Raw genomic sequence first — 72,089 nt, 5'->3', positions numbered from 1 at the left:
AGGGTGAGTTGCAGGGGTTTGCACAGCCCCTCCCCCAACCAATATACACAGGCCTACGTAGACCTCCTTCTGGTACCAAAAAAAAAGTCAAATAAAAACCATCTTGCTCTCTGGATATTATGCCTGTGTGTGTTTTCTGCATGTATAGACATTTTCAACTAATTTCTTATTTATTGTCCTCAGTGGGGAGTCTGGTCCATTCCTAAAGCAGGCTGAGCTCTTCCAGTGGCTGGGGGTGAGAGGGGCAGTTGTCAGGCTGGGGTGTGGGCTGAAGAGGCAGAGACCTCCTCCAGGCAGGGGTGCCTTCCCCGAACACCCTTCCTAGTGATCCCCCCTCTGCACCCCCTAATCCACACTCCAGCTCCTCCTATAACCCAATATTATTCTCATTGTAACCTTTAGCACCATAACAGTATCTTGACTTGCTACTGCCTGTCTCCTCTGCTAGAGTATAAGCTCCATAAGGGCAGAGACCTTGTTTGACTTATGTAGCCTTGATGTTCTAGGCATGTAATAGGCACTATTAAGTGTTGCTGTTGTTGGTAGTCATAGTAGTAACAGTAGTATATCCACCTGTCTCTACACCTAGAGCACTGCCTGGCCTATAGCAGGTCCTGAATAAGTACTACTTGAACAATTGAATAAACAGAGAAGGAAGGCCCCCTGAGGTTTGCTGGAGGATGGGGTTGAGCACCGTCATCTCTCCAGGGCCACAGGATGAAACCAGGTGACCTAGAGGAGGAAGAGTGGCTCACTTAGAGGACCCAAGCCTCTTTTAAAATCTCATTCCTGAGCCCAAGAGCCACAGTGATTTAGAAATTGGAAGGACCTGTAAGTATCAGGGAGTCAAGCCTCCCACCCACCCACCCGTATGTCCCGAATCATGGCTGCCCAGTCTCCACTTGCATGTTTCCAGGAGGGGGAGTTCCCCCTCACACAGAACAGCCCTAATTCTATTCAAGGCCCTAATTCCCATGCTGAAGCCTGGGCTAGCCCTGGGGGCACAGAGAGGAAATCGGCCACCCTGTCCTTTCTGGCCTTGCTCTGAGACCTACGCCCATCCCACCACTGGAACGATGAAATAAATGGACAGCTCTCTAGAAGAGCCCTCTTGAGCCCTAACATGCATCTTCTGTCCAGGTTAAATGTTTCCAGTCCCTGTGATTTTTCCCCATATGACCCCATATAACCAAGTCTCCTTGGTTATGACCCTTGAACATGTACTAATTTTTCACTGTTCCTTTAAAACTATGCGGCACATATATGCAATGGAATATTACTCAGCCATAAAAAGAAACAAAATTGAGCTATTTGTAATGAGGTGAATAGACCTAGAGTCTGTCATACAGAGTGAAGTAAGTCAGAAAGAGAAAGACAAATACCGTATGCTAACACATATATATGGAATTTAAGGGAAAAAAATGTCATGAAGAACCTAGGGGTAAAACAGGAATAAAGACACAGACCTACTAGAGAATGGACTTGAGGATATGGGGAGGGGGAAGGGTAAGCTGTGAAAAAGTGAGAGAGAGGCATGGACATATATACACTACCAAACATAAAATAGATAGCTAGTGGGATATCCGCATAGCACAGGTAGATCAGCTCGGTGCTTTGTGACCGACTGGAGGGGAGGGATAGGGAGGGTGGGAGGGAGGGAGACACAAGAGGGAAGGGATATGGGAACATATGTAGATGTATAACTGATTCACTTTGTTATAAAGTAGAAACTAACACACCATTGTGAAGCAATTATACTCCAATAAAGTTGTAAAAAAAAAACTATGCTGCCTAGAACCAAGGATATTACCATAGGTGGGGTCTGTCTACAGGAATATCACCTCCTTTTCTCTATTCACTAGGCTTCTGTTAACGTAGCTCTGAGACTAATTGAAATTACCAAACGAGAATGCTGAGATGAAGAAAAGGGCCACCCTTGGAGAAAACCCCTTCATTATGGGATGGCCTTATGAAGGACCAGAGAAGGAACTGAGAAGGAGTAGTCAGAGGGTAGGTGGAAGCAGGAGAGCACACTTTCCCAGATACAAGAAGGATGGGAGAACAGGCGGTAAATAACCATACAGATCCTGCAGGGAGGCCAAGAGAATGGGATGACATAGAGGGCTTCGTCTAATGATTCAGCTCATCATAACCTTCAAGGGAGATTTTCCATGACATGGAAGGACCAGAAATTGGACTGCAAGGTGCAGAGGAGAAAATGAGAAGTGGAGAAGCAGAGGTAGGAGGTATAGACAACACCTTCAAGATCCAAAGGGAGGACTTGGTTGCTGGGAGCTGGGGTGGGCCAGGGACTTAGGCAAGAGCTCAGACACTGTGGTGCACATCATTGTTTGTGTGTCCAGGCTCCTCTTTCTTCTGGGAACCATATGCCCTCTTCTTTTGGGGTCATATCCTCCCCAACCTCAGCCATTTCGTTTTAGTGGGACCTGGGCCTTGAGTCTCTGCTCAGCCAATCAAAGCCCTTCCCTGGGATTTCTCAAATTAGAACCAAGGGAATAGAGGCTTTTCCTCTCTAGTGTTGAAACCTGGGTTTGTGAGTCCAAGAGTAGCCAATGGTCCCTGTGGTAGCCCAGCCCGGTGGAGAAAGTCCATGTGGGAGAATTCAATTGACATTTAGAGAAACAGAAGTCTTGTCCTGGAGCATGTGAGTGCCTGACATTCAACTCTGCCCCTGTTTGCTTGGCCTGAGATATGGTCATTTGAGTCAATAGAGCCAGTTGGATCTTAGACTAAATCAAACTGAGTTTCTGTCACTTTCTACCAAAAAAATTTTCACATCATGACTGTAGACCAAAGGGCAGGTTCACAGTGTTTGGTACCCAAGATGCTTGATGCTAAAATCATTCATGTATAGAGCCAGGGTAGCCCTCATGGGCCACTTGTCCCTCTTGAGCCTGATGTCCCCAGTCTGACAACTAGAGATGGTTATGCTTAGCAACTGCCCCTGCTATGAAAACAGAGCCAGCCTGGCTGCCTATGGAGAAGGTTATTTGCTTCATAAGCAGGAGGGCCCAAGGCACATCATGGCAGGGCCCGAGCTCGCCTTTCTTTCCTATTTCACATTATATTTCACCCTGGAAAGAATGATTCTTCTTGGCTATGAAATTGATTTTAAATCACCCTTCTTATTGCTGACAGCCCCCATGAAACCCTCCCTTCCTGGGGCCTTTGCCCTCTCTCCCTCTCTGAAAAGCCCTCCTCTCAGCCCATCCTCCAGCATCCCCTCTACACACACACACACACACACACACACACACAGCTCTTCTTCATGCTGGGAATTTTATTTTTCCCCAATTCCATTTATTGATGCACACTTTTTTTTTTTTTTTTTTTTGCGGTACGCGGGCCTCTCACTGTTATGGCCTCTCCCGTTGCAGAGCACAGGCTCCGGATGCGCAGGCTCAGCGGCCATGGCTCACAGGCCCAGCTGCTCTGTGGCATGTGGGATCTTCCCGGACCGGGGCATGAACCCATGTCCCCTGCATCAGCAGGCAGACTCTCAAACACTGCGCCACCAGGGAAGCCCTATTGATGCACTTTTATAATCAACTCCATCTGTGGCACTGAGACCAGTCTGGAGTGATGGGGCCCTGGGAGAGGAGGCCAGGAAGCCGGCTGGAGGAAATGCAAACTTTAATTCTTGGCACCTGCCTAGAGGAAGTGAGCTGGTACGGGGCAAGTGGAGGCTGACCAGTTGTTCCAAGAGGAACTTAAGGAAGGGATGGAGACTGATGCCATGGCCATGAGCTCTGTAGACCAACATCCTCAGCTAAGACACCAGACACCAAGTGGGGAGGAGAAAACACAGAAACTGCAATACTGCTGACAGAGCTCCTCCTGGGGCCCTGACCACCTCCTTCCATGTGTACATTGCCACTGTGCATTATCTATCCCAGCACCTGGCTGCAGGGGACATGTCTGGGAAATCGTTGCACAGGCTTTGGAGTCTGAAAGGCTTTAAGAAGAGGCTGGGGTCTGCCAGCCTCTTCTTAAAGGCCCAGATGGTACGTATTTTAGGGTTTGCAAGCCAAGAAGTCTCTCTCTCACAACTAAGTTCTGCCATTGTAGAACCACAGCCACCATACACAATATGTAATTGAATGGGCATGGCTGTGTTCTAATAAAACTTTATTTACAAAAACAGGCAGCCTGCCCTCAGGGCATAATTGGCCCCTCCCTCCCATCATCCTCCCAGTTCAGGTGCAACTCACAAAACTGATTATAGCCACAGGCGCTCAGCCCAGTTGCTCAAAGGAAAACTGCAAAATTGTGAGAAAGCAAGTACACATGGTACAGCCTAGTGGTCAGAACCATAGGCTAGGTTCAAGCCTGGTTTTGTCACTTACAAGCTCCGTAACCTTAGAAAAGTTACTTACCAGTTCTGTGCCTCAACTTCATCATCTGTAAAATGAAGATGCTAAACAGTGGGTGTGTGTAAGGACTTGATTATTCAGCTCATGTGCTAAAACAGTATCTGGAAGATAGTAAGAGCCTTATTATCAAGGAGTCTGGTGAGACTGCGAGATGGGTAATAGAAGGAGGCTTTTCATGTGATGGCAGAAGAAGGCCTCTTAATCTAACCTTAGGAGGGCTTCCCAGAGGAGGTGCTCTTGGACCTGAGGCACTGACAATAAGTAGGAGTCACTCAGGAGAAGAAGACGGAAGCATGTTTGTGCATCTCATTAAAGGCAAGAAAAAGTAAGTCTTTTTTAAGGCCTCACAAGGAGACTTGGTATTCCCAGGATTTGCTGCAAAGCAACCAGGGAGAGACCAGGCTGGAGAGATAAGCAGGGGCCAGATCATGCGAGACTATGTGTGCTATGCAGCAGAATGTGGATTTTATCTTCATGACACTGGGGGCTATGGAAATGTTTTAACTGGAGGAGATTTGTACCTAGATGTGTGCTCACTGTTGCTGCGGTCTAGAGGATGGATTAGAGCAGACAAGGGTAGAGGCATGGGGACCACCAGAAAGCCCTTGCATAGATTAGGGCAGGGAGGAGGTGGATGCCCTAAGGCGGGGACCCTGGGAGGAGAGAAGAGGCACAAGCAGATGTTAAGGAGATAGAAGCATCCAGATACGGAATCCTGTTGGATATATGGAATGGTAAAGAGGAAGGAGGCTAGAGTGACTCCCAGGTTTTGACCTAACTAAAATCATGACAAGCAGAATCAATTGACATCACCAATTGCCTTTACAGTTCTGACACAACAGAGCTTTATCACAGACTGATTTGGGGCCAGAACTCAAAAACCATCATGCAGACATCTCTTCAAGATCCTGATATCAATTCTTTTGGACATATACTCAGAATTGGGATTGCTGGATCATAGGGCATTTCTATTTTTAATGGGGAGGAACCTTCATACTGTTTTCATAGCTGCTGTAGCATTTTGCATTCCCACCAACAGTGCACAAGTGTTCCAGTTTCTCCACAACCTTGCCAACGTTTATTATATTTTGATTTTTTTAAAAGAGCCATCCTAACAAGTGTGAATGATATCTCACTGTGGTTTTGATTTACATTTCTCTGGTGAATAGTGATGTTCAGCACCTTTTCATGTGCCTATTGGTCATCTGTATGGCTTCTTTGCACTCCCATGTTCAATGACGCATTATACGTAATAGCCAAGATATGGAAACAACCCAAAAGTCCATCACCAGACAAATGGCTAAAGAAAATACACATCCAGTGGAGTATTACTTAAGCTTAAAAAAGAAAGAAATCATATCACTTGTGATAACATAAATGGACCTTGAAGACATTATGCTAAGTGGAATAAATCAATCACAGAAGGACAAATATTACATGATTCCACTTGCATGGGAAATCTAAAGTAGTCAAACTTACAGAAGCAGAAAATAGATTGATGGTTGCTAGATGGTTGTGGGGAGGAGGGAGAAACGGGAACTTATTGCTCAATGAGTATAACATTTCAGTTATACAAGATGAAGAAGTTCTAGAGGTTTGCTGTATAACATAGTACCCATAGTTAACAATACGGTATTGTGCACTTAAAAAATAAAAAGGGTAGGTCTCATGTTAATTGTTCTTATCACACAAAAAAGCAAAGGGACACAAGGAAACTTTTGGAGGTGATGGGTGTGGTTATTACCTTGATTGTGGTTATTGTATCACAGGTGTAGGCATATGTCCAAACTTAAATTGAATATATTAAATATGTGCAGTTTGGGGTACATTGATTATACCTCAATAAAGCTGTTTTTTAAAATAACCTGAGGTAGTAAGGAGCCTGTCAGAGGCCATTTTATACATCCCTCTGCCTCAGGACCCATCTGCATTCAACCCATCTAAATGGTCAGCCACGGGTGCAGTAAAGGACAGATGCTCCATGAACACACAGGTTGGCTCTGCTCTCAAGAAGGAAGCTGCTCCTACATGGAGGTAAAGGTCTTGAGAACCTGGAGAGTCAGAGTTTTTAACTATTAGGCAGACTGGGCCCCTGCTTCCTTTTATTTCTTTTAAAATTAGCCAGCCAGGTCAGCTTCCTTGCTGTAGGGGGAGGGAGGGTCTGGCAGATAGCCACCCCAACTACATCACAGTTAAAGCTCCATGGCCCCAGCCATGACAGATGCAATTTATCTACAGCCAAGGCAAAGAGGGAAAAAAGATGCCGTTTCTTCCCTTCCTTGCTGTTAGAGGCCATTTATCACTGTCGTTATTTTTGTAGCAGTGTGGAGTGCTCAGCCCTCACCGCTGCCCCCCAGGAAATGTGAACAAATGAGGAATCTGGAACCCATGCTATCAAGAAAGGCATCAAAGCACAGAGGGTGATTAAGAATGGGATGTCAAATTCCCACCGCCCCACAGTCTCTAGTTCTTATTTTAACTCCCTCCCATGCGCGGGAATTCCCCAGAGAATTTATCTGAGTTGTGGACCAGAATGGAAGAGTTGCTCTAAAACACCTGGAGCATCAGTAGATTTTGAAATAGGAGTTTATTGTAATGCTCATGCCAAGTGACCTCTGATTTAAGCCAGCAGAGTAAGCAAAACTGACTCAATGAGAAAATTCGGTGTGAGGCCTGTAGGACTTAAAGTTTTGCTGGAAAGATGGAAAGGTGGAGAAAGAAAATGGAACCTACTCTCATTTGGGTGAAGGTTAGTGTTGCTCAACTCAAAGCAGAAGTGAGTGCTTTAATGCATTGAGAGATTCTATTTGCCTTGCTACAATGGGGAAGGTGTGTATAGTGGAGCTTTGGTATTATATGAACCTGAACCTGAATCTTGACTTCTCCAGGACCTCAGGGATTTATAAACTGGGAATAATTATATCCATATCATAGGGTTGTTATTTTTTTAATTAAAATACCAGCATTATTTTTTTGCTGCTCAAGCTCTAGCCATTGGGAGCTCCATCAAGTTGGCTCCTATCTTCTTTCAACAAGCCTCCAGATATTCTAAGCTCATCTTGTATTTTCCATTCTTCACTCCTGGAATCAACCACTTCTTCTAGGACCCCCGGTTCCTTTTAATGGAAAATGGTGTTTAGAGACCAAGATCTGAGCCTTACATGTGCTCATGGTTACTGAGGTGTCATTGATTCTAGGCCCTCTCATGAGACAGTGCTAAGAAATATAGGTATGTGCACCAACCCATGCATATATGCATATCGATATTTCTTCATCTATCTATATTGTGGTTTTGCAAGAAGAAAATGAGGTAGGAAACTTAAGAGAATGTTTTATCTTTGCAACTTTTCTGTTCACTCAAAATTAAAGGTTTTTTTAAAGTATATAAAGAATCTAGAATGTAATAGGCACGCAATAGCTTCAGATTCCCTTTCCATCCCTCCACTTCCTGAACTTGACTGCTCTACCTCAAGAATTTATAAGTGGCCCCATAGGATTGTTGTAAACATACTGGATGTGTTTCAGGATGTGCCCTATTGCAGCCAACTAGTGGCAGGAACCATTCTGGCCAAGCTCTTTGAGCAATTAGCTGACTCTATCCAAAGTTTGAAGCAGAGTCTTTTATAATCTGGAGGGGGATATAGTTCAGGCTCCCCTAGAAGCAGACCCTGAGACAGGGTTCAAGTGCTAATAATTTATTTGGGGGGCACCAGGAACACTATATGGAAACAGGAAATCATCCAGAGAGAGGAAGGCAGCCAAAATGTGTGCATTAATAAGCCAACTTCCCCAGTGAGAGACTGCAGCATAATCCCATAAGGAAACTCCAGGAAATGCTATAAAGCACATGCCTCAAATTATCCACACACACCCAGCAAAGTAGCTAGGGGATTTTACATACAAACCCACATTCACCATTGGTTGAAGGCTGCTCCCAGGGTTGTTGCTTCCCCAGCACATGCAGAGTGGCCTCTTGTGGTTCTGGGGAAAGCCCCAGGACCAGTGCTGCAGATACTGTAGATGGGCCTTAGCTTGCCCCAGACACCAGTGGCCAAGCCAGGCCCAAGTTCAGTCTGCTTGTTTCCATTTCCTCAGCTTCTCCACTTCTCCTGAGCTTCCTTGAGAAGACTATGTAATGGGAAGAGAATTATGACATCTCCTGAGCTTTTGGCTTAGGAGGAGAAGATTTGTCAAGGAAGAGCCAGTTTCATCTAACCAAATATTCAGTAAACTGTGACAAGGTAGCCAGACCTACAAATTTCCTCAAAATGATATTAAAATGTATTTATATAGAGAGCTAAGTGGCATTTCTCTATATATGAATATGTAAATTTCTGGGTTTGTAAGTATCTGTGGTTGAGAATGAGAATGAGAGTGAGTACAGAGCCGTGAATTCATAAAGTTTTAAAGAAGCTCTTTCAAATCTTTTGGTGTGTTACATTATTAAGGTACAGTAGACTTGCAAAGTATCTTGTAAATTTAAGAGTTTAATGCATCATTTGCAGAAGTTTTCCACCGAGTTTGCTCTCAGAAAGGTCAATGAGGAGAAAGAGATGTCATCTCAACCTTTCCCCTTAAGAAGAGCTGCATGGTTGGTTTCCCCAGCCAGAACCAGCATCCCTCCCTGCATCCTGAGGATCCAGAGCTTCTTGCATGGCAGGCTTGCCATGTAAAGATGCAGACTGTACCCAGCACAAGCACACCCAGTCTAGGGATGATGGAGCACTGAAATCTTGCCCACACTCCCGTCACCAAGCCAAGCACCTTGATGCAGGATTGCAACTGCCAAGAAGAAGAGGTATCTTTTATTAATTTGCACAAAAGCACCATGTGGGTCAACAGCATTCATATGTGTAACATGCATTATATACAAGCACCAAAGACAAGGAGTTATCAATTTAAGCATTGCAAGACCAGGACACAGAGAGGAAAAAGACTTGTCCAGGGTATATTCGTTTGCTGGGGCTGCCATAACAAAGTGCCACAGACAGGGTGACTTCAACAACAGAAATTTATTGCCTCACAGTTCTGGAGGCTAGAAGTCCAAGATCAAGGTGTCAGCAGGATTAGTTCCTTCTGAGGTTCTCTCACCAGCTTATATATGACCGTCTTCTCCCTGTGTCTTCATATGGTCTTCCTTCTATATGTGTCTGTGTCTTCATCTCCTCTTCTTATAAGGACACCAGCCGTATTGTATTTGGGCCCACCCTAATGACCTCGTTTTAGCTTAATCACCTCTTTAAAGACCCTATCTCCAAATATAGTCACATTCTCAGGTACTGGGGAGTTAGGACTTCAATATATGGGTTTTGGAGGTGGGGGAGGGCACAATTCAGCCCATAACACAGGGCAACACAGAAAGTCATTAATGATTCCAGAAATAGAACTTAATATTTTCTGACTTCTTATCTATGAAACTCTGGGGCTTATTCCAAAATCGTCGTGTCCCAGTCAACCTTTGTTTTTGACAGAGGTGTAAATGGAATTGCAGACACTAAGAAGAAGAAAAAAAGCAGTCTGCCTCACTGCTGTTCCTGCTTAGCAAGTCATGTTGCCATCCCTAAATGGAGCCAGGATCTCCTGTGACACCCACATAATACCCACCTCCACTGGTTCCTTCAGCAGAGGAAGGGAATGTCATTCCAGAGCCAAGAGCTCACAGGTGCCTGTTAGACACCCTCCCCTGAGCAGCCACATCCCACCTGGTCTATACAGAGAATGGGTTTCCACAAACCCAGCTTCCAGAGACATTTGTGTCATTTCTGCAGGATGAAGAGGTCACCACGGTGAAGCCCCTTCCATGTCAAACTTCTGCAGGGAAGAGGCTGTGCTCACCTCCGCTCAGGGCTTTGGATGATCTATGTAAATGGAACCTCCTAAAGTGGTGCAGTGCACAACCAGCATAACTGTATGGGGCAGCCCTGCCACAGTATCAACACCCGTTACCCCATAAGTTGTTTCTATCTGTTCCCTCCTTTTCCCCTCCTCTCAATTTCTTGCCCCTTCCCAGTCTTTTGTTATGGTAAAACTGCTTCTTCCTTACAACCAATCAACCAATGGACAGCATTGTATCCAGTCTCCCAGGCTGCCCCCAGTTACCACCACCTCCTGGAATTTATACCCCCAAATTGTACCAGGGTGATTGATAGAATACTGCAGAAATGATGGCATGTGACTTTCAAGATCAGGTTATAAAAACAATGTGGCTTCTATCTTGATCAGTTTCTCTCTCTTGCTCTCTTGAACCTTTTGCTCTGGAGGAAGCCATGTCATAAGAAACCATTTGGTAAGATCCACCTAGCAAGGAATAGGAGCTTCCTGCCAACAGACACATGAGTGAGCTCAGACAGATCCCCCAAACACAGACAATCTTCAGATGACTGCAGCCCTGGCTGACTCACAGCTAAGCTGCTCCTGGATTTCTGACCTACAGAAGTTATGAGATAATAAATGTTTATTGTTTTAAGCTGATAAGTTTGGGGTCACTTGTTACACAGCAACAGATAATGAATACAAGCAAACCACATGTGGAGTCAGATCAACTCAGCCCCTCACAGAATCACCTCCACTGAGCTGAGTTTGGATGTTCTGCCCCAAATTTTATCAGAGGTGGTTACAAGAAACAGCCACATAGAATGTGCCACCAATTCTGCCGCACACCTGTGACAAAGCGTATTGTTTACTGCTTCATTAACTTCGTGGTTCTCTTTGTAAAGGGCCATATGAGAAACACTTTAAGAGTTTAGAACAGGGTTTGCCTTTATTCAGGTATTCATTATCTGAACTCCTACAGTTACATGTTTACCTAGGGAAGCAAAGGTCTCCACATATAATATTAGTCCTCTCTCCTTAATATTCCTCCCACATGCACACTAGGGTCTATGCCTTCCTCTCCTATCAACATCTTTGATGCTCAACCTTTCCCTGGTTGACCGAGGATCAATACCCTGGGAATACAATGCAAACTGATTGCAAAGTATAACTGCAAATATTGCAGAGGAAAGCGGCAGGATTTCATAAAATCTATGAGGGTGAAGTTGAGGAACTGCTGGCATCGTGTGCAAAGGCTTTGACGAATGCGTATTTGGGAGCGTTAAAGCAGTTAACAGCTGAAGAGAGAACAGCAAGGACGATGATACCATGAAGACTTTGAAAGGGATTGGTTTGAATATCAAAGGAATAAGAGAGGCTCTGGAGAAAATTTATAAAGCGCTCAAAGAGTTTTTGCAAAAAATAACACTTTTATGATCATGCTGCAAAAGTCAAACATGAATTTGAGAATGTTATTTCATTCTACCATATACTTTTGTGGGGAAAATTCCACCAAAAAAGTCAGCCCTTGGTTTCCTCTGTTCATTCAAAGAGCAGACTGATAGTATCAGGTGCAAATCCAATTTTGTTAAGTTTACAATAAAATAAACTTACTTTTAATAATTTTTGCTTTCACATTTCAGGGTACAGTCTAACAAAGCTCTGTTTTAAATATTAACTGTGAGATGTTTGTCCCATCTTTAAGGCCAATTTATTTATTTATTTATTTTGAAATTTTTTTTTTTATATAGCAGGTTCTTATTAGTTATCTATTTTATACATATTAGTGTATATATGTCAATCCCAATCTCCCAATTCATACCACCACCACCACCGTGCACACTTTCCCCCCTTGGTGTCCATACATTTGTTCTCTACATCTGTGTCTCTATTTCTGCCTTGCAAACTGGTTCATCTGTACCATTTTTCTAGATTCCACATATATTTGTTAATATACGATATTTGTTTTTCTCTTTCTGACTTACTTCACTCTGTATGACACTCTCTAGGTCCATCCATGTTCTACAAATGACCCATTTCATTCCTTTTTATGGCTGACTAATATTCCATGGTATATATGTATCACATCTTCTTTATCCATTCGTCTGTCAATGGGCATTTAGGTTGCTTCCTTGACCTGGCTATTATAAATAGTGCTTCAATGTACATTGGGGTGCATGTGTCTTTTTGACTTATGGTTTTCTCTTGGTATATGCCCAGTAGTAGGATTGCTGGGTCCTTTGGTAATTCTATCTTTAGTTTTTTAAGGAACATCCATACTGTTCTCCATAGTGGTTATATCAGTTTACATTTCCACGAACGGTGCAAGAGGGTTCCATTTTCTCCACACCCTCTCCAGCATTTGTTGTTTGTAGATTTTCTGATGATGCCCATTCTAACTGGTGTGAGGTGATACCTCATAGAAGTTTTGATTTTCACTTCTCTAATAATTAGTAATGCTGAGCAGCTTTTCATGTGCCTATCGGCCATCTGTATGTCTTCTTTGGAGAAGTGGCTATTTATGTCTTCTGCTCATTTTTTTGATTGGGTTGTTTGTTTTTTTGATATTGAGCTGCATGAGCTGTTTATATATTTTGGAGATTAATCATTTCTCCATTGATTTGTTTGCAAATATTTTCTCACATTCTGAGGGTTGTCTTTTTCTCTTGTTTATAGTTTCCTTTGCTGTGCAAAAGGCTTTAGGTTTCATTAAGTCCCATTTGTTTATTTTTGTTCTTCTTTCCATTACTCTAGGAGGTGGGTCAAAAAAGATCTTGCTGTGATTTATGTCAAAGAGTGTTCTTCCTATGTTTTCCTCTAAAAGTTTTATAGTGTCTGGTCTTACATTTAGGTCTCTAATCCATTTTGAGTTTATTTTTGTGTATGGTGTTAGGGAGTGTTCTAATTTCATTCATTTATATGTAGCTGTCCAGTTTTCCCAGCACCACTTATTGAAGAGAGTGTTTTTTCTCCATTGTATATCCTTGCCTCCTTTGTCATAGATTAGTTGACCATAGATGCGTGGGTTTATCTCTGGGCTTTCTATCCTGTTCCATTGATCTATATTTCTGTCTTTGTGCAAGTACCATATTGTCTTGATTATTGTAGCTTTGTAGTATAGTCTGAAGTCCAGGAACCTGATTCCTCCAGCTCCGTTTTTTTCCCTCAAGACCGCTTTGCCTATTTGGGGTCTTTTGTGTCTCCATACAAATTTTAAGGTTTTTTTGTTCTAGTTCTGTAAAAAATGCCAGGGGTAATTTGATAGGGATTGCATTGAATCTGTAGATTGCTTTGGTTAGTATAGACATTTTCACAGTATTGATTCTTCCAATGCAAGAACATGGTATATCTCTCCATCTGTCTGTATCATCTTTAATTCCTTTCATCAGTGTTTTATAGTTTCCTGCATACAGGTCTTTTGTCTACCTAGGTAGGTTTATTCCTGGGTATTTTATTCTTTTTGTTGCAATGGTAAATGGGAGTGTGTCCTTAATTTCTCTTTGAGATTTTTCATCATTAGTGTATAGGAATGCAAGAGATTTCTGTGCATTACTTTTGTATCCTTCAACTTTACCAAATTCATTGATTAGCTCTAGTAGTTTTCTGGTGGCATCTTTAGTATTCTCTATGTATAGTGTCATATCATCTGCAAACAGTGACAGTTTTAATTCTTTTCCAATTTGTAATCCTTTTATATCTTTTTTTAACATCTTTATTGGAGTATAATTGCTTTACAATGGTGTGTTAGTTTCTGCTTTATAACAAAGTGAATCAGTTACATATATACATATATCCCTATATCTCTTCCCTTTTGCATCTCCCTCCCTCCCACCCTCCCTATCCCACCCCTCTAGGTGGTCACAGCACACCGAGCTAATCTCCCTGTACTATGTGGCTGCTTCCCATAGCTATCTATTTTACATTTTGTAGAGTATATATGTCCATGCCACTCTCTCACTTTGTCACAGCTTACCCTTCCACATGCTCGTGTCCTCAGGTCCATTCTTTAGTAGGTTTGTGTCTTTATTCCCGTCTTGCCCCTAGGTTCTTCATGACCATTTTTTTTTTTTAGATTCCATATATATGTGTTAGTATACGGTATTTGTTTTTCTCTTTCTGACTTACTTCACTCTGTATGACAGACTCTAGGTCCATCCCGCTCACTACAAATAATTCAATTTCGTTTCTTTTTATGGCTGAGTAATATTCGATTGTATATACGTGCCACATCTTCTTTATCTATTTGTCTGTTGATGGACACTTAGGTTGCTTCCATGTCCTGGCTATTGTAAATGGAGCTGCAATGAACATTGTGGTACATGACTCCTTTTGAATTATGGTTTTCTCAGGGTATATGCCCGGTAGTGGGATTGCTGGGTCCTATGGTAGTTCTATTTTTAGATTTTTAAGGAACCTCGATACTATTCTCCATAGTGGCTGTATCAATTTACATTCCCACCAACAGTGCAAGAGGGTTTCCTTTTCTCCACACCCTCTCCAGCATTTATTGTTTGTAGATTTTTTTGATGATGGCCATTCTGACCAGTGTGAGATGATATCTCATTGTAGTTTGGATTTGCATTTCTCTAATGATTGATGTTGACCATTCTTTCATTTGCTTGTTGGAAATCTGTATATCTTTTCTGTAAAAATGTCTATTTAGGTCTTCTGCCCATTTTTGGATTGGGTTGTTTTTTTTTTTTGATATTGAGCTGCGTGAGCTGCTTGTAAATTTTGGAGATTAATCCTTTGTCAGTTGCTTCATTTGCAAATATTTTCTCCCATTCTGAGGGTTGTCTTTTCATCTTATTTATGATTTCCTTTGCTGTGCAAAAGCTTTTAAGTTTCATTAGGTCCCATTTGTTTGTTTTTCTTTTTATTTCTATTTCTCTAGGAGGTGGGTCAAAAAGGATCTTGCTGTGATTTATGTCAAAGAGTGTTCTTCCTAAGTTTTCCTCTAAGAGTTTGATAGTGTCTGGCCTTACATATAAGTCTTCAATCCATTTTGAGTTTATTTTTGTGTATGGTGTTAGGGAGTGTTCTAATTTCATCCTTTTACATGTAGCCATCCAGTTTTCCCAGCACCACTTATTGAAGAGGCTGTCTTTTCTCCACTGTATACTCTTGCCTCCTTTATCAAAGATAAGGTGACCATATGTGCATGGGTTTACCTCTGGGCTTTCTATCCTGTTCCCTTGATCTATATTTCTGTTTTTGTGCCAGTACCATACTGTCTTGATTTCTGTAGCTTTGTAGTATAGTCTGAAGTCCAGGAGCCTGATTTCTCCAGCTCCGTTTTTCTTTCTCAAGATTGCTTTGGCTATTCGGGGTCTTTTTTGTTTCCATACAGATTGTGAAATTTTTTGTTTTACTTCTGTGAAAAATGCCAGTGGTAGTTTGATAGGGATTGCATTGAATCTGTAGATTGCTTTGGGAGGTAGAGTCATTTCCACAATGTTGATTCTTCCAATCCTAGAATATGGTATATCTCTCCATCTATTTGTATCACCTTTAATTACTTTCATCAGTGTCTTTAATTTCCTGCATACAGGTCTTTTGTCTCCTTAGGTAGGTTTATTCCTAGGTATTTTATGCTTTTTGTTGCAATGGTAAATGGGAGTGTTCCCTTAATTTCTATTTCAGATTTTTCATCATTAGTGTATAAGTATGCAAGAGATTTCTGTGCATTAATTTTGTATCCTGCTACTTTACCAAATTCATTGATTAGCTCTAGTAGTTTTCTGGTAGCATCTTTAGGATTCTCTATGTATAGTATCATGTCATCTGCAAACAGTGACAGCTTTACTTCTTCTTTTCTGATTTGGATTCCTTTTATTTCTTTTTCTTCTCTGATTGCTGTGGCTAGGACTTCCAAAACTATGTTGAATAATAGTGGTAAGAGTGGACATCCTTGTCTTGTTCCTGATCTTAGAGGAAATGCTTTCAGTTTTTCACTATTGAGAATGATGTTTGCTGTGGGTTTGTCATATATCACCTTTCTTATGCTGAGGTAGGTTCTCTCCATGCCCACTTTCTGGAGGGTTTTTTTTTTATCATAAATGGCTGTTGAATTTTGTCAAAAGCTTTTTCTGCATCTATTGAGATGATCACATGGTTTTTATTCTTCAGTTTGTTAATATGGTGTATCACATTGATTGATTTGTGTATGTTGAAGAATCCTTGCATCCCTAGGATAAATCCCACTTGATCATGGTGTATGATCCTTTTAAGGTGTTGTTGGATTCTGTTTGCTAGTATTTTGTTGAGGATTTTTGCATCTATGTTCCTCAGTGATACTGGTTTGTAGTCTTCTTTTTTTGTAGTATCTTTGTCTGTTTTTGGTATCAGGGTGGTGGTGGCCTCATCAGATGAGTTTGGGAGGGCTCCTTCCTCTGCAATTTTTTGGAACAGTTTCAGAAAGATGAGTGTTAGCTCTTCTCTAAATATTTGATGGAATTCACCTATGAAGCCGTCTGGTTCTGGACTTTCGTTTGTTAGAAGATTTTAAATCAGAGTTTCAACTTCATTACTTGTGATTTGTCTGTTCATATTTTCTCTTTCTTCCTGGTTCAGTCTTGGAAGGTTATACCTTTCTAAGAATTTGTCCATTTCTACCAGGTTGTCCATTTTATTGGCATAGAGTTGCTTGTAGTAGTCTCATATGATGCTTTGTATTTCTGCAGTGTCTATTGTAACTTATCCTTTTTCATTTCTAATTTTATTGATTTGAGTCCTCTCCCTCTTTTTCTTGATGAGTCTGGCTAAAGGTTTATCAACTTTCTTTATCTTCTCAAAGAACCAGCTTTTAGTTATTGGTCTTTGTCACTGTTTTCTTTTTTTCTATTTCATTTATTTCTGCTCTGATCTTTATGATTTCTTTCCTTCTGCTAACTCTGGGTTTTGTTTGTTCTTCTTTCTCTAGTTCCTTTAGATGTAAGGTTAGATTGTTTATTTGAGATTTTTCTTGTTTCTTGAGCTAAGACTGTGTTGCTATAAACTTCCCTGTTAGAACTGCTTTTGCTGCATCCTATAGCTTTTGGATCATCGTGTTTTCATTGTCATTTGTCTCTAGGTATTTTTTGATTTCCTCTTTGATTTCTTCAGTAATCTCTTTGTTATTTAGTAACATATTGTTAGGCTCCATGTGTTTCTGTTTTTTATGTTTTTTTCCCCTGTGATTGATTTCTAATCTCATAGCACTGTGGTCAGAAAAGATGCTTGATATGATTCCAATTTTCTTAAATTTACTGAGGCTTTATTTGTGACCCAAAATGCGATCTATCCTGGAGAATGTTCCTTATGCACTTGAGAAGAAAGTGTAATGTTTTCAGATGGAATGTCCTATAAATATCAATTAAGTCCATCTTGTTTACTGTGTCATTTAAAGCTTGTGTTTCCTTATTAATTTTCTGTCTGGATGATCTGTCCATTGGTGTAAGTGAGATGTTAAACTCCCCCACTATTATTGTGTTACAGTCGATTTCTTCTTTTAGAGCTGTTAGCATTTGCCTTATATATTGGGGTGCTCCTATGTTGGGTGCATATATATTTATAATTGTTCTATCTTCTTCTTGGATTGATCCCTTGATCATTATGTAGTGTCCTTCCTTGTCTCTTGTAATGTTCTTTATTTTAAAGTCTATTTTATCTGATATGAGTATTACTACTCCAACTTTCTTTTGATTTCCATTTGTGTGGAATATGTTTATCCATCCCCTTACTTTCAGTCTGTATGTGTCCCTAGGTCTGAAGTGGGTCTCTTGTAGACAGAATATATATGGGTCTTTTATTTGTATCCATTCAGCAAGCCTGTGTCTTTTGGTTGGAGCATTTAATCCATTCACATTTAATGTAATTGTCAATATGTATGTTCCTAGTACCATTTTCTTAATTGTTTTGGGTTTGTTTTTGTAGGTCATTTTCGTGTCTTGTGTTTCCCACTTAGAGAAGTTCCTTTAGCATTTGTTGTAGGGCTGGTTTGGTGGTGCTGAATTCTCTTAGCTTTTGCTTGTCTGTAAAGCTTTTGATTTCTCCATCGAATCTGAATGAGATCCTTGCCAGGTAGAGTAATCTTGGTTGTAGGTTCTTCCCTTTTATCACTTTAAATATATCATGCCACTACCTTCTGGCTTGTAGAGTTTCTGCTGAGAAATCAGCTGTTAACCTTATGGAAGTTCCCTTGTATGTTATTTGTCATTTTTCCCTTGTTGCATTTTATAATTTTTCTTGGTCTTTAATTTTTGTCAATTTGATTACTCTGTGTCTCGGCGTGTTTCTCCTTGGGTTTATCCTGCCTGGGACTCTCTGTGTGTCCTGGACTTGGGTGGCTATTTCCTTTCCCATGTTAGCGAAGTTTTCAACTATAATCTCTTCAAGTATTTTCTCACGTCCTTTCTCTCTGTCTTCCCATTCTGTGACCTCTATAATGTGAGTGTTGGTGCATTTAATGTTGTCCCAGAGGTCTCTTGGGCAGTCTTCATTTCTTTTCATTCTTTTTTCTTTATTCTGTTCTGTGGCAGTGAATTACACCATTCTGTCTTCCAGGTCACTTATCTGTCCTTTTGCCTCAGTTATTCTGCTATTGATTCTTTCTAGTGTATTTTTCATTTAAGTTATTGTATTGTTCATCCCTGTTTATTTGTTCTTTAATTCTTCTAGGTGTTTGTTAAACATTTCTTCCATCTTCTCCATCTTTGCCTCCATTCTTTTTCCGAGGTCCTGGATCATCTTCACTATCATTATTCTGAATTCTTTTTCTGGAAGGTTGCCTATCCCCACTTCATTTAGTTGTTTTTCTGGGGTTTTATCTTGTACCTTCATCTGGTACATAGTCCTTTGCCTTTTCATTTTGTCTAACTTTCTGTGAATGTGGTTTTCATTCCACAGGCTGCAGGATTGTAATTCTTCTTGCTTCTGCTGTCTGCCCTCTGGTGGATGAGGCTATCTGAGAGGATTGTGCAAACTTCCTGATGGGAGGGACTTGTGGTGCATAGATCTGGGTGTTGTTCTGGTGAGCTGAGCTCAGTGAAACTTTAATCCGATTGTCTGCTGATGAGTGGGGCTGAGTTCCCTCCCTGTTGGTTGTTTGGCCTGAGGTGACCCAGCACTGGAGGCTACAGGCTCTTTGATGGGGCTAATGGCAGACTCCGGGAGGGCTCATGCCACAGAGTATTTCCCAGAACTTCTGCTGCCTGTGTCCTTGTCCCTGCAGTGAGCCACAGCCACCCCCTGGCAACCCTCCAACATTAGCAGGTAGGTCTGGTTCAGTCCTTTATGGGGTCACTGCTCCTTCTCCCTGGGTCCTGATATGCACACTACTTTGTGTGTGCCCTCCAAGAGTGGAGACTCTGTTTCCCCCAGTCCTGTGGAAGTCCTGCAATCAAATCCCATTAGCCTTCAAATCTGATTCTCTGGGAATTCCTCCTCCCATTCCTGGACCCCCAGATTGGGATGCTTGTCATAGGGCTCAGAACCTTCACTCCAGTAGGTGGGCTTCTGTGGTATAACTGTTCTCCAGTTTGTGAGTCACCCACCCAGCAGTTATGAGATTTGATTTTATTGTGATTGCACCCCTTATGCCATCTTATTCTGGCTTCTCCTTTGTCTTTGGATGAGGGGGTATCTTTTTTGGTGAGTTCCAGTGTCTTCCTGTCAATGATTGTTCAGCAGTTAGTTGTGATTCCAGTGTTCTCTCAAGAGAGAGTGAGCGCAAGTCCTTCTACTCTGCCATCTTGAACCAATGTCACAGCCAATTTAAATTAGGCCTTTTCTACTTTCAAGTATACCAAGGTATCAAAGGCTGAAGCTAGCAGAGGGAAAAAATCATTCTTGTCCTGAGGAACTGGTCTGTGGCCTCATTTCTGATCATCTGTGTTTTGTAACTTCCATATTTGACTTTATGCCTGGACTTCTGGGAAGCTAAGTATGTTCTGCTCCCAGTTCCAGTGTGTGGGTTTTTCCCACACTACCAAGCAACTCTGGGACATCAGCAGGCTGTCCTACAATTCTACTCAATTCTGACATGATCTACCAAGTGATAGCATCAGATCCCACAGGTTAAGGGCTCAGTCCTACAAAACTGCCCCCCACACTGACACCAATCACAAGTCCAGGTTGTCACCTGTGCTTCCAACTGACCAACTATAGATTGGAGGTTTCAACAACCCCTTCATTGGATTCAATCAATTTGCTAGAGTGGCTCACAGAACTCAGAGAAACATTTTACTTACTAGGTTACTGGTTTATTATAAAAGGCTATAACCCAGGAAGAACCAGATGGAAGATATCCACAGGGCAAGGTACATGGGAAGGGACTTGGAGCTTCCATGCCCTCTCTGGACATACCACTCTCCAAGCATCAACACAGTTAATCAACCTGGAAGCTCTCCAAACCCTGTCCTTTGCATCTTTACAGAGACTTCATTACATAGGCATGACTGATTAAATCACTGGCCATTGGTGATTGATTCCATCTCCAGCCCTGTTCCCCTCCCCTGAGGTCAGGTGGGTGAGACTAAAAGTTCCAACCTTCTAATCACCCAGCTGATTCTCCAAGCAACCAACAACCCACATCCTTAGATGCAGTCCAAAACACACCTCATTAACATGACAAAAGAGCACTTTGTCTCTCTCATCACTTAGGAAATTCCAAATATTTTAGGAGCTTTGTGCCAGAAATGGGGACAATATCTATTTCTTATTATATATCTATATTTCTTATTATAAATCACAATATAACACTAAGTCAAGCTTTGCTGTTGTCATGTTTTAGTTTCTCTTTTATCCTTGGTCCCAAATTTTCCTTAGTGTCCACCCTTCACTAAAACAATTGAATATGTATGTTGTAGACAAAGTGTCTCAAATCTTTTGTAGAAAGAGGCAGCACTGCAGGCCCCGGGACCTGCTCCCTTCAAGCTAGCGGGAGGCTGGTGGGACTGGTCGCCTCTACTGCCTAGGCCAGTGCACTGTCACAGGGTAGAGGCAACCAGTGGTGGGGGAAGGGTACCCAGCCAGAATCAGCTGGAGTGCACTGGGTGAGCATCCTGGGTCTTGCAGACAACAGGCGAGCCCGGCAAGTATGAAAGCATCTTCCAAGGCCGCGCGGGAAGCAGGCCGGCTGGGGCTGAAGTGCCCACGAGGGGAGCACAGAGAAGCCCAAGGAAAGGGGCTGGGAAGAACGGAGAGGAGGCCGCTTGTGGGGTAGCCGGGATGCACACCCAGTTTCGTGAGCCCAAGGGTGCGGGGTGGTGCTTCTGGGGTTTGGGTTTCTTTTCCAGGGGGGCCGAGGCCGGCAGAGCTGGCCTGGGGAGCTCTCTGGGGGAGGGCCTGCCTGCCCACCTCATCCTTCTTTCCAGAAATGTTGCAGGAGTGACATGTGCCAGCTGCCCACTCACGGGCAGGGGCCCTCGAGTTCTTGTGGCTCAGGAAGAGCATTTTAAAGGAAACAACCCCTCCCCTACCCGCAATAAACACAATAAAAGTTAGAATAATAAATAAAATAAAGGTGACTCACCAACAAAAAAAAAAAAAAAGAAAGAGGCAGCACGTTAATTATGGACAAGTTCTGAAGCTGCTCCCTGGAAGAGCAGCACAGACTTTCATCAGCCTTCTCAGCCTCTTTACTGTCTTTGACTAGGTTAGTCCCACGGCCCTTCCCCCAGCCTCCTTTTTTGCTTTTTCTAACACATGGTACTCTAGCTAGTTTTCTTCCTACATTTCTGTCCTTTCTTTCTGGGTCCCCTTTTCCCAATGTAGAAATTTCCCTGCCTGAAACATTTACTCTCTTTTCATATGTGTCTAATGGTGTCTAGAAAGCTAGGATGGTCCAAAAACCATCTTGTCACATCAACAAAGTTTATCTTAAGGCCACTCTAGAGTTACTTATTCTTTTTTTTTAATTTTTATTTTATATTGGAGTATAGTTGATTAACAATGTTATGTTAGTTTCAGGTGTACAGCAAAGTGATTCTGTTATACATATACATGTATCTATTCTTTTTCAAATTCTTTTCCCATTTAAGTTATTACATAATATTAAGCAGCGTTCCTTGTGCTATACAGTAGGTCCTTGTTGGTTATCTATTTTAAATATAGCAGTGTGTACATGCCAATCCCAAACACCCAATCTATCCGTCCCCCCCCCCGACCCTTCCTCTCTGGTAACCATAAGTTTTTTCTCTAAGTATGTGTGAGTCTGTTTCTGTTTTGTAAATAACTTCATTTGTAACATTCCTTTTTTTAGATTATGCATATAAGAGATATTATATGATATTTGTCTTTCTCTGTCTGACTTCACTTAGTATGATAATCTCCAGGTCCATCCATGTTGCTGCAAATGGCATTATTTCATTCTTTTTAATGGCTGAGTAATATTCCATTGTATATATGTACCACCTCTTTTTTATCCATTCATCTGTCAATGGACATTTAGGTTGCTTCCATGTCTTGGCTATTGTAAACAGTACTGCAATGAACATTGGGGTGCATGTATCCTTACAAGCAATTTTTTTCTCCAGATATATGCCCAGGAGTGGGATTCCTGGATCATATGATAGCTCTATTTTTGTTTATTAAGGAAACTCCATACTGGTCTCCACAGTGCCTGTACCAATTTACATTCCCACCAACTGTGTAGGAGGGTTCCCTTTTCTCCACACCCTTAGAGTTACTTATTCTGATGCCCACTTTCTCAACCTGCCCAGACTCATTTTATTTTTTAGCCTATTATGTAATATTTAAGGTAGACACAAGGTTTAAAAATAACACAATGAACGTTGTGCACCCTATCCAGATTAAGCAATAAAACATGGCTACAGAGGTAATGCTTTCTACCTCCAGCTCATTTTCAATTATTAAAAGAAGCAGGGGGGGCGGAGTCAAGATGGCGTACTAGGAGGATGTGGAATTCGTGTCTCCACACAACTAGGGCACCTACCAGGCACCAGTGGGGGACCACGGACACCTAAGGGGACGGGAGGAACCCCCAGTGACCAGGTAGGATGTGGGGTGTAGGGAGAGTGAAGGGGGAGGAGAAGTGTAGGCAGGAAGGGACTGGGGCCCCAAGGGGCAGTTGGGGGAGGGGAAGGGTTTCCCACACCCGAAGGGGGAAATTGGGGAACCACTGGGAGGGCAGAGGATCAAAAGAGAGCATGGCCAGGTTTCCCCTGCCCACTTGGTCCCCCAGGAACTTGCTGAGATCCCGGGCCTGATCCTCTGCCCACCAAGGCCCCCTCCAGCCAGGCGTGTCCTGAAGGGGTGGGAGGGAGGGAAGAGGAAGCAAAAGTAAAGGCTGGACCTCCAGGACAGCACCCCTGAGGGATGGCTGGGGGAGGGGAGGAGCTCCTATACCCAGCAGGACCCACCAACGGTTAGTGGTCCAGCGGCCATGGGGGAGACCCTGGGAGAGGGGTGGGAAGGAACAGAAGGGAACGCAGCCAGTGCTTTCTCTGTCCATTTAGGCACTGAGGAGCCTGTTGGGATCCTGGGCCTAATCCTCTGCCCTCAGAGCCTCTCTCCTGCTGCACAAAACCCAAGCCCTGCCCCTACACCCCCACCCAGGGCCCTACCTCTACACTCGGAGACCCCCTCCAACAATCTGGGCCTAAACCCCACCCACACACCCTCACTCAGGGCCCTACCTCCAAACTCCGGAACTCCACACTCCATAGGCCTTCCTTGCAACTGGCTGCCTCTCCCCTTCTGAGTAGGTCCTCAGCAGAGGCCCAGCCCCATGCTTGAACATAGCCCCACCTAGGCCCCACCCCACAGGGCTTTTTCCGGCTTCATGGGTCCTGAGACTAGGCCCCGCCCCACGCTCAAACGTGACCCCTCCCACCTGCCTAGGTCCTGCCGCAGCCTATGTTCCACCCCCGCCTAAACTCTGCCCCATAGCCAAGGCTTTTTTTTTTTTTTCCTCTTTTAGATTGGGGTTCTGTTTTACCTTGTTGATTCATTGTTGCTCATTCTTTTATATTATTTTTCCTAATAAATCTTTTATTTTTCTACTTTAATTTTATTCTTTATACTTTGTTATTGCTCTCCCATTTGGTTTGTTCCCCCCCTTTATTTATTTCCTTTTTTCTGTTTGTGTTTTATTATACTTTGTTGCAGTTGTTTCAATTATAGTTTTACTTTTCCTAATATATTTTCTATCTTTCTAATTTTATTTTGTTTTTTATTCTTTGATATTGTAGTGCTTCTTTCTTTCTTTCTTTCTTTCTTTCTTTCTTTCTTTTTTTTACCATGCCACGAAGTTTGCAGGATCTTGGTTCCCAGGCCAGAGGTCAGGCCTGAGCTCCTGTGGTGGGAGCTCTGAGTCCAAATCTCTGGACTAACAGAGACCCTCAGAACCCAGGGAATATTCATCAGAGTGAGGCCTCCAAGAGTTCCTAACCCAGCTCCATCCAACTGCCTGCAAACTCCAGTGCTAGACGTCTCAGGCCAAATAACCAGTAAGACAGGAACACAGCACCACCCATCAAAAAAAAAATGAAATGACAAAACAATATGTTACAGAAGAAGGAGCAAGGTAAAAGCCTACAAGACCAAATAAGTGAAGATAAAATAGGCAAACTACCTGAAAAAGAATTCAGAGTACTGATAGTAAAGATGATCCAAAATCTCAGAAATGGAATGGAGAAAATACAAGAAATATTCAGCAAGGATCTAGAAGAACTAAAGAACAAACAAACAGTGACAAACAACACTTACTGAAATTAAAAATACTCTAGAAGGAATCAATAGCAGAATAACTGAGGCAAAGGAACAGATAAGTGACCTGGAAGACAAAATGGTGGAAATAACTACCAGGGAGAAGAATAAAGAAAACAGAAGTGAAGACAATCTCAGAGACCTCTGGGAAAACATTAAATGCACCAACATTTGAATTATAGGGGTTCCAGAAGAAGAAGAGAAAAAGAAAGGGTCTGAGAAAATATTTGAAGAGATTATAGTCAAAAACTTCCCTGACATGGGAAAGGAAATAGTCAATCAAGTCCAGGAAGCACAGACAGTACCATACAGGATAAACCCAAAGAGAAACATGCCAAGACACATATTAATCAAACTATCAAAAATTAAATACAAAGAAAAAATATTAAAAGCAGCAAGGGAAAAGCAACAAATAACATACAAGGGAATCCCAATAAAGTTAACAATTGATCTTTCAGCAGAAACTTGGCAAGCCAGAAGGAAGTGGCAGGACATATTTAAAGTGATGAAAGGAAAAACCTACAACAAAGATTACTCTACCCAGCAAGGATCTCATTCAGATTCGATGGAGAAATTAAAACCTATGCAGATAAGCAGAAGTTAAGAGAATTCAGCACCACCGGCCTTCCCTGGTGGTGCAGTGGTCAAGAATTCACCTGCCAGTGTAGGGGACATGGGCTTACGGGAAGATCCCATATGCAGCAGAGCAAGTAAGCCCATGTGCCACAACTACTGAGGCCACGTGCTGCAACTACTGAAGCCCACGCACCTAGAGCCCATGCTCCACAACAAGAGAAGCCACCGCAATGAGAAGCCCATGCACCACACAGAGAGTAGTCCCCCACTCGCCACAACTAGAGAAAGTCTGTGCACAGCAACAAAGACCCAACACAGCCAAAAATAAAATAAATAATTTTTTTAAAAAAAAAGGGAGAGAGAATTCAGCACCACCAAACCAGCTCTACAACAAAAGTTAAAGGAAATTCTCCAGGCAGGAAACACAAAAGAAGGAAAAGACCTACAGAAACAAACCCAAAACAATTAAGAAAATGGTACTAGGAACGTACATATTGACAATTACCATAAATGTGAATGGATTAAATGCTCCAACCAAAAGACATAGACTGGCTGAATGGATACAAAAACAAGACCCATAAATATAATGTTTACAAGAGACCCACTTCAGACCGAGGGACACATACAAACTGAAAGTGAGGGGATGGAAAAAGATATTCCATGCAAATGGAAATCAAAAGAACACTGGAGTAGCAATTCTCATATTAGACAAAATAGTCTTTAAAATAAAGACTATTACAAGAGACAAAGAAGGACACTACATAATGATCAAGAGACCAATCCAAGAAGACATAACAATTGTAAATATTTATGCACCCAACATAGGAGCACCTCAGTACATAAGGCAAATGCTAATAGCCATAAAAGGGGAAATCGACAGTAACACAATTATAGTAGGGGACTTTAACATCCCACTTTCACCAATGGACAGATCATCCAAACTGAAAATAAATAAGGAAACACAAGCTTTAAATGACACAATAAACAAGATGGACTTAATTGATATTTATAGGACATTCCATCCAAAAACAACAGAATACACTTTCTTCTCAAGTGCTCAAGGAACATTCTCCAGGGTAGACCATATCTTGGGTCACAAATTAAGCCTTGGTAAATTTAAGAAAATTGAAATGGTATCAAGTATCTTTTCTGACCACAATGCTATGAGACTAGATATCGATTACAGGAAAAAAATGTAAAAAATACAAACACATGGAGAGTAAACAATACACTACTAAATAACCAAGAGGTCATGGAAGAAATCAAAGAGGAAATCAAAAAATACCTAGAGGGCTTCCCTGGTGGCGCAGTGGTTGAGAGTCCGCCTGCCGATGCAGGGGACACGGGTTCGTGCCCCGGTCCGGGAAGATCCCACATGCCGCAGAGCGGCTAGGCCCGTGAGCCATGGCTGCTGAGCCTGTGCGTCCGGAGCCTGTGCTCCGCAAGGGGAGAGGCCACAACAGTGAGAGGCCCACGTAACAAAAAAAAAAAAAAAAAAAAAAAAAAAAAAAAAATACCTAGAAACAAATGACAATGAAAACACAATGACCCAAAACCTATGGGATGCAGCAAAAGCAGTTCTAACAGGGAAGTTTATAGCAATACAATCCTACCTCAAGAAGCAAGAAAAATCTCAAATAAACAACCTAACATTTCACCTAAAGCAATTAGAGAAAGAAGAACAAAAGAAACCCAAAATTAGCAGAAGGAAAGAAATTATAAACATCACATCAGAAATAAATGAAAAAGAAATGAAGGAAACAATAGCAAAGATCAATAAAATAAAAGCTGGTTCTTTGAGACAATAAACAAAATTGATAAACCATTAGCTAGACTCATCAAGAAAAAGAGGGAGAAGACTCAAATCAACAGAATTCGAAATGAAAAAGAAGTAAAAACTGATGCTGCAGAAATACAAAAGATCATGAGAGATTACTACAAGCAACTATATGCCTATAAAATGGACAACCTGGAAGAAATGGACAAATTCTTAGAAATGCACAACCTTCCAAGACTGAACCAGGAAGAAATAGAAAATATAAACAGACCAATCACAAGCACTGAAATTGAAACTGTGATTAAAAATCTTCCAACAACAACAACAAAAAGTCTTCCAACAAACAAAAGTCCAGGACCAGGTGAATTCTATTAAACATTTAGTGAAAAGCTAACACCTATCCTTCTCAAACTCTTCCAAAATATAGCACAGGGAGGAGCACTCCCAAACTCATTCTACGAGGCCACCATCACCCTAATACCAAAACCAGAAAAAGATGTTACAAAAAAGAAAACTACAGGCCAATAGCTCTGATGAACATAGATGCAAAAATCCTCAACAAAATACTAGCAAACAGAATCCAACAGCACATTAAAAGGATCATACACCATGATCAAGTGGGGTTTATCCCAGGAAGGCAAGGATTCTTCAATATATGCAAATCAATCAATGTGATACACCATATTAACAAATTGAAGGATAAAAACCATATATAATCTCAATAGATGCAGAAAAAGCTTTTGACAAAATTCAACAGCCATTTATGATAAAAATCCTCCAGAAAGTAGGCATAGAGGGAACTTACCTCAACATAATAAAGGCCGTATATGACAAATCCACAGCCAGCATCATTCTCAATGGTGAAAAACTGAAAGCATATCCTCTAAGATCAGGAACAAGACAAGGTTGTCCACTCTCACCACTATTATTCAACATATTTTTGAAAGTTTTAGCTACAGCAATCAGAGAAGAAAAAGAAATAAAAGGAATCCAAACTGGAAAAGAAGTAAAACTGTCACTGTTTGCAGATGACATGATACTATACATAGAGAACCCTAAAGATGTTACTAGAAAACCACTAGAGTCAATCAATGAATTTGGTAAAGTAGCAGGGTACAAAATTAATGCACAGAAATCTCTTGCATACCTATACACTAATGATGAAAAATCTGAAATAGAAATTAAGGGAAAACTCCCATTTACCATTGCAACAAAAAGCATAAAATACCTAGGAATAAACCTACCTAAGGAGACAAAAGACCTGTATGCAGAAAACTATAAGACACTGATGAAGGGTAGTTTTATTTTATTTTATTTTATTTTATTGAAAGTGAAATAATTCTCTATTTGGGCGGGTTGGGAGAGGGCAGGTGAGGCTAAGCTGGACCCCCATGGGGGTGGCACCCAGGAGCTCCTCAGTGGGCCGGCCCCTGTGCCTCTTGGCTGTGTCAGAGGAGCAACCACAGGCAGCCCCCTAGACAGATGTGGTGGCTCCCTCTGTCCTTCCTACTTGTGTGGCCAGGCCTCAGTGTCCCTCTGCAGGCAGTACTGGGTGGCAGGCAGTGACAAGACCAGGCTGCTGGCATGGCACCCCATCCAGTACAGGCTGTAGCCCAGGAGGCCCAAGAAGGTGGCTTTCATGGTCAGCCAGGGCACTCTGCCAGAGACAGACAGCAGGGGGACCATCATTATCTCCTGGATGTTGAGGTCAGTGGTCCAGTTCTTCTCGATGCCAGGGACATGGCCCATGTCCACAATGCCCACCACCATGGAGGGGATGCACTTTCTGCACTCGGCATCAGAGGCACGCAACAGCTCCAGGCACCAGGCCGCCTGCCTCAGCCTGTAGGTCAGGTAGATGTCCCGCTCAGACACGATGGTGCAGTGCAGGTTGGGGAACTCGCCGATCATCTCAGCCATCATCTGCTCCAGCAGGTCCTGCTTGCACCACTCCATGTCATCCTTGCTGATAGGGTCTGACAGGAAACATAGGCCCCAGGCTGTCTTGATCTTCTGCAAAAAGGAGAGGGTGGCAATGGCCCTCTTGAAGGTGACGGGGATAGGCTGGTCACCCAGGTGGAACTTGCAGAAAGGCACCTTGCTGGCCTCCTTGAAAGCCTCCCTGAACTCACCTCCAGGGGCCATGCCCAGCTTCTCAGTGATGTGGGTGGACACCTTCAGCAGCAGCATCTGCATGAGTCCCGACATGACCCTGTTCTGCCTTATGGCCTACTGCAGCTTCTCCAGGCTGATGTCCTTGGCCTCATGCAGCAGTGTACACTCGTTCATCTTCAGCACATCAGGCTGCACCTCCCAGATGGTCTTCACCATGTCCTTCTTGCTGTCGTCGCTGAAGTGCGCCATGCCCACCATGTGCACCCAGCTCCCGTCCTTGGCCACCAGCTCGGTCACCAGGGAAGATGATACAAATGATAGAGAGATATACCATGTTGCTGGATTGGAAAAATCAACATTGTGAAAATGACTATACAGATTCAACGCAATCCCTATCAAACTACCTATGGCATTTTTCACAGAACTAGAACAAAAATTTTCACAATTTGTATAGAAACACAAAAGACCCCGAATAGCCAAAGCAATCTTGAGAAAGTAAAACAGATTTGGAGGAATCAGGCTCCCTGACTTCAGACTATACCACAAAGCTACAGAAATCAAGACAGTATGGTACTGGCACAAAAGCAGAAATATAGATCAATGGGACAGGATAGAAAGCCCAGAGATAAACCCATGCATATATGCTCATCTTATCTTTGATAAAGGAGGCAAGAATATACAATGGAGAAAAGACAGCCTCTTCAATAGTGGTGCTGGGAAAACTGGACAGCTACATATAAATGAATGAAATTAGAACACTCCCTAACACCATACACAAAAATAAACTCAACATGGATTAAAGACCTAAATGTAAGGTCAGACACTATAAAACTCTTAGAGGAAAACATAGGCAGAACACTCTATGACATAAATCACAGTAAGATCCTTTTTGACCCACCTTCTAGAGAAATGGAAATAAAAACAAAAATAAACAAATGGGACCTAATGAAACTTAAAAGCTTTTGCATAGCAAAGGAAACCATAAACAAGATGAAAAGACAACATCAGAATAGAAGAAAATATTTGCAAATGAAGCAACTGACAAAGGATTAATCTCTAAAATTTAGAAGCAGCTCATGCAGCTCAATATCAAAAAAAAAACAACCCAATCCAAAGATGGGCAGAAGACCTAAATAAACATTTCTACAAAGAAGATATACAGATTTCCAACAAACACATGAAAGGATGCACATCACTAATCATTAGAGAAATGCAAATCAAAACTACAGTGAGGGATTCCCTGGTGGCGCAGTGGTTGAGAGTCCGCCTGCCGATGCAGGGGACACGGGTTCGTGCCCTGGTCCGGGAAGATCCCACATGCTGCGGAGCGGCTGGACCCATGAGCCATGGCCGCTGAGCCTGCGCGTCTGGAACCTGTGCTCCGCAATGGGAGAGGCCACAACAGTGAGAGGCCCGCGTACTGCAAAAAAAAAAAAAAAAAAAACTACAATGAGGTATCACCTCACACCAGTCAGTGGCCATCATCAAAAAAAATCTACAAACAACAAATGCTGGAGAGGATGTGGAGAAAAGGGAGCCCTCTTGCACTGTTGGTGGGAATGTAAATTGATACAGCCACTATGGAGAACAGTATGAAGTTTCCTTTAAAAACTAAAAATAGAACTACCATACGACCCAGCAATCTCACTGCTGGGCATACACACTGAGAAAACCAAAATTCAAAAAAAGTCATGTATCACAATGTTCATTGCAGCTCTATTTACAATAGCCAGGACATGGGAGCAACCTAAGTGTCCATCAACAGATGAATGGATAAAGAAGATGTGGCACATATATACAATTGAATATTAGCCATAAAAAAAACAAAATTGAGTTATTTGTAGTGAGGTGGATGGACCTAGAGTGTGTCATACAGAGTGAAGTAAGTCAGAAAGAGAAAAACAAATACCATATGCTAGCACATATATGTGGAATGTAAAAAAAAAAAAAAAAAAAAGAAATGGTGCTGAAGAACCTAGGGGCAGTACAGGAATAAAGACGCAGACGTAGAAAATGGACTTGAGGACGTGGGGAGGTGGAAGGGTAAGTTGGGACGAAGTGAGAGAGTGGCATGGACATATATACACAACCAAATGTAAAATAGATAGCTAGTTGGAAGCAGCTGCATAGCACAGGGGGATCAGCTTGGTGCTTTGTGACCACTTAGTGGGGTCAGATAGGGACGATGGGAGGGAGACGCAAGAGGGAGGAGATACGGGGATATATGTATATGTATAGCTGATTCACTTTGTTATAAAGCAGAAACTAACACACCATTGTAAAGCAATTATATTCAAATAAAGAAGTAAAATAAATAAATAAATAATGAAAACTATTCTTCCATGTAAAAAAAAAAAAGGAATGGGGAAAATAAAGACAAACAAACAAGCAAATGGGACCTAATGAAACTTAAAACTTATGCACAGCAAAGGAAACCATAAAAAAGATGAAAAGACAACCCTCAGAATGGGAGAAAATATTTGCAAATGAACTAACTGACAAAGGATTAATCTCCAAAATTTACAAGCAGCTCACGCAGCTCAATATCAAAAAAACAAACAACCCAATCCAAAACTGGGCAGAAGACCTAAATAGACATTTCTACAAAGAAGATATACAGATTGCCAACAAACACAGGAAAAGATGCTCAACATCACTAACCGTTAGAGAAATGCAAATCAAAACTACACTGAGGTATGACCTCATACCTGTCAGAATGGCCATCATCACAAAAATCTACAAACAACAAATGCTGGAGAGGGTGTGGAGAAAAGGAAACCCTCTTGCACTGTTGGTGGGAGTGTAAATTGATACAGCCACTATGGAGAACAGTATGGAGGTTCCTTAAAAATCTAAAAATAGAACTACCATAGGAACCAGCAATCCCACTACTGGGCATATACCCTGAGAAAACCATAATTCAAAAAGAGTCATGTACCACAATGTTCTTTGCAGCTCTATTTACAATAGCCAGGACATGGGAGTAACCTAAGTGTCCATCGACAGATGAATGAATAAAGAAGATGTGGCACATATATACAATGGAATATTGCTCAGGCATAAAAAGAAATGAAATTGAGTTATCCATAGTGAGGCAGATGGACCTAAAGTCTGTCATACAGAGTGAAATAAGTCAGAGAAAAACAAATACCATGTGCTAACACATATATATGGAATCTAAAAAAAAAAAAGGTTCTGATGAACCTAGGGGCAGGACAGGAATAAAGACACAAGACGTAGAGAATGGACTTGAGGACACGGGGAGGGAGAAGGGTAAGCTGGGTCGAAGTAAGAGAGTAACATTGACATATACACACTACCAAATGTAAAATAGATAGCTAGTGGGAAGCCGCTGCATAGCACAGCTCGGTGCTTTGCGACCACATAGAGGGGTGGGATAAGGAGGGTGGGAGGGAGATGCAAGAGGGAGGGGATATGGGGATATATCTATGCACATAGCTGATTCACTTTATTATACAGCAGAAACTAACGTGAAATTGTAAAGCAATTATACTCCAATAAAGATGTTAAAAAAAAAAAAAAAAAGCAGGCAGTGACTTCCTGGTGTTACAGTGGTTAAGAATCTGCCTGCCAATGCAGGGAACATGGGTTCGATCCCTGGTCCAGGAAGATCCCAAATGCCACAAAGCAACTAAGCCCATGTGCGCCACAACTACTGAGCCTGCGCTCTAGAGTCCATGAGCCACAACTACTGAGCCCACGTGCCACAACTACTGAAGCCCATGCACCTAGAGCCCGTGTTCCACAACAAGAGAAGCCACCACAATGAGAAGTCCACGCACCACAATGAAGAGTAACCCCCACACACCGCAACTAGAGAAAGCCCACACGCAGGAATGAAGACCCAGCACAACCAAAAATAAATAAATAAAAGCAATCATTTATTTTAAAAAGAAGAAGAAGAAGAAGCAGCAGGCAGAGGGGGTGTATTTGAGGGTAGCCTGGGGATTGTAGCAATCATGAATAATGAACATAGGGACCATAATTTCTGGCTTACATGTACTCCCACAGATATTTAATCTTCTCTACATTCTGATGAGGTGTCTATTGTTCTTCCCACTTAGGGATGAGTAAAAAAGTTCAGAAATCATCTAATGTGATAGATGCAGTAGGAAGATATGGACCACGGGGCAGATGCTTGGGTTTCAGCTCTGTCTCCAATAAGTGCTGGCAGTGCGATACAGGCCCAACTACTTAAATGTTCTATGCCTCTAGCTTTCTCATCTCTAAAATGGGGTAATAATATTACTTACTTCATAAGATTTTCCTAAAGATCAAATGTATGCTTAGCAGGAGAGCTTGGCACATTATAAGTGGTATATAGGTTCTGTTGCTGTCACTACTACTATTACTTCTGTGATTATTATTATTACCTGAATTGCCAACTAAGGAGAGCTGTATTCTCCAACATAATTATCTGTCCCCAAGAGTCTCAAATGCCTACACCTATAGCCAATCAGCTTCCACCACAGATTTAGCTACACCCCAGGCTCAAAACTCAATCATCTGGTACTTAGAAGAATTTAAGAAGCCCATAGCCTGCTGTTAAAGATTCATCTTGTCAGCCTTGGTGCTTGGAGCCATTTTGATCATGTGCCCCATGAACACTGGGGATCTGTCTCATGCCTCAGCACCCATTTTCCCAAGGCTATGAGGGACCGAGGTGCAGGGGGTGTCTTGCAACCAGCAAGCTAACCACCTGCTAAGACTACTCCATCCTGGCACATCCTTGCCTGGCTGGTGCGACACCCTTGAGCTTCTGATCATACCACCACCAAGTGAATCTCCTTCCCTGGTAAACATGCCTGCCCTCTGCATCTGAGACCTCCCTGACCTACATCAGCCCACCACTAACTAGGTCTTCTTCCAACAAGAGTCACCCAGTTTGGGAATGGCATTTCTTCATTTCTACCAAGTTCCACTTTCCCTTTTAACTACATAATTTGATTTCTTAAAAAATCAATGGCCTCTTGCTAATCAACCTCCTGCCTTGGCATTTGTGCACTGAGCTTATACAGCAATCCAAAACACTAGGCTAGGTTAGGCTTTCACACAAATGCAATTGCATTTTTATTGCTGCCATAATTTTGAGTTGCTGAGTAACGAGACTGATTTCGCAAAGAAGTGAAAGGCAAATATGTGGCTACTCAGCAGCCAACGTCTTTTTTTTTTTAATTTATTTATTTTATTTTTGGCTGTGTTGGGTCTTTGTCGCTGTGCGCAGGCTTTCTCTAGTTGCGGTAAGCAGGGGCTACTCTTTGCTGTGATATGTGGGCTTCTCATTGCACTGGCTTCTCTCATTGTGGAGCACGGGCTCTAGGCACATAGGCTTCAGTAGTTGCAGCATGTGGGCTCAGTAGGTGTGGCTCACGGGCTCTAGAGAGCAGGCTCAGTAGTTGTGGCACACGGGCTTAGTTGCTCCGCAGCATGTGGGATCTTCCCAGACTAGGGCTCAAGCCCGTACCCCCTGCATTGGCAGGCGGATTCTTAACCACTATGCCACCAGGGAAGCCCATCAGCAGCCAACTTCTATTTCTTTATAATTTGGTGCCACCAAGGACTAAGTCTCGTTTTTCCTCCTTTCTGGTCACAGCAACCTCAACTGTCGAGAATAGCTGGGTGGTGTTCAACCCAAGAAAGCTACACCTGGTCCTATTTATTCTTTTAAAAATATACATGAAGGGGAAATACTTCCTGAAATGTTCAAAAGGAGCTTGGCAGACTCTCTCTCCAGCAAAACAACTATTTAATTGGTGAAAATTACTTTTAAAAATTATTTAAAGTCTCTAGAAATTGTCCTAAATATATACAGCAATGGGAAAAACATTCATTCTAGAAAATCTACTAAACCTCAGTAAGAACAGTGAGAGTCTATGGTATTTGAGCCACAGCTCACTCTCTTACCCCCTACCCCACAGCTCTACATTACAGAAGCTCTGCCCCAAGTCAATGTGTCCAAGAAGAAGAGGGCTCCCTCTCCCTCCAGCTCCCAGTGTGGAGCTCCTTTTTCATCTCGTCAGGGGGCAGTCTACTGGTTTTTCTCATCCCCATCCCCAGCCCCAGGTTGCAGAAATTCTATTCTGGTTGATTCTGCAGAGAGGACCAGTCTCCCTTCCCTCACTCAGCCCCTACTTATAGGGGAGAAGCTCTACTCTAGGTTCAGCAGGCTGAGATGACTGGGGACCCACTCTATCCCCAGTTTGCCTGTAGGGAAGAGGTTTCATGTTACTAGAGATAAAGAGGGACAATTTATAATGGTAAAAATGTCAATCCATCAGGAAGATATAACAAGCATAAACATATAGCATCTAACAACACAAACCTAAAATACATGAAGCAAAAGCTGACAGAACTGAAGGGAAAAATAGACAATTCACCAATAATAACTGCAGGCTTATAAATACTCTTCTTTCAGTAACAGATAGAACAACTAGGCAGAAGCTCAAAAAGAAAATAGAAGACTTGGACAATACTATAAACCAACTAGGCCTAAAAGACATCTATAAACCACTCCACATATTGGCGGCAGAATACACATTCTTCTCACATGCACATGGAACATTCTCTAAGATAGGCCTTATTCTAGGTCGCAAAACAAGCCTCAGTAAGGAATTAAATTAGAAATCAATAACAGAAGGAAATATGGGGAATTTACAAATATGTGGAAATTAAACAAAATACTACTATTTAACAAATGGGGCAAAGAATAAATTGCAGGGAAAATTCGAAAATACTTTGAGATGAATGAAAATGAGTACACAACATACCAGAATTTATGGAATGTGTGAAAGTAGTGCTCAGAGGAAAATTTATAGCTCTAAACAAGTTTTTTGGTTTTGTTTTTGTTTTTTGTGGTACGCGGGCCTCTCACTGTTGTGGCCTCTCCCATTGTGGAGCACAGGTTCCGGACGCACAGCCTCAGTGGCCATGGCTCACAGGCCTAGCCTCTCGGTGGCATGTGGGATCTTCCCAGACCGGGGCATGAACCTGCGTCCCCTGCATCGGCAGGCGGACTCTCAACCACTGCACCACCAGGGAAGCCCAACAACTATTTTTTTTTAAATATGAAAGAATTCAAATTAATAACCTAGTCTTTTAACTAGAAAAATAAGAGTAAACTAAACCCCTAAAAAAAGCAGAAGGAAAGAAATAATAAAGATTAGAGCAGAAAAAATGAAATAGAGAATAGAAAAATGATTTTAAAAAATAAAAACAAAAATTTGGTCCTTTAAAAAGACTAAGAAAATTGACAAAGTGACTGACAAAATTGACAAAGTGACCAAGAAAAAAGCAGAGAAAGAATACTTGACACTAAAATTAGGAATGAAAATGAGAACATCACTACCAGCCTTACAGAAATAAAGAGAATTGTAAAGGAATACTACAAATAACTTTATGCCAACAAATCAGATAAAATAGATGAAATAGGAAGTTCTTAGAAAAACAGAAATTACCAAAACTGACCTGAGAAGAAACAGAAAATCTGAATATACCTGTAACAAGTAAAGAAATTAAATTTGTAATTTTAAAACTTCCCACAAGGGAAAGCTGAGGCCCAAATAAGTTCACTGCTAAATTCTACCAAAACTCAAAGTAGAATCAGTACCAATCCCTCATGAAATCTTCCAAAAAATAGAAGAAGAGAAACATTTCTCAATTCATTCTATGAGGTCATTACTACCCCGATATCAAAACAAAACAAAGACATCACAAGAAAACTACATACCTGCATCCCTTACGAATATATTTGCACAAATCACTAACAAAATACTAGCAAATTGATGCCAGCAACATGTGAAAAGGATTATATACCATAACGAAATGAGATTTATCCCAGGAATGCAAATTAGTTTAATATCTGAAAATCAATTCATGTAATGCACCATATTAATAGAATAAATGGGAAGATGGCGGAAGAGTAAGACGCGGAGATCACCTTCCTCCCCACAGATACATCAGAAATTCATCTACACGTGGAACAACTCCTACAGAACACCTACTGAACGCTGACAGAAGACCTCAGACCCCCCAAAAGGCAAGAAACTCCCCACATACCTGGGTAGGGCAAAAGAAAAAAAGAATAAACAGAGACAATAGGATAGGGACGGGACCTGCACCAGTGGGAGGGAGCCGTGAAGGAGGGAAGGTTTCTACACACTACAAGCCCCTTCGCGGGCGGAGACTGCAGGTGGCGGAGGGGGAAAGCTTCGGAGTAGCGGAGGAGAGCACAGCAACAGGGGTGCGGAGGGCAAAGCGGAGAGATTCCGGCACAGAGGATCGGTGCCCTCAGGCACACACCAGCCCGAGAGGCTTGTCTGCTCGGCCGCCGGGGCGGGCGGGGCTGGGAGCTGAGGCTCGGGTATCGGCTTTCAGTCGGAGCGGAGGGAGAGGACTGGGGCTGGCGGCAGGAAGAGAGCCTGAAGGGGTTAGTGCACCACGGCTAGCCCGGAGGGAGTCCGGGGAAAGGGTCTGGAGCTGCCGAAGAGGCAAGAGACTTTTTTCCCTTTTGTTCCCTGGTGCGCGAGGAGAGGGCATTAAGAGCGCTGCTTGGGGAAGCGCCGGAGACAGGCGCGAGCCGCGGGTAAGGCGCGGACCTCGGGGACGGGCGTGAGACGCTGGGGCTGCCGCCGCCGCCGCCGCCGCCGCCGCCGCCGCCGCGGGGCCTGTGTGCGAGCGCGGGTCACTGTCCGCCCCGCCTTCCGGGGGGCCTGTGCACCCCGCCACTGCCGGGGTCCCGGGACCCGGGGACGGCTTTCCTGGGAAAGCGCACGGAGCGCCACGGGCTGCTGCAACCTCACGCCGGCCTCTGCCGCCGCAGGCCCGCCCCACACTGCGCGCCCCTCCCTCCCCTCTGCCTGAGTGAGCCAGAGCCCCCGAATCAGCGGCTCCTTTAAACCCGTCCTGTCTGAGCGAAGAACGGACGCCCTCCGGCGACCTACGCGCAGAGGCGGGGCCAGGTCCAAGGCTGAGACCCGGGAGCTGTGAGAGCAGAGACAGGGAAATCTCTCTGTGCAGCCTCGGAGGCAGTGGATTAAAGCTCCATGGTCCATTTGATGTGCCCTGCGTCTGTGGAGTGCATGAATGGACAGCGAATCATCCCAAATTGAGGAAGTGGACTTTGAGGACAAGATTTAAGACTTTCCCCCCTTTTCCTCTTTTTACAACGAATTATCCCAAATTAAGGAGGTGGACTTAGAGAGCAAGATTCCAGACTTCTCGCCCTTTTCCTTTTTTTACAACGAATTATCCCAAATTGAGGAGGTGGACTTGGAGAGCAAGATTTTTGATTTTTCCCCCTGCTCTCTTTTTGTGAATGTGTATGTGTAATCTTCTGTGTAAGATTCTCTCTGTGTAGCTTTGCTTCCACCATATGTCCCAGGGTTCTATCGGTCCGTTTTTTTTTTCAATAATTACTTTTTAATTTTAATAATGCTACTATATTTCATACTTTATTCTATTTTACTTTACCTGCTTTCTTTTTTCCCTACCTTCCCTTCCTCCCTCCCTCCCTCCGCTCCTCCTTTCTTTCTTTCTTTTCCTTTCCTCCCTCCCTCCCTCCCACCCTTCTTCTTAACACTTTCTTTTTCTTTCCTTCCTCCCTCCCTCCCTCCTGTCTTTCTTTCTTTCCTTCCTCCCTCCCTCCCTTCTTCCATTCACTCTTCCTTTTGCTTTCATTCCTCCCTCCCTCCCTCCTTTCTTTCCTTCTTTCTTTCCATCCTTCCTCCCTCCCTCCCTCCTTTCTTTCTTTCTTCCGTCCTTCCTTTCTTCCCTTCTTCCTTTCTTTCCCTCTCTCTTTCTTTCTTCTACTAATTCTTTCTTTCTACTTTTTCTCCCTGTTATTCTGAGCCGGGTGGATGAAAGGCTCTTGGTGCTGCAGCCAGGAGTCAGTGCTGTGCCTCTGAAGTGGGAGAGCCAACTTCAGGACACGGGTCCACAAGAGACCTCCCAGCTCCACATAATATCAAGCAGCGAAAATCTCCCAGAGATCTCCATCTCAACACCAGCACCCAGCTTCAGTCAACGACCAGCAAGCTACAGTGCTGGTCACCCTATGCCAAGCAACTAGCAAGGCAGGAACACAACCCCACCCATTAGCAGAGAGGCTACCTAAAAACATAATAAGGCCATAGGCACCCCAAAACACACCACCAGACGTGGACCTGTCCACCAGAAAGACAAGATCGAGCCTCAACCACCAGAACACAGGCATTAGTCCCCCCCACCAGGAAGCCTACACAACCTACTGAAACAACCTTAGCCACTGGGGACAGACACCAAAAACAACGGGAACTACGAATGTGCAGCCTGCAAAAAGGAGACCCCAAACACAATAACATAAGCAAAATGAGAAGACAGAAAAACACACAGCAGGTGAAGGAGCAAGATAAAAACCTACCAGACCTAACAAATGAAGAGGTAATAGGCAGTCTACCTGAAAAAGAATTCAGAATAATGATAGTAAAGATGATCCAAGATTCTATTTCCAAGATCCATAATCTTGGAAATAGAATAGACAAAATGCAAGAAACAGTTAACAAGGACCTAGAAGAACTAAAGATGAATCAAGCATCGATTAAAAACACAATAAATGAAATGAAAAATACTCTAGATGGGATCAATAGCAGAATAACTGAGGCAGAAGAACAGATAAGTGAGGTGGAAGATAAAATAGTGGAAATAACTGATGCAGAGAAAAATAAAGAAAAAAGAATGAAAAGAACAGAGGACAGTCTCAGAGACCTCTGGGACAACATTAAATGCACCAACATTCGAATTATAGGGGTTCCAGAAGAAGAAGAGAAAAAGAAAGGGACTGAGAAAATCTTTGAAGAGATTATAGTTGAAAACTTCCCTAATATGGGAAAGGAAATAGTTAATCAAGTCCAGGAGGCACAGAGAGTCCCATACAGAATAAATCCAAGGAGAAATACGCCAAGACACATATTAATCAAACTGTCAAAAATTAAACACAAAGAAATCATATTAAAAGCAGCAAGGGAAAAACAACAAATAACACACAAGGGAATCCCCATCAGGTTAACAGCTGATCTCTCAGCAGAAACTCTACAAGCCAGAAGGGAGTGGCAGGACATAATTAAAGTGATGAAGGAGAGAAACCTGCAACCAAGGTTACTCTACCCAGCAAGGATCTCATTCAGATTTGATGGAGAAATTAAAACCTTTACAGACAAGCAAAAGCTGAGAGAGTTCAGCACCACCAAACCAGCTTTACAACAAATGCTAAAGGAACTTCTCTAGGCAAGAAACACAACAGAAGGAATATACCTACAATAACGAACCAAAAGCAATTAAGGAAATGGGAATAGGAACATACATATCAATAATTACCTTAAATGTAAATGGACTAAATGCTCCCACCAAAAGACACAGAGTGGCTGAATGGATACAAAAACAAGACCCATATATATGCTGTCTACAAGAGACCCACTTCAGACCTAGAGACACATACAGACTGAAAGTAAGGGGATGGAAAAAGATATTCCATGCAAATGGAAATCAAAAGAAAGCTGGAGTAGCAATTCTTATATCAGACAAAATAGACTTTAAAATAAAGACTATTACAAGAGACAAAGAAGGACACTACATAATGATCAAGGGATCGATCCAAGAAGAAGATATAACAATTGTAAATATTTATGCACCCAACATAGGAGCACCTCAATACATAAGGCAAATGCTAACAGCCATAAAAGGGGAAATCGACAGTAACACAATCATAGTAGGGGACTTTAACACCCCACTTTCACCAATGGACAGATCATCCAAAATGAAAATAAATAAGGAAACACAAGCTTTAAATGATACATTAAACAAGATGGACTTAGTTGATATTTATAGGACATTCCATCCAAAAACAACAGAATACACATTTTTCTCAAGTGCTCATGGAACATTCTCTAGGATAGATCATATCTTGGGTCACAAATCAAGCCTTAGTAAATTTAAGAAAATTGAAATTGTATCAAGTATCTTTTCCGACCACAATGCTATGAGACTAGACATCAATTACAGGAAAAGATCTGTAAAAAATACAAACACATGGAGGCTAAACAATACACTACTCAATAACGAAGTGAACACTGAAGAAATCAAAGAGGAAATTAAAAAATACCTAGAAACAAATGACAATGGAGACATGACGACCCAAAACCTATGGGACGCAGCAAAAGCAGTTCTAAGGGGGAAGATTATAGCAATACAATCCCACCTTAAGAAACAGGAAACATTTCGAGTAAACAACCTGACCCTGCACCTAAAGCAATTAGAGAAAGAAGAACCAAAAACCCCCAAAGTTAGCAGAAGGAAAGAAATCATAAAGATCAGATCAGAAATAAATGAAAAAGAAATGAAGGAAACGATAGCAAAGATCAACCAAACTAAAAGCTGGTTCTTTGAGAAGATAAACAAAATTGACAAACCATTAGCCAGACTCATCAAGAAAAGAAGGGAGAAGACTCAAATCAATAGAATTAGAAATGAAAAAGGAGAAGTAACAACCGACACTGCAGAAATACAAAAGATCATGAGAGATTACTATAAGCAACTCTATGCCAATAAAATGGACAACCTGGAAGAAATGGACAAATTCTTAGAAATGCACAACCTGCCAAGACTGAATCAGGAAGAAATAGAAAATATGAATAGACCAATCACAAGCACTGAAATTGAAACTGTGATTAAAAATCTTCCATCAAACAAAAGCCCAGGACCAGATGGCTTCACAGGCGAATTCTATCAAACATTTAGAGAAGAGCTAACACCCATCCTTCTCAAACTCTTCCAAACAATATCAGAGGGAGGAACACTCCCAAACTCATTCTACGAGGCCACCATCACCTTGATACCAAAACCAGGCAAGGATGTCACAAAGAAAGAAAACTACAGGCCAATATCACTGATGAACATAGATGCAAAAATCCTCAACAAAATACTAGCAAACAGAATCCAACAGCACATTAAAAGGATCATACACCATGATCAAGTGGGGTTTATTCCAGGGAATGCAAGGATTCTTCAATATACGCAAATCAATCAATGTGATACACCATATTAACAAGTTGAAGGAGAAAAACCATATGATCATCTCAATAGATGCAGAGAAAGCTTTCGACAAAATTCAACACCCATTTATGATAAAAACCCTGCAGAAAGTAGGCATAGAGGGAACTTTCCTCAACATAATAAAGGCCATATATGACAAACCCACAGCCAACATTGTCCTCAGTGGTGAAAAACTGAAACCATTTCCACTAAGATCAGGAACAAGACAAGGCTGCCCACTCTCACCACTCTTATTCAACATAGTTTTGGAAGTTTTAGCCACAGCAATCAGAGAAGAAAAGGAAATAAAAGGAATCCAAATTGGAAAAGAAGAAGTAAAGCTGTCACTGTTTGCAGATGACATGATACTATACATAGAGAATCCTAAAGATGCTACCGAAAAACTACTAGAGCTAATCAATGAATTTGGTAAAGTAGCAGGATACAAAATTAATGTACAGAAATCTTTGGCATTCCTGTACACTAATGATGAAAAATCTGAAAATGAAATCAAGAAAACACTCCCATTTACCATTGCAACAAAAAGAATAAAATATCTAGGAATAAACCTACCTAAGGAGATAAAAGACCTGTATGCAGAAAATTATAAGACACTGATGAAAGAAATTAAAGATGATACAAATAGATGGAGAGATATACCATGCTCCTGGATTGGAAGAATCAATATTGTGAAAATGACTCTACTACCCAAAGCAATCTACAGATTCAATGCAATCCCTATCAAACTACCACTGGCATTTTTCACAGAACTAGAACAAAAAATTTCAAAATTTGTTTGGAAAAACAAAAGACCCCGAATAGCCAAAGCAATCTTGAGAACGAAAAACGGAGCTGGAGGAATCAGGCTCCCTGACTTCAGACTATACTACAAGGCTACAGTAATTAAGACAGTGTGGTACTGGCATAAAAACAGAAAGATAGATCAGTGGATCAGGATAGAAGGCCCAGAGATAAACCCACGCACATATGGCCAACTTATCTTTGATAAAGGAGGCAGGAATGTACAGTGGAGAAAGGACAGCCTCTTCAATAAGTGGTGCTGGGAAAACTGGACAGGGACATGTAAAAGTTTGAGATTAGATCATTCCCTAACACTATACACAAAAATAAGCTCAAAATGGATTAAAGACTTAAATGTAAGGCCAGAAACTATCAAACTCTTAGAGGAAAACATAGGTAGAACACTCTATGACATAAATCACAGCAAGATCCTTTTGGACCCACCTCCTAGAGAAATGGAAATAAAAACAAAGATAAACAAATGGGACCTAATGAAACTTCAAAGCTTTTGCACAGCAAAGGAAACCATAAACAAGACCAAAAGACAACCCTCAGAATGGGAGAAAATATTTGCAAATGAAGCAACTGACAAAGGATTAATCTCCAAAATTTACAAGCAACTCATGCAGCTCAATAGCAAAAAAACAAACAACCCAATCCAAAAATGGGCAGAAAACTTAAATAGGCATTTCTCCAAAGAAGATATACAGACTGCCAACAAACACATGAAAGAATGCTCAACATCATTAATCATTAGAGAAATGCAAATCAAAACTACAATGAGATATCATCTCACACCAGTCAGAATGGCCATCATCAAGAAATCTAGAAACAATAAATGCTGGAGAGGGTGTGGAGAAAAGGGAACACTCTTGCACTGCTGGTGGGAATGTGAATTGGTACAGCCACTATGGAGAACAGTATGGAGGTTCCTTAAAAACCTACAAATAGAACTACCATATGACCCAGCAACACCACTACTAGGCATATACCCTGAGAAAACCATAATTCAAAAAGAGACATGTACCAAAATGTTCATTGCAACTCTATTCACAATAGCCCGGAGCTGGAAACAACCTAAGTGTCCATCATCCGATGAATGGATAAAGATGTGGCACATATATACAATGGAATATTACTCAGCCATAAAAAGAAACGAAACTGAGCTATTTGTAATGAGGTGGATGGACCTAGAGTCTGTCATACAGAGTGAAGTAAGTCAGAAAGAGAAAGACAAATACCGTATGCTAACACATATATACAGAATTTAAAAAAAAAATGTCATGAGGAACCTAGGGGTAAAACGGGAATAAAGACACAGACCTACTTGAGAATGGACTTGAGGATATGGGGAGGGGGAAGGCTAAGCTGTGACAAAGCGAAAGAGAGGCATGGACATATATACACTACCAAACGTAAGGTAGATAGATAGAGGGAAGCAGCCGCAGAGCACAGGGAGATCAACTCAGTGCTTTGTGACCGCCTGGAGGGGTGGGATGGGGAGGGTGGGAGGGAGGGAGATGCATGAGGGAAGGGATGTGGGAACAGATGTATATGTATGACTGATTCACTTTGTTATAAAGCAGAAACTAATAAAAAAAATAGAATAAATGGCAAAAAATATCATTTCAAAAGATGCAGAAAAATAATTTGACAGAATCCAAACCTTTCAAAATTAAAAAAAATAACCTCAAGAAATTATAAATAGAAGGAAACTTGCTTTTTTTTTCAACTTGCTAAAGGGATCAAAGAAAACCCACAGCATCTTACTTAACAGTGAAAGTCTGAATGTTTTCTCCTAATGTCAGGAGCAAGACAAGGATGTCCACTCTTGCCATTTCTATTCAATATTGCACTGGGGCGGGGGGGTACTCAGCAAAGATGCAACACACATGATTAATTTATAAAAATGTTTTATTTCTATACATTAGCAATAAACATTATGGAAAAAATTAAGAAATCAATTCCATTTACAATAGCATGCTATTTCATACTAAGAAATAGAATGAAAAAGAATAACATAGGAAAAAGAAGTATAAGACTTGTACACTTAAAACTACAAAACATTGCTAAAAGAAATTAAAGATATAAATGAATGGAAATACATTCCATGTTCATGGATTGGAAGAGTTAATATTAAGATAGCAATACTCACAAAATTCATCTACAGATTTAACACAACCCCTATCAAAATCTTAACTTCCTTTTTTGCAGAAACAGAAAAGCTGATCTTCAAATTCATATGGAAATTAAAGGGACCCAGAATAGCCAAAAGAATCTTGTGAAAAAAAGTTGGAAGACACACTCCCCATGTTCAAAACTTGCTGCAAAATTGCACTGCAATCAGGACAGTGTGGTACTCATAAGGATAGATCAATGGAATTGAATTGAGGGTCTAGAAATAAACCTTTACATTTATAATCAGTTGATTTTCAACAAAAGCGGCAAGACAACTCAATAAGAATACTCTTTCAACAAATGAAGCTGGGACAACAGGATATCCACAAGCAAATGAATAAATTTGCACTCTTACCTCAATTATATACAGAAATTGACTCAAAATGGATCACAGACTTAAATATAAGTGTTAAGTTATAAAAGTCTTAAGCAAAAACATAGAAACAAATTTGTGACTTTGGATTAAGTAATGGTTTCTAAATACTATAACAAAAGTACAAGCAATAAAAGGGGGGAAGAAAGGAAACTGGACTATATCAATATTAAGATTTTTGTGCCACAAATGATACCATCAAAAAAGTGAAAAGATGACCCATAGAATGAAATAAACTATTTGCAAATCTTATACCTAATATGGGACTTATATTCAGAATATATTTTAAAATTCTTAAAACTAACAATGACAAAAACAAATAATACAGTTTTTAAGTGGGTAAGGATCTGAATAGATATTTTTTCCAAGGAAGATATACAAATGATCAATAAGTGCATAAAAAGATATTCAACATCATTATTCATAGGGAAATGCAAATCAAAACCACAATGAGATACCACTTTACACCCACTACAGTGGCTATAATTTAAAATACAGGCAATGACAAACATTGGTGAGAGTGTGGAGAAATTAGAAGCCTCACACATTGCTGGCAGATTTTTAAATGGTGCAGCCACTTTGCATAAGAGTTTGGCAGCCACTCAAAACATTAAATATAAAGTTACCATGTGACTGGGCAATTCCACTCCTAGGCATATACCCAAGAGAAATGAAAACATATATTCATACACTTGTACACAAATGTTCATGGCAGCATTAGTCATAACAGCCAAAAAGTAGAAACAATCCAACGCCCATCAACTGATGAATGGTTAAATAAAATCTGGTGTATCTATATAACAAAATATTATTCCACAATAAGAACAAATAATGCACAGGTACATGCTGCCACATGCATGAACCTTGAAAACATTATGCTAAGTGAAAGAAGCTAGTCTCAGAAACAACACCTTGTGTTTATATGAACTATCCATTTATATAAAATGTCCAGAAAAGTCCATAATTGGAAAGTCTGTAGAGAGAGAAAGTATATTAGTGGTTGGGCTGGAGTAGTGGTTGGGAGGAAGTGGGGAGTACTAACAGGCATGGAGTTTATTTGGGGGGAGACAAAAAATTTCTAAAATAAGATAGTGCTGATAGTTACACAAACTTGTGAATATACTAAAAAACATTGAAATCTACACTTTAAATGGTTTAATTGTGTGGCATGTGAGTTATCTCTCAATAAAGCTGTCTAAAAATCATCATCGTTCATGGATAGGAAGACAACATTGTTAAGATGTCAGTTCTTCCCAACTTGACCTAGAGATTCAATGCAATACAGTCAAAATCCAAGCAAGTTATTTTGTGGATATCAACAAAATGATTCTGAAGTTTATATGGAGAAGCAAAAGGCCTATGATAGCCAACACAATATTGAAGGAGAGCAACAAAGTCACAGAACTGACACTACTTGACTTAAAGACTTACTATAAAGCTAAAGTAATCAAGATAACATGGTATTAGTGAGAGAACAGATAAATTAATGGGACAAAATAGAGAGCCCAAAAATAGATCCACACAAACACAGTCAACTGATCTTTGTCAAAAGAGCAAAGGCAGTACAATGGAGAAAAGATAGTCTTTTCAACAAATGATGCTAGAAAAACTGGACAGCCACGTGCAAAAACAAACAAACAAACAAAGAATTTAGACACAAACTTTATACCTTTTGCAAAATTTAACTCAAAAATGGATCACAGGGCTTCCCTGGTGGCGCAGCGGTTGAGAGTCCGCCTGCAGATGCAGGGGACACGGGTTCATGCCCCGGTCGGGGAAGATCTCACATGCCGCGGAGCAGCTGTGCCCGTGAGCCATGGCCGCTGAGCCTGCGCGTCTGGAGCCTGTGCTCCGCAAAGGGGAGAGGCCACAGCAGTGAGAGGGCTGCGTACTGGAAAAAAAAAAAAAAAAAGATCACAGATATAAATGTAAAGCACAAAACTATAAAACTAGAAGATAACATAAGAGATAATCCAAGTAACCATGGGCTTAGAGATGAACTTTTAGATACAACACCAAAAGCACAATCTATGAATGAAAAAAATATTTATTAATTAAACTTCATTAAAACTAAAAATTTCTGCTCTGCAAGACACACTGTTGAATGAAAAAAAAAAGCCACAATGGAAGAAAATATTTGTAAAACACATACCTGATAATAGATTTGTATTCAAAATATATGAAGACCTTTTAAACCTTAACAAGAAAAAAACTACCCACTTAAAAACTGGGCAAAAGATCTAAACAGACACCTCACCAAAGAAAACATAAATATGGCAAATAAACATAGGAAAGGATGCTAAATATCACATGCCATTAGGGAACAGCAAATTCAAACAAGATACCACTTCACACCTATTAGAATGGCAAAATCCAAAACACTGACAACAAATATTGACAAGGATGTGGAGCAACAGGAACACTCAATAGGTTCTGGTGGGAATGCAAAATGGTACAGCCACTTTGGAAGACAGTTTAGCAGTTTCTTACAAAACCAAGCATACTCAACATACAATCCAGTAATTGCACTCCTTGGTATTTACCCAAATGAGTTGAAAATGTCTATCCACAGAAAAGCCTGCACACAAATGTTTATAGCAGCTTTATTCATAATTGCCAAGATAACAAATATGTCTTTCAATAGGTGAATAGTTAAACTGTAGTGTATCCAAACAATGGAACACTATTCAGAGATAAAGACAAATGACCTATCAAGCCACGTAAAGACACGGAGGAAACTTAAATGCATATTGTTAAATGAAAGAAGCCAATCTGGAAAAGTCTACATGCTGTATGATTCCAACTATATGATATCTGTAAAAGGCAAAACTACAGAGACAGTAAAAAGATCAGTGATTGCCAGGAGTTGGGGAGAGGAAGGGACGAATAGGTGGAGCAAAGGGAATTTTTAGGGTAGTGAAACTATTCTTTATGATTCTATAATGGTAGATATTTGCCATTATGCATTTGTCAAGACCCATAGAATGTACAACACAAGAGTGAATCCTAATGTAAACTACAGGCTTTTGTTAATAATGATGTATAAATATTGTCATCAATTATAACAAATGTTCCACAATAATGCAATACTTCAATAATAGGGGAAACTAGGGATGGGGAACTCTTTGTACCTTCCACTAAGTTTTTCTATAAACCTAAAACTGCTCTAAAAAATAATAAAATCTATTAATTAAAAAAGAAAAAGTTCGGGGCTTGCCTGGTGAAGTAATGGTTAAGAATCCGCCTGCCAGTGCAGGGGACACAGGTTGGAGGCCTGGTCCAGGAAGACCCTATATGCTGCAGAGCAACTAAGCCCTTGTGTCACAACTACCGAGCCTGTGCTCTAGAGCCCACCAGCCACAACTACTGAAGCCTGCACACCTAGAGCCCATGCTCTGCAACAAGAGAAGCCACTGCAATGAGAAGCCCACACACCACAATGAAGTGTAGCCCCAGCTCGCCACAACTAGAGAAAGCCCATGCGCAGCAACGAAGACCCAACGCAGCCATAAATAAATAAATAAATATAAAAGAAAGAAAAAAGAAAAAGTTCCCCAGTCATTTCTCATGTGCAATCCTGTTGCATATCACCAATTCAAGCACACAGAGATGCTTGATTCTTGAGAGTGAGTGTTTGCTCTTATCTCTTTCCACAAGGAAACAAGTAAATAAATTATAAAATAATAATAATGTCATGTAATATTTGGTACATCCAACAGAAAACATGTAATCTGCGTGTGAATTATACAGTGTATAGTAAAGTGAATACCGCCTTAAAAACTAGAATATCATCAGTATTGCTACATCCCCTTATATGCTCCTCCTCATCCTATCTCCTTCCTCCCATCAAAGGGAATAATGCTTTTCCTGAGTTCTGTGTTTACCATTCCTTTGCATCTTGTGAAACAGCTTGGTGTTAGGAAGGCAGCTCTGGAACTTCACTGCCTACATCATTGCCATGGTGGTAGGCAGCTTCTAAAATGACCGCCAATGATTCCAGCCAGCTGGCATATTTACTCCTTTGTGTAATCTCCTTCCCTTGAGCAAGGACTGGACTTAAAGGCTTGCTTCTCTTCTGAGGAGACTATGGCAACCATGATGGGATGTCATTTCCAAGACTGGGTTGCAGAAAGATTCTAGCAGCCATCTTGTTGTCTCTCTCTTGCTTTTTCTCTTGCTGGCCCTGATGGAAGCCAAGTGCCATGTATTGAGCCTCCCTATGGTAAGAATCACATACCATCAGTCCAACAAACCCAAGGACCTGCATCCTTCTGACTGCCACGTGAGTGAGCTTGGAAACGGATCCTCCTCTAGTTGAGCCTTGAGATGACTAGCAGCCCTAGTGGACACCTTGACTGCAGCCTTGTAGGGAACCCTGAGCAAGAGGACCCAGCTAAGCCATACCTAGATTTCTGACCCACAGAAACTGTGAAATAATTTTGTTTTTTTAAGCTGCTAGATTTGGGAATACAATACTCTCCCCTTATCCACTGGGGAATATGTCCCAAGACCCCCAGTGGTTGCCTGAAACTATGGATGGTACAAAACCCTACATATACTATGTTTTTTCCTATATATAATACCTATGATAAAATTTAATCTATAAATTAAGCACAATAAGAAACTAACAATAATCACAAATAATAAAATAGAACAATTACACTGTAATAAAAGTTTTCTGAATGTGGTCTCTCTCTCTCCCTCTCTCTCTCTCTCTTTCTGTCAAAATATCTTATTGTACGCTGGACAAACAGATGACTCATGTCCTGGGCATGGCGAGAGATTTCATCACACTACTCAGAATGACATGTACCTTACAACTTATGAGTTGTCTCTTTCTGGAACTTTCCATTTAATATTTTTGGACCACAGTTGACCATGGGTAACTGAAGCCACAGAAAGTGAAGCTGCAAATAAGGGGGTACTACTGATAATTTGTTATGCAGCAATAGATAACTAATATGGGCATTTTATTAGCTATGTGATCTTGGGCAAATAACTTATAATTTCTGTGCCTCCGTTTCATAGCTATGAAATAAAGTTATCTTCTCATGGTGTCTAGAGAAGATAAAATAAGTTAATATACAAAAGGCTTAAAGTAGTTTGTGGTGCATAGTAAGTGCCTAGTAAATGGGAGTTATCTGTTTGGGTTGCATGATATATGTATGGATTCCTCACTGAAGGTGCAGCCAAGACCCAAACTCTCCTCACTTTAGCATGAACAGGCACTGCTGATGTTGCGATATTGGAGAAGGGGCTGCAGGTCCACAACATTTATGCCTGTTTATAAGAGCTTGCCCCCCTTTTTTGAGGTGGGGGGACTAGTTTCAGGAGCTGGTCCTCCACTGATAAGATGAAATTTATTGACGTTTGTCTAAACTGACTGTGTTCAATGTTCAGGGAGCTTCCATATCAAGAACTTGGGGAGTCCCCACTGAAGACACTGATGTTACAAAAGGAGAGAAGACCTCTCTGTTCAACCCTCAGTTTCCCTGACTGACAAACACAGATCTCTATAACTTCTTTTCATGGGTTATACCTACCATTCATCCCCAGCCTCTCTAGAGCACCTCAGACCAGAAGGGCCAGAAGCAATACACAGGGATCTGGGTATGAACACATGGAAGTTAAACAAGATACTGAGATGTGTAATTCCAAAATTTAGTGATTTGCTTATGCTTCAGTCACGGATTTATGCCCACTGCAAGCCAGGCACTCTGCTAGTTCATGAGGTTCAACACCAAATAAGTTAAGGGGCTTCAGCTGGGATTTGAGGATTCATGAAGATCCCTCACCTAAGTGTAGGGGTCTGTAGTCCTGTTTGCCTGGGTTCACCAGTCTTCCTTTCTTTCCCTAGTAGCAATACTGGGAAGTCACTAGTCCATAAAGATATACGCATGGAACTTCCATTGAGCATTTTGCTGCCTCCCTTTTAAATACGAAAGGCACTGGGGCTCACAAGATATTTGAGGAACCGCTCTATCATGGAAGAAAGACTAACATAAGCAAACAGGGGGGAAAAATTGGGAAATAGAAACAAGGTATTGATAGATTAAAAAAAAACCTGTGGGGCATCCCTGGTGGCGCAGTGGTTGGGAGTCCGCCTGCCGGTGCGGGGGACACGGGTTCGTGCCCCGGTCCGGGAGGGTCCCACATGCCGCGGAGCAGCTGGGCCTGTGAGCCATGGCCGCTGGGTCTGCGCATCCGGAGCCTGTGCTCCGCAGTGGGATAGGCCACAGCAGTGAGAGGCCCGCATACTGCAAACAAACAAACAAACAAAAAAAAAAACCTGTAACTAATATCCTCAGAGATATAGGGAAAACTACTGTAGCCTTAAAACAAGAACTTATAATGATTAAAGAGAAATAGTAAAAGAACTCTTGAAAATTAAAAATATTATAACAAGTAAACAACTCAGTAGAACAGTTGTAAGAGTAAGTTAAGGGAACCTCCAAAGACACGCACAGAGCACCAGAGAAGTGAAAAATGGGAGAAAGTACAAGAAGATTATAACACCAATGAGAACAGCCAATATTTGAATAACAGAGGCTCCTAATAAGTACCTACTGTACAGCACAGGAAACTCTACTCAATACTTTGTCACGGCCTATGTGGGAAAAGAATTTAAACAAGAGTGGATGTATATACATGTGTAACAGATGCACTGTGCTGCACACCTGAAACTAGCACAACATTGTAAATCAACTATACCCCAATAAAAAGTTTAAAAAAATAACAGAAGCTCAAGAAAGAGAGAAACCAAGAGGGGAAATTATTGAAGCAATAAACCAGGACATGAATTTCCAGATTGAAAGGGCCCCCAAGTACCAGAACAAAGGATGGAAAACATCACCCACCAACTGACACTCAAAAAATCAGGAACAAGAATAGCATCAGACTTCTCAATATCAACACTGCAAGGTGGAAACAATGGAGAAATATGTTAAAAATCCTGAGAGTCAGGGGAGAGATGATCTCTATTCTATAATTTTATATTCAGCCAAACTGTTAAGAAAGTGGGAGGATATAATAGAAAATCATCTCACACATACAAGATCTCAAAAATAGTGCCTCCCATGAACGCTTCCTCAGAAAACTGCTAAAGGATGTTCTCCACCAAGTTGAGGGAGTAAATCAAAAAAGAGAAAGCCTGGCATCCAGGAAATCAAGAATTTAATACAGGAGAGAGTCAAGGGAATTTCCAATTTGATGATGAAGGGAAGTTCCAGGTTGACAGACAAGCAAGAAACCAAGTTGGAGCAGGAGGACCAAGAATTATATCAATACATAATTTTACATGTCAACATATTTAAGAGAAAATTATAATTCTGCCAGGGAGCTTGGGGATAGAATAGTGATAGGTACATAGAAAACCAAGTAAATGACAAATCAGGGCAATTATAACCCAAGGAAAACAGCAAAGTTGTACAAGAAAAGAAATATAATCATGATACACCATGTAACTCAAACTGAGATTAATACTACCATAATAACATAAATATTGAATACTAATATTACCCAAAAATGATAATATAATCATATTAGGAAGATAGAAAGAAATGTGTTTTGGGAGGTAAGAGAGATATATCCTCTTCTTACACAAAAAGAAGTTAATAAATGGTAAGTAGATTTTTTTTAAAAAAACAGAATAAGCATGTTATTTAGAAACATGGAGTTAATACTGGAAGAAAACAGCTAAAAGAGTTGGAAATGGTTGCCTGAGGGAGAAAAAAAAGTCAGGAGAAAGGAAAAGTGCTGCCTTCCCTTCAAAGACTTATATGGATATTTATTTTTTTAAACTAAGTACATGAAATTTAAATATGGACTGCATAGTAGATGATAGTGTTGAATTAACTTTAAATTCCCTAGTTATTATAATGGTATTATGATTATATAGAAGAATGCCTTTAATTCTTAGGAGATACATGATGAAGTATATAGGTATAAAGCAATACAATATCTGTAATATATTTTTAAATTATTCAGCAAAAATAAATAATAAGATAGGTAGATGATAGATGGGTAGATAGATAGTTGATAGACTGACAGAGATGAGAAAATAAAGAAATGTAACGAAATGTAATTGGTGAGACTAGATAAAGGGTATGTGGATGTTCACTCTACTTTTCTTTCAACTTTTCAACCATCTTTTAAATTTTTCAAAATAATATGTTTGCGGGAAAACCACAACATTTTATCAGGTACATTGTTACTCTGATAAAAATAAAACACTTGGTCCAATGCCTGATATATTTACATAGGCATGCTAGCTATTATTAGTATTTTTATCATTATCACCATCATTATTTCTCACCAAGTGGTCCAATTTAACAGATAAGAAAGTGATAGACCACTGATTGTTACTCCTGGATAATAAGAAAAAATATTAACCAAAGACAAGTTTTACTTCACCATTCACCCACCCACCTATCTACCCAGGGTCTAGGGCCTAATGTGTAGCACTAGAAACATAAGCAAATATGCTCTTTCCTCTTACATAATGCTCATGGGCCATACCTGAATGATAGTTGTGGTCATCTCTGGTTTGAGATGGTCCAGAAAATGACCAATGGCCTGGTTAAAGAGATATAAAGGAAGCAGAATCACAAATGTTGAAAGGAAATGTAGTTTAAGGTACCTCTCAGGTGTCCAACTTGGTGGATCTGCGTGAGTGATAGGATGTTGCCTAGAACGAGACCAGCCACCTTGACTTTTACAGTACCTTGTTCAGAGTTGCTTAAGGGTCTACGCTGACTTCCCACCCCAAGAGCCATCCCAAGACCTGGAGCCTGTTGTGTCATAACTATTCATTCTAAATGTATTACATTCACACCTGGCCCGATTTCATGTTACCATTTTCTGTCCACTTGAGAAGAGTTGAAGGTCTTCCCAGAGTCTACCCGAACAACTTAATGACTTATGTCCTAAAAAAGCTCAGTAGAACTGCATATTTAGAAACACCAGTGTGTACCTCCCTACCCTGGTCACTTATAAATGTTTAGAAGTCCATTATAATAATGGGACAACCTCAAAGGAACTCATCTTCACGTGTCTCTGTTCCGAAGCATCAGATCGTATCTAACTGGTGTTTTCTGCCTCTAGGTTGAGTCCCTAACCTCTGAGCAACATGTCATTTGTGTGTGTGTGTGTGTGAGTGTGAGTGTGTGTACACAGATAGACTAGCAAGTATATATACAGTCGATCCTCACTATTCACAGATTCCATGTTCATGAATTCCCCTGCTTGGTAAAATTTATTTGTAACACCAAAATCAATACTTTCACAGTCATTTATGGACATGTCCAGAGCAGCAAAAAAATTGAGTGGACTGACATGCACATTCTCAGCTGAGGTTGAACAAGGCAACACTCTTGTTTCAGCTCTTATACTATAAACAAGTGTCTTATCTGAAGTCTATTTAGTGCCTCGCCCCATTTTTCTTTTTTTGCATTTTTTTGCTTTTTCTGGTGATTTTGCTATTTTAAAAGGCCCCACAAGCATAGCGATGAAGTGCTGTCTAGTGTTCCCAAGCACAAGAAAGTTGTGGTGGGCCTCGGGGAGAAAATATGTGTGTTAGATGAGCTTCATTCAGGCGTGAGTTATAGTGCTGTTGGCCATCAGTTCAATGTAAGTGAGTCAACAATATATATTAGAGAAGGCGTCTTTAAAGAGAAACACGTAAAACAAGATTATGTATTGATTGGCTGACAGAAATGTTGCAGCCTGAGGCTCGCAGGAACCTGACCCTTTTATTTCCCCTAGAAGCAATGATTCAGTATCCACTAAGTCAGAGTTTGTGGCAACTTTGTAGACCACAACCCCATAAATAATAAGAATCAACTATGCAATATGTGTTTGTATGTCTATAGGTTTATGTATGTATGTTATGTATGTATATATATATATATATATATATACATATGTATATATCTTTCCAATGGCTCTTTGAAAAGTAATATGAACAGGTCCTCCTTTGCTGCTTGAATTTTTTCAAAACAACCACCAAATGCACTTCCCCCAAGGTCACATGTTAAAATTCTAGGATGTAGCTGAAAAGGGGCAGGAATTCAAATGACACGGCTGACAAGGGATTCATCTCCAAAATATACAAACAGCTTATACAGCTCAATATCAAAAAAACAAACAACCCAATCAAAAAATGGGCAGATATAAAAAGACATTTCTCCGAAGAAGACATACAGATGGCCAATAGGCACATGAAAAGATGCTCATCATCACTAATTATTAGAGCAATGCAAATCAAAACTACAATGAGGTATCACCTCACACTGTTCACAGTGGCCATCATCAAAAAATCTACAAATAATAAATGCTGGAGAAGGTGTGGAGAAAAAGGAACCCCCCTACACTGTTGATGGGAACTCCTTAAAAAAAGTAAAAATAGAGCTACCATACAATCCTGCAATCCCACTCCCAGGCATATATCCAGAGAAAAACACAATTCAAAAAGGTACATGCACCGTAGTGTTCATAGCAGCACTATTTACAATAGCCAAGACATGGAAGCAACCTAAGTGTTCATCAACAGATGAATGGATAAAGAAGATGTGGTATATATACACACAATGGAATATTACTCAGCCATAAAAAAGAATGAAATAATGCCATTTGTAGCAATATGGATGGACCTAGAGATAATCATACTAAGTGAAGTAAGCCAGAGAAAAACAAATATCATATTATATCGCTTATATGTGGAATCTAAAAAAAAAGATACAAATGAACTTATTTACAAAACAAATAGACTCACAGACATAGAAAACAAACATGGTTACCAAAGGGGAGGTGGGGAGAGGGATAAATTAGAAGTTTCAACTTCAAATATACACACTACTATATATAAAATAGATAACCAACAAGGACCTACTGTAATAGCACAGGGAACTCTACTCAATATCTTTTAATAACCTACAATGCAAGAGAATGTAAAAGAAGAATATATATATTTATACATATATGTATAACTGAATCACTTCACTGTGTACCTGAAACTAATACAACATTGTGAAACAACTATATTTCAATTCAAAAAACAATTTTTAAGGGGGCAGAAATGATATAGGAAAAGTGTGGAAATGATAAGTGTGGCTAGATAAGTCAGAAAATCATCTCCCTTTGCAGAACTGTTCAGGCCCCCTCACTCTGAGCTGCACCCCTCACAACCAGCACCTCTAAGAACCCCACGGCTCTGGTCTGCAATCGTGTACCTACCGTGGCCCTTCACACTGCCCTCAGCCTAGGCCTCTATAGATTAGGGGTAATGATTGTTTCCCATGGGAAGAAAGGATGAAGGGGAGAGTCTTCCCCACCCTTCTGGCCTCGGCCATGGAGCATTCACTTATAGTGGGTAACAAGTACACAAACAACCCCAGGTACTTTATCTTGAGCCCTGGTCATCTAAGTATGATTATTTATACAATGTCTGGCTCAGAGTAGGCATTCAGCAAGTATGAACAAATTAACATCTTAGCATAAATAGTCATTCTTTCCCTTTAAAATATGATCCTGAAAGATCTGTCCCATTCCTAATGATGGTTTTATTATTCTTAAGGACATTTTCTTTTCTTTGCATCAGAGAAACACATCTTCAATTCTGCATCAAAAGTCACTGGGTAGGGGCTTCCCTGGTGGCGCAGTGGTTGAGAGACCACCTGCCAATGCAGGGGACACAGGTTCGTGCCCCAGTCCAGGAAGATCCCACATGCCGCGGAGCGGCTGGGCCTGTGAGCCATGGCCGCTGAGCCTGCGCGTCCGGAGCCTGTGCTCCGCAACGGGAGAGACCACAACAGTGAGAGGCCCGCGTACCGCAAAGAAAAAAAAAAAAAAGTCACTGGGTAAAGACAGTTTGATTCAGTGACCTTGATTTATTGAAATTGCTTGAAGAGAATATCAGTGCCATAAACAGTGGTAAGCGCACAGCCAAGACGCCATCCAGTCTCAACTTGGCCCATGCTGGCACCCCTGTTCTCACAGCCGGCAACCCAGTCCACACAGCTGGCTGGCACCCCAGTCCACACAGTGAGCATCTAGTTTACACAGCTGGCTGCTAATCCAGTCCACACCTGGCTGGCATCCCAATGTACACAGCTGGCACTCCAGTCCATTCAACTGGCTGGCACTTAGATTCTCACAGCTGGCACCGCAGTCCACTCAGACAGTGACCCAGTCCACACACCTGGCTGGAATCCAGGCCCTCACAGCTGGCACCCACTCCACACAACTGGTGCCCCAGAATGGCAGCTGCTCCACTGGGAAGCTTCTCACTGTTCCTTGCTCTTGACAGCAAAGTCTGTACTGGCCTCTGAACACACCTCAGGTGACTACTCTGTTCTCACTAAGCAAAACAAGCTTCAATGACACTGAAAGGGGGGTTAGGTAAGACACCTAGTAAAGCTTTCCAGGCAGAAGAGTTTAAGACATGACCACAAGGAACCTCTTTTATTGAGGATTCCCAGAAAGGAAAGCACTTACAGGTTTCCCAGATGGTGTGAATGTAGTTCTAGTAAGGGGCCTCTCGGAGCCCCTTTGACCTGAGCTGGGATGGAGGTTGTTCTCTTCAAGGTGTCCAAGCTACTCCAGGCACAGCAAAGTCAAAAGCATGGCTCAGGCCTGCATCAGGAGCAAAGGCCCTGTGAAGTCAGGCCCTGACCCTTGTGGAGGTATAGTGACCATGGTGTGGACACTCCACGTTGTCCAAAAAAACCCACCAGGCAAGCCTAGCACAGATGAACACTGGAGTCCAACTGCAGGTAGGAAGGAGCATCATGGGAGTCTGGGATGCTGGACCAGACAGTGCACAGTGGATCTGGAACAGTGCTCTTCTCAGATGGAACATACTTGGAAGGGCACACACACCCATTCCTAACTCTTTATGATCTTTAAAGAGACACCTGAATACAACACCTGTTGGAAACATGTAGAAGGGGAAATGCAGAAAGTACTTCCCGAAGCCCAGGCCAGGAATGTTGCTGAGAGAATATCCAGGAAGGACAGATCCCCTGAGCTCAGTGGCACTGCCACTCATTATCTTGGGAGTGCATCTTCCCCTCTATCAACCTTGGTTTGTTCAACTTGGAAATGAGAATGATGCTGCTTATCTCTCAGAAGCTCCTTCTACCATTGCCTCAGTCTGAGCTGATCCAATTAGATTCTCCCTCTTGGGCATTTGAAAGTGAGATGGAAAGGCCACATAAGTTAGCCATGGATATCCTCCATTTGCCCCTCCAAATCCACTCCCTATCCTTCTCTGCCCTGCTCTGTGCCCTGGGAAGCTGACCTCTATCTGGATTGTATCAACTGGCCTCCCTGACCTTCTGGATTCTAGCCTGATCTGGCCAACATGAGGCACCAGCAGGAGAGAGAAGAGTGGAAGGAGAGAAAGGTAGGGGGACTTATTCCCACAGTTCCCTCTCTTCCAGGTTATGGTTTGGCAGTGGCTGAATTCCTCTACCGAAGGCCATGACTCTTGTCAGGCAGCCCTTCTCCCATTGCCACAGGCTTTGCCAGGTTCAAGGGCACCACTCCCTCCCCTTGCCCCTTCTGATCTACAAAAAGAAATGGTTTCCCACTTTGCCAGCCCCAAGGTGCTTCAGGGTCCCTTGTTGGTTTCCCTGAGCCCTTTACTGGTAAATAATCTCCGCCCTAAGCTCTCTTTGACCTCCCCTTTCGAGCAGACCATCTGTGTCCTGCTGGACCCCTGACAATATAGGGAGCCAAGCTGGAAAGCCTCAAAGATTTAATGACCTGAGTTCACAACTTGGGGGCATTATGATAGCCCTTGTAGAAGCAGGATCATGTAACTGTAGAGAGCATCCAAGGAGCAGATGGCTGCCTGGTGACTTTCCAGGACCCACAAGGCATGACCACACATCCCATATTTCAGAGTCCCTTCCAACAACCTCTCTGGCTCAGCTAGCTTGAGCAGGCTTCTGATTCATGTGCTCATGGATCCCTGATTGAAACACACGCCTGTCTTTATCCTGCTCTAGGAGAGCAGCTGCCTGTTATTTCTCACAAGGACTGGAATTCCTACTGGTGAAAAGGTCTATCCCTTTTTAGGTACGAAGTGCCAGATGGGTGGGTTCTATGATCTTGAGCATGCTGGATGATCAGTACCCAGCCTAGCACATGGCAGAGTAGACACTCAAAAATATATCATATTGAATGAATAAAAAAATAATCTCCAAGCAAATGTGTTTGTTGGGTGCACAAACACAAGATCATTTCAGATAAGATGCTTAGTTGAGAAGGACTGTTGGGCATTTTGCTAATTGGCTGAATAAACACTGGAGTCCACTTTTCTCTTCCACCCAAACTGCCTTTGATTTATCAATGTTCTATAAAGCCAGCTGCCACAGATGACCAGGAATGCCTTCCCAGGCACGTAGGGGCACTGGAAGAGGAGGAACTTGCCTCCAGGTACACAAGACCTGAGCATTTTGCTTTCTGGTTTTGAAATGTAGGAGAAACAACAAAGGGTTGAAGGAAGAAATTTTGGCTGGTTGTAGAGGATAAATATTCCTAGAACTGTAGATTCTCAGAATTGGAAGGAATGTTCAAGGTTGGCAAGTCCAATCTTCCACAAGTGGTAAAATAGCCCTCAGCAAAGGCTGGGGACCCCTCTCGGCCAGCCCAGAGAGGTGTTGTATCTCCTCAGACTCCCCCCTCTCCCAGCAAAGGCCTGGCATTCCAGAGGAGGCAGGCAGGGAGGTGTCCAAGGCTCACCTGCACCTGTGGAAGACGGGGTGATGGCATCCTCACTGGGGGTTCCCCACGTGGAAGTGGCAGAGACAGGGTCGGGGGTGGCAGTCATGGTCAGGCTCTGCCCGTGCCCCGTGAACACGGGGTCTCACAGGGCAGGGGCTTGGGCTAAGCAGGCCCAGTCATGGGTGCCCACACCAGCCCAGGCAGGTCCTCTTCACAGAACCCAAGTGCTCGTCGAATGTTGCCACGTCTCCGTCTCTCGGCTTGCAGTGGGCAGGTGTGGCCTCCACCAAAGGTGGCAGGTGCTGCCAAAGAACGTACCACCCCCCCAGGTTGCCATCCAGAATGAGCTGGCAGTGCCAGGTCCATCTCACAAAAGAGATGCTCAGAACTGCTCTATCGTAAGTATATATCATATCATACTGTATCATATCATATTGTATCATGTATCATATTGTACCATGTCATATCATATATCATACTGTAGAGTATCATATGTTATTACATCATATCATAGCATATCACATCGTGTCATATATCATATCGTATGGTATCATATTATATCATATCTTATTATCACCTCTATTTTACAGATAAAGAAACTGAGGCCCAGAGGGACTAAGTCACTTGTCAATGGCTAGGAAGAGGGGAAGCAAGAATGTGAATCACAGTTGGGCTCAGAAGCACGTGATCTTTCAAGAGCAACAGGTGTTTGGTGGAGAGTGAATGGGGGGCAGGGCAGGGAGGATCAAAATCTGCCTGGAGAATAGGAGAGGCTTGGAGGAAAACATGGGCCAAGCTTTCAAGGTTAGATAGAGGTTCTCCTGGTATCAGAGAAAGGGCATTCCAGTCACGGCACAAGTTTGCCTCCTGGTTGCCAAACTCTGTTTTAGGAGTTGGGAATACAAGATATACAGAATTTCCTGCCCTGGGGAAGCTTATACTCTGGTGAGAAAGATAGACAACAGGGGCTTCCCTGGTGGCGCAGTGGTTGAGAGTCCACCTGCCGATGCAGGGGACACGGGTTCATGCCCCGGTCTGGGAAGATCCCACGTGCCGCGGAGCGGCTGGGCCCGTGAGCCATGGCCACTGAGCCTGTGCGTCTGGAGCCTGTGCTCCGCAGTGGGAGAGGCCACAACAGTGAGAGGCCCGCGTGCCGCAAAAAAAAAAAAAGATAGACAGCAAAAAATAATAATAATTAAGTCTGTAGTGTGTTAGGTGATAAATGCTGTGCAGAAAAATTAAGCAGGGAATGGGAGTTAAGGAAGGCGTTCTGGAAGAATAAGATGGTCAGGTAAGGCTTCAGATATCTATTTGAGTAAATACTTGAAGGGCTAAGAATGAGCCATTCAGGTATGTACAGGAAGGGCATTCCAGGCAGAGGAAATAGCAAGTGCAAAGGCCCTGAGGCAGAGGCATTCCAGGTATTTGCGGAACATCAAGAATCCAGTGGAAGGAGTGGGAAGAAGGTAACTGAACTGAATGGACTCTAGGGTTACCCATTGGGGGAACCTTTCTGTGCCTCAGTCTTTTCATCTATATAAGGAATGCACCCTCCCCAGGCATTCAGGGACCCAGATGCTCCAAGCCTATGGTTTCCACTGCCTTCTCCCCTGAGGTCTGAGTCTTCTTCTGTCTCAGTTAAAAGGACCTCAAGTAAAAGCCAAGGGGCAGCTGGCTGGGAAGCCAGAGCAGGCAGCACAGGGAAGGGGCAGGACAAACAGGGGAGTGAGGGGGGTGCACTCTGGGGAGAGGGGGGCAGCAGACAACTCCCATGTCCTCTGGACAGGACTCGTGGTCCAGGAGGAGGGAGTGGGGAAGGGGGCCGGGAGGAGGCTGAGTCAGCTTCTTCAGTCCTGGGGCTGCCATCTTGCCTGGGGCAGGAGCCCTACTCAGGAAACCAGTGTCGGGAGGGTCTCACCCGGAAAGTGAGTACTCCTCCCTTCCCCAGGCCAAGCCGGAAGGAGGGAGCATGGTCCATCAAAGGGCCACCAAAGGAGTCTCTCAGAGATTCCCACTGAAGCCCTGACTCTACAGTTGCACCTTGCCTTTCTCCGCCCATGTCCACCCCAGACCCCTCCCCTGCCTGTCCATGGGGGCTGCAACTTCCAAAAGCCACCAACCCTCACCCCAGCCCCGGGACTGGAGAAAAGGCTGTCATTTCCAGGGGCTTGGCTTCTGACTTTTAGAAATGCCCCCAGGGAATGGGGCATGGCAAGATGAGGAGGATTTCCCAACAAGGGGTGGTGATGCATAGCTTCAATTATGCCCCGCTGTTCCCCTCACTCCCCTTAGTTCTCCAATAGAGAAACTAGGAGACCCATGTCCTGTGCAGAGAGGCTGAGACACATAGAGAAACAGAAAAGACACACCAGAGAGGTAGAGAACTAGCACGACAGACACAAGGAGAGGCAGCAAAGGAGAGAGAGAAACAGAGGCAGAGAGAGGGAGTGACACAGAGAGGGAGAGGTGGAAAACAGAGTGACAGCCAGACAGATAGAGAAATAGAGGGGAAGACAGACAAAAGTGTGGGGGGGAGGGGGGAAGCAATGAGTCGGAGACAGAGAGACAGAAAAAAACAGGCAAATTCTGGGCTACAGCAGGAGAACCAGCAATGGCTGTCCCTGCTATGGGAATGCCTTCACTATTTGTAGAGAACACAGAAGACATAGGATAAAGGGACCCTCACCCAAGACTCCCAGGAAAGCCTCTTAAAGGAGAGCTCTCACCCCAAACAGCCTTTGTGTCCCTCCAAATCCAGAGGGATCCCATCACCTGCCCTCTCCCAAACCTTGCCCCTCCCACCCATGTGGGCTCTGGGCTCACTCCCCCTGCCAGTGGGTACCTGGGGCAGGGCAGTGGGGAAGTCCACCCCAGTGCAGGAGATACAGGGATGTGTTTTCTGTACAGATGCTTAAAACAGTAATAAAGCCAACTAAAAGTCCGTCTCTTTTTATTATTACCAGGAACTGACAATTCTAAACATTGCAGTGATAAAAATACTCTTCCACGAAAAATTCTTTTGTTGGTAAAATGCTAACAATTGCTGTGGTTACTGTTGAGTTTTAACATATACATTTAATATAGATACAGTATATATTCAGATTATCTCTTTTTATTACTTGTCCTTTAATGAACATTGTATTCTTCATGGATGGTAATCCAGAGCCCTTTCAGTCATACAGTTGGCTCCCATACGTGGGGCCTCAGTTACACATGTTTATTTTCAGAGTGTTCCAACATTCAGAATCACTCAAGCTCACTTCAGGAGCACTTTATGTCTCTAACTCCCATGATACTACATATTCCTGTGTTTAAATAGAAGCTTCTAAATAAACAATTATAACACAGTGCCGGTAAAGATAGTCTTTGGAAAACAAAGAAACTGAGCTTGAGTTACTTCCATTCTGTCTTTCCATGTGACCACATAGAATTTTTATTCATATATAAATTTTTAAAGCAGTGAAACAGAAATGCAAACTGCAAGGGTACTATCTTTTGTTTGGAAAGTGCAAATTTTAGCTCAGGAACTACTTTACTGGATTTGGATCATATCTTTAACATTGAAGTGAATTCTTTTTCAATTGTTGCCTATTTTAAAGCTAAAAAGTGAATCAAGAAAACAGAAATTGTAGTGTTATCATTTGTTATTGCAACAGACCAATAAGTAAGTCGAAGTTTCCTCTTTCTTTCAAAACATATGTTAGGGCTTCCCTGGTGGCGCAGTGGTTGAGAGTCCGCCTGCCGATGCAGGGGACGTGGGCTCGTGCCCTGGTCCGGGAAGATCCCACATGCCGCGGAGCGGCTGGGCCTGTGAGCCATGGCTGCTGAGCCTGTGCGTCCGGAGCCCGTGCTCCGCAAAGGGAGAGGCCACAACAGTGAGAGGCCCGCGTACCGCAAAAACAAACAAACAAACAAAAATATGTTAATACAATTTAAAAGTATTAATCCATTACTTCTTAAAATTTTTGTACTGTAGTACTTTACTTATTTTACTTTTTTACTGGCATAATGGTATATATGAAGTTCAATACAAGATAACTTTTACTGAGCTTCTTCTCTAGTCATTATCATCATCATTATTACTATTATGGTTTTATTTCATAATTAGTACTAAAAATAATTTTATTAAATAGAGGAGGGAGACTGTTTAAAGCCTGATCTATCCCAGGTGTCAAAATGCACCATTGCCCCTGACCAAACTTCAGTGGACTGGATGGACCCCCATCTTGCACACCTCACCCCTGCATCCCCTCCCCTTCTTAGTTCCCCTCCATTTCCTGGGAGAAGCGAGACCATCTCTGCTCCAGGCCTCATTCTCTTAAGCCCCCAGGGCTTCAGTGTAGAGGGGTGGGCAGCATGGGAGGAAGTCTCCACCCTCCTCACCATGGTTACCATCTCACACAGGGACGCCTTCCTAGGGGCTCGGCCACCCCACCCCCTCCTCACTGCTGCCACACCTGACCTCCCAGTCACACCTTCACCTCCCTGGAGGACTCCGACCCTGGCTCAGGGTCTTCCTCTCTGCTCAGCCTCAGCCAGGCCGACCTCACTGTCCATGTGGGCTCCACGATCCCTTTGCCTTTGCAGCAACTTGATAATCTCAAACCCAGTGAAGGTCTGCATCCCACACAGTACATCTCAACTAATGGCACCCACATTCATTCAAATACTCAAACCCACATTCACTCCCACACCTAACCCAGCAGCAAGTCCAGGCAGCCATACCCTGGACTTGGTCATCCTCTGGAACTGTCCAGTATCTTCAAATCTTAAATTTTAGTATTTCAGGATCTGGCCATCATCTCTGATTTTTCCAGCTCTCTCCCACCCTCTCCCACCCTTTCACACACTCCTCCTTCAAAGTTCCATTTTTAGCCAATGGACCACCATCCGTTAGTTCCAGAGGTCAGAAACTTGGGAATCGGGACTTCGCTGGTGGTGCAGTGGTTAAGAGTCTGCCTGCCAATGCACGGGACACAGGTTCGATCCCTGGCCCGGGAAGATCCCACATGCCATGGAGCAACTAAGCCCATGCACCACAACTACTGAGCCTGCACTCTAGAGTCCATGAGCCACAACTACTGAGCCCGAGTGCCACAACTACTGAAGCCCACGTGCCTAGAGCCCGTGCTCCACAACAAGAGAAGCCACCACAGTGAGAAGCCTGTGCACCACAACGAAGAGTAGCCCCCACTTGATGCAACTAGAGAAAGCCTGCATGCAGCAACGAAGACCCCAAGCAGCCAAAAATAAATAAATAAATTTTAAAAAGAGAGAAACTTGGGAATGCTCTTTACCTCTTCCCCCTTCCCACCTTCTATGTCCAAATCTATTTCCACATCCCACCCATTCTACCTCATACATATCATTTGAATTCATCTACTTCTGTCCACCTCATTGTCACCATCCGAGTCCAAGGCATTTTACCTCCAAGCTGGAACACAAAAGCTTCCAAACCAGTCTCCATCCCTCCACATCCCCTACCCTCAGCAAGCTATTTGTCCCATAGAATCCAGAAAATTCTTTTAAAATGGTAATTTCATCACAATACTCCCACTCTTCAAAACCTTCAGTGACTTTCCATTATCCATAGAATGAAGATGAAACTCTTGAATAGAAACCATTATTATCCAACAGTGCCCTGGCCTCCACCTACCTGTCTCACCTTTTCTCTTATCATCCGCCCTCTTGCTCATTAAAATCCAGCCATACTATTCTCCCTTTTATTCCTATATGTACCTTGCTCCTTTTAAGTCAATAATTTTATATATATTTATTGAGGCAAACTATATATTGGACGCTGGGGCGGATATACAGTGGTGAACAAAAGAGGTGAAAATAGTTGCCCTCAGGAAGCTTATATTCTAGTGAGTGAAGACAGATCATAAACAAATCTGTGTATAATATAAAAGCACGGGATGAATAAGCGCTATGAAGAAACACGAAGCAGGGAAAGGGAGTAACAAATGTCCGGGGATGCTGTGCAAGCCAGAGAGTCAAGAAAAGCATCTCTGAGGATGTGATCTTTGAGCAAAGAGTGAGCCATCAGATTATCAGGAGAGAGGGCTTTCCAGGCAGAAGAAACAGCAAAGACCAAAGGAAGAAAAGTGCTGAACACATATATCTGAAGAACAGCAAGAAATGCCAGGGCACTTGTAAAGGTCTGGAACCCTTTTCTCAGCTCCAGCTTTTCCTTTTTAAACCTCCAAATCACCTTTAGATGTCCAACCAAAGATCATTTCCTCGGGCAGCCTTTTCTGACCCCTGCCCTAGATCAAATCCACTATCACAAGCTCCCAAGTTTCCCTGCTCTCTTCCTTAGTAGCCTTAAGCGCCATTTAGCTTATGTATGTGGGAAACTAATTGAGGTCTGTCTACTTTGCTAGACCCTCTGGCTCACACTTAACATTATGCCCCCCTGTGCACTGGCCTCTTTCCCTTGGCCAGGGCAGAAGAGAGTCTGTCACACCTTGCTCTCTGACTGACCGCTTGCTATCTCCTACCTGCTAGTTAAAACACCCTATTTTCAAGCACGATTCAATATAATTGATCAGGCTACAGCTTGCTTCACCACAATCACATCTTCCTGGGATTACTGCTTCATTCCCTTGATTGGACTCAGATGTTTTGTCCTCACTCAGGATGGGCCTCTACCATCTCAAGATGCTGATTTAGTCCATCAAATGTTGACTTGTCATAGTTTCAGCCTCAGAGACTGTTGAATTTAGCAGTCTCCTTATTTGCCCACCCATACTCTCTTCCAAAAGAGATTACGCCCATAGCCCTGCTACACAAATTCCGTGCTTTATTTTACCTGACCCTTCTCTTGACCTGCCATATTCAAGTGGGTGAGAGAGTGAACACATGAGCAAAGGCCAGAACCACCTTAGATCCAGAAGTAGCCACTCCTTCCAAGCCTTGTAGAGCCCAGTCCACTATTCCTCCTCTTCTTAGATGGCCTTGAGAGTTCCTATCTCTGCATTTATTCTTAAAATCCATGGGCTATCCAGAGACTGTGTGGCCTGGCTTTAAAAAAGAAAAAAAAAAAGCTGGATCAATTTAATGCTTTCTTGAGACTGACCCAAAGGAAAAAAGTTTTTCAGTAAGTGGCCAAGAAAGAATTTGAAAGGATGCCTTGAGTTGGGACAATGGCAAACCAAGGTCAAATGCAATGGAAAATAATAAGGAAAGAAAGGAACTAGACATTGGCTGGAGGTAGCTGATGCATATTAATGGCAGAACAGGGGAGGGATTCTGCTGCTTGAAGAATCCAGAACCACATCAAATCCAAAAGCAGCCACCAACATTCCACCCTTATGGGATGGAAAATAAAAGGAGATGTCAAGGTCAAGGTCGGTTTCTGACAACCAAAATGGGACTTGACTTGAATAGAAGGTAACTGATATCCAAACCACAAGGCTCCTTGACTGGACAGCCTCTACTGAAGGTAGAGGACACTGACTGAAGGTTTACCTGACTGAAGGTCTCTAATCAACTCTGGGGACAGGCTGGGTGTGCACGCCAAGGTAATGGGCTGTTCCCTTCTCCCCCACCTCCATCCCAGCTGGGCTCTGAGAACTTCAGCGTTACTGAAGTGACCTGGAAATACTTGAAGCGAGGCTCTGCAGTGCAATTATGGCCTGAGCAGACCCCACCCTTCATTACCCTCTGCGATCAGGGCAGGGAAGCTCTGCTCAAAAGACGTGTGCAACTGATAAAGTGAAGTAATGTGGAGGCACTGCTATCTGGGGAGAGGAATAATTTTATTATTTCATGGTTCTACTAGCAGCCCAGTGTGAAGGCAGAGAGGGGGTGAGAAGCAGAAAACACAATCTAAGCTCCTCCCTGAAGGGTTGACAAAGAAGGGGACAAGCCTGGAAATTTTTCAGCAAATATTCACTGTTGGTGAAAACATCTGGCAGCTGCTCTTACACAGATCCAGGAAAAGGGAAACCGAAGCAGACACAGGGTTGGACGCCCCGCACATGTACCAGGCTGTTGATCATCACTATGCTGGGTACTCTGTACACATTTTGCCATTTAATTCCCACAAACTCTATGCCAAGGGTATAAATACACTCATTTTATAGATGTGGCTCATAAGTGAAGGGTTGCCAATAATTGAGAATTAGCCATTTATTGAGAATTTAGAACATGCAGATCCCAGCCTATTGCATTGTGTTATTTCATTAACCCACAGAGCAGCTGTGTCAGTTAAGTACTGTTATCTCCACTTTACAGGTGAGGAAATGGAGGCACAAAGAATCTTGCCCAAGGTCAACAGGGAAAGAAGATGCTTCGAGGTGACTTGGTACAATAGAAAGTCTCCACAACTCCTAAAGAGCAGAGATTGGGTTTAAACCCAGAGAGATCTGACCCTGAAACTCATGCCCTTCCACTACACTGTGCTGCTTCCTGCCATGACCAAGAGAGGTCAAGTGATGACTGAGTATGTGGGCCTGTGAACACCAGAGCTTTTGACCCCTGAGTCCTGCAGACCTGAATTCTATCCCTGTGGGGCTCCAGAAGGGTGTGGGAGGCTGTGCCAGCCCCCAGGAGCTGGAAGGCTCCCCCTCCCTGTCTGCCAGCACAGGGTTGCCCCGGGCCTCTGCAGCTGCCCTTGTCTTGGCTCCAGTGTGTCTTCCCCAAACAGCACCCAGGGCCTGGGATGACTCTCTTAGGCAAGAGAAGAGTTTCTCTTAAGTTTCCAGAAATGACCTAGAGGAATAAACTTGACTCGCAGCCCAGTAATTGGGGGAAAAATCCCAGTTGTACCGCTCACTTGGTGTTCTTGGAAAAACTGCTTCACCTCTGAGGTTAACGTCCTTTTCTTAAAATAAGGATAACCGTCCCTATCTCCTAGATGATCAGACGGATTAACCGCCCCCAGCTCTGTACCTAGAATGCAGAAGGGACCCCACCATGTCAGTGTCTGCCTCTTCCTCTCCCCACTTACATCTAAAATGAGACTCTTTTTTTTTTTTTTTTTTTTGCGCGCGCCTCATAAGGCTGCTGTGAGCATGAAATGACATAATCCAGCCTGGGCAATTTTAGGCACTCAGTAAATGTTAATTGAAACCGAATATTCTAAAATGATTGACTTGATGCTGTCCCCAGGAAGCCTCAGCGTTTGCACAGGGAGCTGGAGTGGCTGGAAGGAGAGTCCAGCCCATTTTGCCCAGGCCTGTGATCTTGGGTCCTGGCTGCACTTTGCTGTCTTTCAACATCATCACAGAGGCTCTGAAAGGGCCCTGGTTCTAGGAAAGGACTCAGCATGCACAGTGAAGCCAGAATGATCTTCCTAGAAGGCAAAACAAAGCATGCCTCTCCCAAAAGCTAAAAACTCTTCAATGGCTCCCTGTGGGCTCAGGATCAAGTTCAAATCCTTGAACATATTTTCAAGCCCTGTGTGATCTGGCCTGCGTCCATTTCCAGCCTGATCTTCTGTCACTCTCTTCCTCCTTCTCTACAACTCCAAACCCTCTGAGTCTCTTTCAGGTCCTTCAGGGGGCTGGGTTCCTCCCCTTATCACACACTCCCAGAGCAGCCCGAGGGTCCCTCTTCATAACGTGCATCCCATGTACCAGGCATGTTTTACGTCTGTCGACACCATAAGAACATCGGGTGTATGAGGGCAGAAGGGTCGAGTCCATGCCTCCTTGGCTCATTGTTATATTCCCAGTGCCTAGCACAGAGCCTGGCACATGGTGAAGACTGAGCTTATTACTTTTACAAGCAGAAATATATGTTCTTATTCAGGTTACTGAGAAATGTCACTTTTCTCTGTGTGCCCCACCATCTTGCTCAGTCTGGTACGCCAATACAGCGTTTTGAGCTCCACTTCTGCAAACCTAGCAATTCTGATCCCAGCAGGGTCTCGTGGTGTGGGGGAAGAGGAAGGGTCAAGGGTTAATACAGACTACATGTCCATAAGGCTTAGAGAGCAGCGGTCTCATACACACACACACACACACACACACACACACGGATTCACTTGCATGCATCCAAATAACGCCATGCCTGTATGTGAGGATGTACATGTCTCAGTGTAACATCTCTAATGCATGTATATTAATGTGAGTAGCCCAACCCCTTTTTTAAGTCCCTCTGAAATGCTTCCATCTCTTCCTCAAAGTCTCTTCTCTCTTGGGCCACCACTTGACTCTTTCTTCTCTCCCAAAGCCCCATGAATGTCCCTCTCCCAAAGCCCCATGAATGTCGTCCCTCTCCCAAAGCCCCATGAATGTCGTCCCTCTCCCAAAGCCCCATGAATGTCGTCCCTCTCCCAAAGCCCCATGAATGTCCCTCTCCCAAAGCCCCATGAATGTCCCTCTCCCAAAGCCCCATGAATGTCCCTCTCCCCTACCATTCAGACTAATTCAGCTCTGCTCCCAGACTCACACGCCTCACTCAATCTCTGCTCAGCAAGACAAAACTCCTGCAATTAACAGGACCTACCCTCTTTAGAAGGCAGTTTAGCTATAATCTGTTTTACTTAAGGACAATTGCAAAGGTTTCACGCAATCCCCATCCCAAGCCCCTTATCAAAGCAGCTCTTCCAAACACATCTATCACTTGGTCCAAGAATCTTTCATCCCAGCTGCTTAGAGGATAACATGAAAGATAAGACTTCCTCTTTATAATTACAAACTCATACATAAAATCAAGGTGGGGTCCTCCCTAATCCATCTAGCAGTGCTGTAGGTGACACAGTTTATGTAGGATCTGGGCATAGGAAGAGGAAGAAAATTCACACTGGGTGTGCACCTATGTTTGCCCAGCCTATTCTTTGATAATTTATGACACTAATTTCATCTTCACAACATTATTCCTAGGTTTAGATAAAGAGGCTGAGGGTCAGAAAGGGTAATTGACTTGTCCAAGGTCCAGCAAGTAAAGGGCAGAACCAGGACTTGAACCCATGTTTGTCTGACTCCTGGGTCCATACTCTACACTACACCAGGATGCCTCCTCTCCTCCTTCTCTCCTCTCGGTATAACAAATGCACTGACTTACTTCACTCTGTATGACAGACTCTAGGTCCACCCACATCTCTACAAATAACCCAATTTCATTCCTTTTTATGGCTGAGTAATATTCCATTGTATATATGTACCACATCTTCTTTATCCATTCATCTTTTGATAGACATTTAGGTTGTTTCCATGTCCTGGATATTGTAAAGAGTGCTGCAAAGAACATAGGGGTAATGTGTCTTTTTGAATTATGGTTTTCTCAGGTATATTGACACATATGTGAAATCTAGAAAAATGGTACAGATGAACTTATTTGTAGGGCAGGAATAGAGACGCAGACTTAGAGAACGGACGTGTGGACACAGAGGGAAGGGGAGGGTGGGCTGAATTTGCATATTAGGTTTGACATAAATACACTACCATGTGTAAAATACATAGCTAGTGGGAAACTGTATAGCACAGGGAGCTCAGCTCAGTGCTCTGTGATGACCTAGATGGGTGGGATGGGGGGAGAGGGAGGTCCAAGAAGGAGGGGATGTATGTATACCTATAGCTGATTCACTTCACTG

At 42.5% G+C, this 72,089-nt stretch overlaps 1 pseudogene across 1 annotated transcript; it reads right to left on the bottom strand.

Annotated features, from left to right (window-relative positions):
• Window positions 1-28,566: 28,566 nt before the first annotated feature.
• LOC308605398 (traB domain-containing protein-like) lies at window positions 28,567-60,650 on the bottom strand (annotated as a pseudogene). Its single transcript has 2 exons — window positions 60,563-60,650; window positions 28,567-29,720 (listed from the first exon to the last, which is right to left on the bottom strand). The product of its transcript is annotated as a traB domain-containing protein-like (transcript).
• Window positions 60,651-72,089: the final 11,439 nt, after the last annotated feature.

The sequence above is a fragment of the Mesoplodon bidens genome, assembly GCF_964165515.1.
Source record: "Mesoplodon bidens genome assembly, chromosome: 2".
Lineage (NCBI taxonomy): Eukaryota > Metazoa > Chordata > Mammalia > Artiodactyla > Ziphiidae > Mesoplodon > Mesoplodon bidens.
This window is presented reverse-complemented; position numbering and strand designations above follow the sequence as displayed.